The sequence below is a fragment of the Hoplias malabaricus genome, chromosome 5 (genome assembly GCF_029633855.1).
Source record: "Hoplias malabaricus isolate fHopMal1 chromosome 5, fHopMal1.hap1, whole genome shotgun sequence".
NCBI classification, from domain to species: Eukaryota; Metazoa; Chordata; class Actinopteri; order Characiformes; family Erythrinidae; genus Hoplias; species Hoplias malabaricus.
Genome location: NC_089804.1, coordinates 34,732,126 through 34,804,214, shown reverse-complemented (window position 1 = coordinate 34,804,214; position 72,089 = coordinate 34,732,126). Strand labels below are relative to the sequence as shown.

Genomic DNA, 72,089 nt, shown 5'->3' with positions numbered 1-72,089 from the left:
TCAAAGATCCCATCTGAATATTTGCTACTACCACCAAGATCTGCTCGACCCAGGCTCATGCCAGAGGCTTCAGCGCCACCGCGGCGGCCCTCCTACTCGTCGCGGCATACGGTCCGTGTTTCAAATTGGGGATTGTGACACCTGCGATGGCCGGGTATGGGCCCAACGCTCCAGCGCCATCCATTTTCAGGGCCAGTTGATTCGGCAGGTGAGTTGTTACACACTTCTTGGCGGATTCCGACTTCCATGGCCACCGCCCCGCTGTCTATATCAACTGACACCTTTCCTGGGGTCTGATGAGCGTCGCGTCGGGCACCTTAACCCGCGCGTTCGGTTCATCCCGCAGCACCAGTTCTGCTTACCAAAAGTGGCCCACTTGGCACCATCATTCGATGCCCGGCTCCGAGCCTGCGAGCCGGGCCTCTTACCCATTTAAAGTTTGAGAGTAGAACGAGGCCGTTTCGGCCCCGCAGCCTATAATCATTGCTTTACCGGATAAAACTGAGTTTGGTGCCAGCTATCCTGAGGGAAACTTCGGAGGGAACCAGCTACTAGATGGTTCGTTAAGTCTTTCGCCCCTATACCCAGGTCGGACGACCGAATTGAACGTCAGGACCGCTACGGGCCTCCACGCAGGGTTTCCCCTGGCTTCGCCCTGCCCAGGCATAGATCACCATCTTTCGGGTACCACCGCGTATGCTCTTGCTCCACTCTCCACTCGGTGGAGAGCAGGCCGGTGGTGCGCTGTCAACCCACCATGGACGGGGTGTCTTAGATCCCACCTCAGCCGACGCGCACCGGCCTTCACCTTCGTTGCGCCTCCGGGGTTCAAGCCCTTTGACTCGCATACACGTTAGACTCCTTGGTCCGTGTTTCAAGACGGGTCGGTCAGGGTCCGAACTTAGCTGCTAACCTTAGGCGTTTGGGTGCTGTGGGCCTGGATCACCCCCCGTATCGCCGTAGCGGGCCTAGCCCGGGGCTGAGGACAGCCCAACCGGCCCGCTTCGACCGAACGATCGGGGGGGGCCCCATCCCCATCCCGAAAGAGGGGAGAACGCGGAAAGGACATTGCTCCGCGGCCCCGGCGTTATCGGCGAAGTCGGGTCCGTGTGGGCCCCATCTCCGGACACACCTACCTTCACCCTCGGGCCCTTCCAAGCCTAAACGGAGCCGGTCGTGACTCACCACCACGTGGGGAAAATGCACCTGACGGGTCGAGCCTTCATACGCCCGAGAGGCCCGAAGTCGGGAGGCGAAGCTCAGGGCCGAGCAGGGAGTGGGGTCGCCCCCTCTCTCACCCGGATGAACTCGCCTCCAAGTCACGGAACCACACGAGCGCGGGCCGTCCGCCCGGCTGAATCCCCCAGGGCGGTCTTCTCGGTCCCCCGACCGTTTACCTCTCAACGGTTTCAAGCTCTCTTGAACTCTCTCTTCAAAGTACTGTTTTCAACTTTCCCTCACGGTACTTTGTTCGCTATCGGTCTCGTGCCGGTATTTAGCCTTAGATGGAGTTTACCACCCACGTTGAGCTGCATTCACAAGCAACCCGACTCCGGGAAGCCCGATCTACCCGGCAGGATGCGGGACGATACCGGGCCTTCACCATCTATGGAAGACACTTCCTTGCAAAACTTGGCCCCACGTCCGCACTGAGACTAAACGGACTTCCGTACGCTACATTTCCCGGCCCACCCCGGTCAGGGGAAAGAGGGATTCAGCGCTGGGCTCTTCCCTCTTCGCTCGTTGCTACTAAGGGAATCCTTGTTAGTTTCTTTTCCTCCGCTTACTGATACGCTTACTTAAGTTCAGCGGGTTGTCTCGTCTGATCTGAGGTCACGTTACGAGGCTGTTTTGCGGGGCGCTGGGCGCGAACCCCCCGGCCGCTCGCCGTATTACGGTGCCCACCCTCCGACGGCGGGAAGCCCAGCGGGGAGAGATGATGACAGATGGGACCCGGACCTAATGGCTCTCCCTACATCCGGAGCTCTTGCCACACGGTGGTTTAAGAACCGAGTCTGCATTTAGGAAGACGAAGGGCCGTCCGAGGTGGAGGTCTGGGAAGACCGATCGATGGGTAAAGCGACCCTCAGACAGGCACAATGTGCGTTCGAAATATCGATGATCTGTGTTCCGCATTTCACATTATTTAACGCAGTTTACCGCGTTCTTCATCGATGCACGAGCCAAGTGATCCACCGCTAAGAGTTGTATCATTTTGCCCGCCCTTACGGACGGGACTTTGGGTTAAAGCCTTTTGAACAACAGAATTTAAGGGTTTAGGTTAGGTTCACGTCCCTTGGATGAGATGGAAGGGATTCATGAACAAAGGGAATTTTATGGTCGGGTGACCCCGGGCTGGGGGTCATTAAACCTGGCTTGGTATCCAGATGGATCGCCTCGGTGGTGCCCAACCTTCCCTTTTACGCGTTAGGAGACCAAGACACACGGGGGTGTAGATGGCTAGCGTGCGCTCTTAAGCCCGGTGGTTCGCTTCTAAGTCCCCAGCAAGGGGGAAATCTGAAAGATCCCACTAAGACCGGCGTTGCGCCGGTCCACGCCTCGGGGGGTTTCTCTGGGCCCCGTCAACTCACGCATGGCCATCGGGGTAAGTGTGCCTTAGCTTGCGTATGGGTCCCGGTCTAAAGTTTGTACCCGGTGTGCGCTCCAGCCACGCTCTCCCCCCGGAGGGGATGAGCGGGCCCGGTGGTGCGCTCCCAAGTCCCCACGGATGGTGAGGCTGGGTGGAGATCCCACCTGTGTTCCGCATCCGGGGCTCATCAGCCCCTTCAACTCGCGCACGGGTCTCAGACTATTTATACGGTCCGTCTTTCGCGAAGCCCAGGGAGGTGCCGATATACACCTCCCGATTCCTGCATGGGCTCTTAAGCTCCGCTCTAACCCGAGAGGGAAAGAGTTTCGCCCGTGGTGCGCTCCCGTCCCCTGGGGGTTACGTAAGATCCCAACAAGGCCGGCGAACACCGGCCAACGCCCTGGGGGTTGAATTAGCCCCTTTGACTCGCGCATGCAGAATTAAAGCCTTTAACGATCAATGGTTTGGTTTAACAACCGGCGGGCGGCTCCGTTACCACTCGAGACCCCCGCGAGCGGGGTGGTGGCCGGCAACCTATGCACCCAAAGGCGGTCCTCCCATAACCCCGAGTTCCGAGGTCGGCCCGCTCCGTCCCCCCCGGAGGGAGACTCACGTTAGCCTACGACGAAAGGTACAAGGTGTCTGGGGTCCATACCTTTAAGGTACCCACCGGGGGATTTGGCCTTGCTTAAAGACCGAGTGGCTACTGGCATGGAGGGCGGGCACCCACCATGGCCAGGTCACCGTTAATGATCCTTTCGCAGGTTCCCCTACGAAAACCTTGTTACGACTTTTACTCCCTCTAGATGCCCGGGTTCGATCAACTTCTCACCTCAACGAGGCAACCCCCCCGTAAAGGGGCACCTCGGGGACGGTCCGAGGACCTCACCAGGCCATCCAATCGGTAGTAGCGACGGGCGGTGTGTACAAAGGGCTGGGAATTAATCGACGCGGGCTGGTGACCCGCGACTACTTGGAATTCCTCGTTCAAGGGGAAAAGTTACAATCCCCTATCCCCAGCGGGGAAGGCGTTCATAGGATTGCCCAGGCCTTTTGGCATAGGATGGATGCACACGCTGAACCAGCCAGTGTAACTCACGTGCGGCCCCGGGCGTCTAAGGGCATCACAGTCCTGTTATTGCCCCGAATCTCATACGGCTTTGCCTCGCCTCGGATCGCTCTAAGAAGTTCGGCCACCAACCGCTGACCCCTCGGGCCGCCTGCCCCCACAGGGACCCAGGGAGGGCCGTGTAACTTTTTAAGGCACAGGGTCTCGTCCGTTATCAGATTTAATCTGACAAATCGCTCCACGAACTACCAACGGCCATGCACCACCACCCACAGAATCAAGAAAGAGCCATCAATCTGGCTGCTGGCACCAGACTTGCCCTCCAATGGGTTCTCACTCACGCATGTAGATTTCATTTCGGTTACGCTCCACAGGATCATAGGACCCACGTTGATATTTTCCGTCACTACCTCCCCGTGTCGGGAATGGGTAATTTGCGCGCCTGCTGCCTTCCTTGGATGTGGTAGCCTTTTCTCAGGCTCCCTCTCCGGAATCAAACCCAGATTCCCCGTCACCCGTGGTCACCACGGTAGGCCCGTAGCCTACCGTCGAAAATTGATAGGGCAGACACTCGAATGATACGTCGCCGCCCCGGAGGGCTTAACGATCGGCCAAAGGTTATCTAGAGTCACCAAAGCGACCCGACCTGAGCCGGGAGGGTTTTTTGGTTCTGATAAATGCACGTATCCGGGGGACAGGGGCCGGGAGAATATTTCACGCCGACCCCCAGAACCCTTCCAACACTTCGTTTGCATGTATTAGCTCTGGAATTACCACAGTTATACCAAGTAACGTGTGGAACGATCAAAGGAACCATAACTGATTTAATGAGCCATTCGCAATTTCACTGTACCAACCCCCGTGTGTACTTAGACTTGCATGGCTTAATCTTTGAGACAAGCATATGATACTGGCAGGATCAACCAGACCGATCCCCCTGGATCTCAAACCCTGGCTGAGGAAAGAGAGGGGGCGCATGGTGCCAGTGAGAATAATCTCAAGGGACACCAGCAAAGAGGATCAAATGCGACCCCGCTGTGGGGGTCTGCAATCGGCGCCGCAACTTGGAAAACGTATGATTCTTGCCCGGACGGTGCAGGCTAGGGGACGGGTCCTTCCCTCAAACTGATCCCGACTCTAAGGCACCACCGACGCGGATGTTGAACGGACCTACTGTTGGATCGACCGACCGACTAAGTCCCCCTCGGAACAATTCTGGACAAGCGGACGCCTCTTACAGGCATCCACGAGCCATGGAGGCTGGAAGCACAAGGCGGGGAGGATCGTTCTAAGCACGGTATTTCGGCTTAGAAGCCTGCCCCTGGTGCTCCGCGTATACCGTGCCAGCAGCCACGGTAATTCCAGCTCCAATAGCGTATGCTAAGATTGCTGCAGTTAAAAAGCTCGTAGTTGGATATGGGGACGGGTCTCGGATCTCCTGGACAGTCCGGATGGGTAGGAAGCTCCTTCGGGGGTGACCCCCTGTCTCTGGGTGGAGGTTGAGACCCAGTCCCTACCACCGGTGTCCTCTGCTTGCCGGCCGCGGAGAAGCCCTTAGCTGGGTACTTCACTGCGGTGCACAGTGGGTTGGAAGATCCGGAGTGTTTACTTTGAACAAAGCAGAGTGCTCAAAGCAGGCCGACACGTGCCATGTCTGACTGAGCTAGGAATAATGGAATAGGGCCCTCCGCGGGGCGTCGGGGTCTCTCTTTCGGTACGGCTGGTCGTTCCGGAGTGGGGCTCCGGGGCTTTCACGGTCCTATTTCGTGGGTTTTAAGGACCGAGGGCAATGATTAAGAGGGACGGCCGGGGGCATTCATACCACACCGACAGAGGTGAAATTCGTTGACCGGTGTGGGACGGACGAAAGCGAAGGCATTTGCCAAGAATGTTTTCATTAATCAAGAACGAAAGTCGGGGGAGCGAAGACGATCAGGTACCGTCGTAGTTCCGACCGTAAACTATGCCGACCCGCGGTCCGCATAGCAACCATGACCCGCCGGGCAGCGTGAGGGAAACCACGAGTCTTTGGGCTCTGGGGGGAGTATGGTTGCAAAGCTGAAACTTAAAGGAATTGACGGAAGGGAACCACAAGGAGTGGAATTTGCGGCTTAATTTGACTCAACACGGGGAAACTCACCCGACCCGGACACGGTAAGGATTGACAGATTGATGGCTCTTTCTTGATTCTGTGTGTGGTGGTGCATGGCCGTTGGTAGTTCGTGGAGCGATTTGTCTGGTTAAATCCGATAACGGACGAGACCCTGTGCCTTAAAAAGTTACACAGCCCTCCCTGTGTCCCTGTGGGGGCAGGCGGCCCGAGGGGTCAGCGGTCGGTGGCCGAACTTCTTAGAGCGATCCGAGGCGAGGCAAAGCCGTATGAGATTCGGGGCAATAACAGGACTGTGATGCCCTTAGATGCCCGGGGCCGCACGTGAGTTACACTGGCTGGTTCAGCGTGTGCATCCATCCTATGCTGAAAGGCCTGGGCAATCCTATGAACGCCTTCCCCGCTGGGGATAGGGGATTGTAACTTTTCCCCTTGAACGAGGAATTCCAAGTAGTCGCGGGTCACCAGCCCGCGTCGATTAAGTCCCAGCCCTTTGTACACACCGCCCGTCGCTACTACCGATTGGATGGCCTGGTGAGGTCCTCGGACCGTCCCCGAGGTGCTCCTTTACGGGGGGGTTGCCTCGTTGAGGTGGGAAGTTGATCGAACCTGGGCATCTAGAGGGAGTAAAAGTCGTAAAAACCTGCGAAAGGATCATTAATGGTGACCTGAACCAAACCAAACCATTGATCGTTAAAGGCTTTAATTCTGCATGCACGAGTCAAAGGGGCTAATGCAACCCCCAGGGCGTTGGCCGGTGTTCGCCGGCCTTGTTGGGATCTTCCGTAACCCCCAGGGGACGGGAGCGCACCACGGGTGAAACTCTTTCCCTCTCGGGTTAGAGCGGAGCTTAAGAGCGCATGCAGGGATCGGGAGGTGTATATCGGCACCTCCCTGGGCTTCGCGAAAGACGGACCGTATAAATAGTCTGAGACCCGTGTGCGAGTTGAAGGGGCTGATGAGCCCCGGATGCGGAACACAGGTGGGATCTCCACCCAGCCCCACCCTCCGTGGGGACTTGGGAGCACACCACCGGGCCCGCTCATCCCCTCCGGGGGGAGAGCGTGGCTGGAGCGCACACCGGGTACAAACTTTAGACCGGGACTCATATGCAAGCTAAGGCACACTTACCCCGATGGCCGTGCGCGAGTTGACGGGGCCCAGAGAAACCCCCCGGGGGGTGGACCGGCGCAACGCCGGTCTTAGTGGGATCTTTCAGATTTCCCCCTTGCTGGGGACTTGGAAGCGAACCACCGGGCCTCGCTGAAAACAGCGAGGTTAAGAGCGCACGCTAGCCATCTACACCCCCGTGTGTCTTGGTCTCCTAACGCGTAAAAGGGAAGGTTGGGCACCACCGAGGCGATCCATTTGGATGCCAAGCCGGGTTTAATGACCCCCAGACCGGGGTCACCCGACCATAAAATTCCCTTTGTTCATGAATCCCTTCCATCTCATCCAAGGGACGTGAACCTAACCTAAACCCTTAAATTCTGTTGTTCAAAAGGCTTTAACCCAAAGTCCCATTCGTAAGGGCGGGCAAAATGATACAACTCTTAGCGGTGGATCACTTTGCTCGTGCATCAATGAAGAACGCGGTAAACTGCGTTAAATAATGTGAAATGCGGAACACAGATCATCAATATTTCGAACACACATTGCGGCCGCGGGGGTCCATCCCGCGGCCACGCCTGTCTGAGGGTCGCTTTACCCATCGATCTGTCTTCCCAGACTGCGGCTGGAAGTTCGCAGGGTCTCCACCTCGGACGGCCCTTCGTCTTCCTAAACGCAGACTCGGTTCTTAAACCACCGTGTGGTGAGAGCTCCGGACGTAGGGAGAGCCATTAGGTCCGGGTCCCATCCGTCATCATCTCTCCCCGCTGGGCTTCCCGCCGTCGGAGGGTGGGCACAGTAATACGGCGAGCGGCCGGGGGGTTCGCGCCCAGCGCCCCGCAAAACATAAATCTCGTAGCGCGACCTCAGATCAGACGAGACAACCCACTGAACTTAAGCATATCAGTAAGCGGAGGAAAAGAAACTAACAAGGATTCCCTTAGTAGCAGCGAGCGAAGAGGGAAGAGTCCAGCGCTGAATCCCTCTTTCCCCTGACCGAGGTGGGCCGGGAAATGTAGCATACGGAAGTCCGTTTAGTCTCGGTGCGGACGTGGGGCCAAGTTTTGCAAGGAAGTGTCTTCCATAGATGGTGAAGGCCCGGTATCGTCCCGCATCCCGCCGGGTAGATCGGGCTTCCCGGAGTCGGGTTGCTTGTGAATTCAGCTCAAAGTGGGTGGTAAACTCCATCTAAGGCTAAATACCGGCACGAGACCGATAGCGAACAAAGTACCGTGAAGGAAAGTTGAAAACAGGACTTTGAAGAGAGAGTTCAAGAGAGCGTGAAACCGTTGAGAGGTAAACGGTAGCGGTCCTGACGTTCAATTCGGTCGTCCGACCTGGGTATAGGGGTGAAAGACTTAACAAACCATCTAGTAGCTGGTTCTCTCCGAAGTTTCCCTCAGGATAGCTGGCACCAAACTCAGTTTTATCCGGTAAAGCAATGATTATAGGCTGCGGGGCCGAAACGGCCTTGTTCTACTCTCAAACTTTAAATGGGTAAGAGGCCCGGCTCGCAGGCTCGGAGCCGGGCATCGAATGATGGTGCCAAGTGGGCCACTTTTGGTAAGCAGAACTGGTGCTGCGGGATGAACCGAACGCGCGGGTTAAGGCGCCCGACGCGACGCTCATCAGACTCCAGGAAAGGTGTCGGTTGATATAGACAGCGGGGCGGTGGCCATGGAAGTCGGAATCCACTAAGGAGTATGTAACAACTCACCTGCCGAATCATCTGGCCCTGAAAATGGATGGCGCTGGAGCGTCAGGCCCATACCCGGCCGTCGCAGGTGTCACAATCCCCAATTTGAAACACGGAACGTATGCCGCGACGAGTAGGAGGGCCGCCGCGGTGGCGCTGAAGCCTCTGGCGTGAGCCTGGGTCGAGCCGCCGCGGGTGCAGATGTTGGTGGTAGTAGCCAATATTCAGATGGAATCTTTGAAGGCCGAAGTGGAGAAGGGTTCCACGCCGACAACGCTTGGCCGTGGGTTAGTCGGTCCTAAGGGATAGGCGAACGCCATTCGGAAATGCTGGGGCGATGGTCTCGTCTGCCTCTCGCTGACCAAAAGGGGATCGGGCCAATATCCCCGAACCTGGGAGCGGGGAGATTGAGTGCCGAGAGGCGCTCTCATAGCGGTAACGCAAACGAACCCGGAGACGTCGGTGGGAACCAGGGGAGGATTCTCTCTCCTTGCTAAAGAGCTGGAGCGCCCTGTAATGGGATTGTCCCGAGAAAGGGGCTCTGTTCTGGTTCGCCCTTGCCCTGAGGGTCATGCAGCCAAAAGCGCACGGCGCCCAGGTTGACTCCTGCGCCTGTCGGTTAAAGTGCGTGGGTCGCAGCCGCGCGAAGAAGTCGGTGTTCCCTCCCGACGGCGCTTAGGGGCCTCGGTCGGTTACGGTGGGAGGCGATCGTGGATGGGACTCCGGCGGGGGTGCCTCAGGGGGGGGGCGGCAGCTCCGAGGCGGTTCTCTCGACCGGCACCCAACAGCCGAATTAGAACTGCTGCGGATTAGGGGAATCCGACTGTTTAATAAAAACACAGCATTGTGAAGGCTCTTGGACGGTTTTGACACAATGTGATTCCTGCCCAGTGCTCTGAATGTCCAAGTGAAGAAATTCACCCAAGCACAGGTAAACGGCGGGGGTAACTATGTAAATAAACCCCGGAGTTCGTTAAGGTGAGCAGGGTGGGAGACCCAGCTCCAGGGACTCCGAGTCAAAGCATTGTGTGCCTCCACCTCCTCGTGGTAAAACCGGGCAACGTCCTGTGCGGTCAGGGCAGCTAAGAGAGGCTTCCCATGTGACGGACTGACCGACCGTTCACATAAGCCAGGTCTCCCCGGGCACTTCGCGCTAGCAGGTTGTAGCGCGGATGCCCAAGTGCTGGTTCCCTGGGGCGGGGACCACCACTATGGCAAGCCCCCTAGGGTGCAACATCCCTAGCTGATGTCCGATTATCAAAGTTGCTTAGGTCTCGAAGGGCATCCCATAGGCTCCGAATGGCGTTCCAAAACCCTATAGGTTCCGAGGGCAAAGATGGCGCTTGGCTAGGAGGAGATGTCTCTTCTGGGACATCTCTTTCGTGGGTTGGTATGATCTATCCTCGATAGATCCCAGGTGTTGGTCACCTATTCCCGGAAGGCTGTTGGTTGACTTTGGGCGGGGGTCTCCGACCCACACCTTATTAGGTAGGGTGAAAACCCATCCTCATGGGCAAAGGACGAGTTGATTCTCTTTGGTGTGCGCTGGTGACGGTCGATCTATGAGGCTAGAGGCAAAGGCGTGAATAGGTCAAGCTTCCTAGCTGAATGGACGAACTGTTCCGGTAGCATATCGTGGGTGATCGCCGACCCTTAGGCCCATGAGGCAACGGCAAAACGGCCGTCCCTAGTGACGTGTGGACGAGTGTATAACCTACCAGTCCTGTGTCGGTCGATGGCACGATGGGATGGCTTAAAGACTCTAACGCAGTGACCACACTGGGAAGGAGCGCCAGCCTGGTTTCGACTGAGGTGGACATGCCGGCCCGGTCAGGCGCCATACAGAACAGGGTACAAAATAAAAATAGGACTTGGTGATGGGGAACTTCTTCCCCTGATGGGTTCTTCGTCCCCGACCACATGGTTGGCCCCCTGCTAGGGTTTGACCATAAGAGCAACGCCACCCAGGGGAGACGTTGTTCACATCAGGCTGGTAACCTGCATGACAGTCTGGTTGGTTGGCCCAATGCGGACCCAACATGTGTGGTCTAGCCGGTCAGACTCCCTTACGAGGGAGGGGTGGTGGTTAAGTTGGTTCCGTCACGGCCCGTTCTCTTCTGTGAGTGGGAAGGTATCAAGGTATACAGTATCGACTCCGATTTATGGCGTGCGGGCTTCCCCGCCTTCCCTCTCTGTGGATACCCGGGAGAGGCACGGGCGGGGCTAGCCTGGTTAATCCATTCAGCTTCACTATGCTCGACGTTGTAATAAATACGGCCAGATTCGACCTGTGTTCAACCCCCTGCTTGTGTTCACAGGTAATCCACCGCGGACAAGGTAACGTTTTCAAATCCGTTGAGACCGAGAAGACGACATGGACCGAACCGGGGCGGACAATCATATTCTATCTCTAGGCCGGGCTGAGATGGATCAAGACACTCAACGGCGCTGCAGGGGGCAGCGTTAAAACCTCCGAAACAGAGTAGCCCGCTCTGCTGGATCTAACCAAATGCCTCGTCATCTAATTAGTGACCTGCATGAATGGATTAACGAGATTCCCACTGTCCCTACCTACTATCTAGCGAAACCACAGCCAAGGGAACGGGCTTGGCAGAATCAGCGGGGAAAGAAGACCCTGTTGAGCTTGACTCTAGTCTGTCACTGAGAGGCTACATAGGGTGTGTAGAATAAGTGGGAGGCCCACTATGCTAGTCCGAGGAGGGGGGCTTAAGTGTGGGCCGGATAGGTTCCACCGGTGCGCTGGGTTCCTGGAGGTTGAGCCCCGGAGGTTAGGAGCGGGGCGATGGTGTGAGTGAGGCCGGGTTGGGGGACCAGGGGTCGGGCATGGGTGTGGGCGGAGATGGGGGTCTTATCCCCGGAGGTTAGGACCGGGGCGATGGTTTGAATGAGGCCGATTTAGGGGACCAGGGCTTGGGCGAGGGTATGTGTTGAGGTGGGGGTGTTATCCCCGGAGGTGGAGGCCGGGGGAAGCCTCCGGAGGCAGGGAGAATTATGTGAAATGCAGGCCAACTCAGGGGACCAGAGCGTTGGGGTGAATAAGGCCCTGGAGGTAGGGACCGGGGCGATGGTTTGAATAAGGCCGGGTCAGGGGACCAGGGCATTGGGGTGAATAAGGCCAGGTCAGGCAACCAGAGCATTTAGGTGAATAAGCCCCAGGAGGTAGGGAGCGGGCGCAAGCCTTATCTAAGCCCAGAAAGAGGTGTTCTTAATGTATTGGTTGATGATGGGAACCACCCATAAAATGAAATTCTCCACCCCGGGAATAGTGAACTAAATTCTTTTTAATTCAATTGAAAGGTTCAAACGGTCTAAGATGTGAAAATACAATTCAGCCATCATTTTTTGGTGAAGTGAGCAAAGGCAGGTCTCCCAGTGGTTAACCCTAGGTTGTTGAGGTTGGACATAAAAAAATTTTGACCCTCTCCATCCTAGTCTCAAGCCCGAAAAAGGGGCACCTTCATGAGCCCAAATTCAAAGGGCACGGGTGTTTCCAGTGTGGTGTGGTGTCGTCAGGACATTAGGGTTACTTTAGAAACGATGAAAGTTTGGGTACACCCTATGTAACTATGACATGCCCAAGGCTCTGGTTCGTCTCTGGGCTTGAATATTGGGAGTTTTACGCCTAATCTCCCTGGAAGTGGACAAAAAAGTCCAGCTTTCCATTAGACCCCCGTGATGCGTATTTAAAGCCCGAGGAGTGACACCCTCTGGGCTTATGTGGAGGTAAGCCCGGCCTTCACTCTGGATGTTTAAAATAACTAAGTCCAGCTTTCCATTAGACCCCGGTGATGCGTATTTCAAGCCCGATAAGTGACTCACCTCTGGGCTAAGGTGGAGGTAAGCCCGGTCTTCACTCTGGATGTTTAAAATAACTAAGTCGAGACATCCATAGACCCCGGTGATGCGTATTTAAAGCCCGAGGAGTGACGCCCTCTGGGCTTATATGTGGAGGTAAGCCCGGCCTTCACTCTGGATGTTTAAAATAACTAAGTTGAGACATCCGTAGACCCCGGCGATGCGTATTTAAAGCCCAAGGAGTGACGCCCCCTGGGCTTATATGTGGAGGTAAGCCCGGCCTTCACTCTGGATGTTTAAAATAACTAAGTTGAGACATCCGTAGACCCTGGTGATGCGTATTTAAAGCCCGAGGAGTGGTTCACCTCTGGGTTAAAGTAGTGATAAGCTCTGCCTTCCTCTGTGGGGGTGAAATATGAGTTCCGTAGACCCCGGTTATGTGAATTTAAAGCCCGAGGAGTGGCACACCTCTGGGCTAAGGTGGAGGTAAGCCCGGCCTCCCCTCTGGATGTTTTCAAAACCTAAGTTGAGACATCTGTAGACCCCGGTGATGCGAAGTGACATGCCTGAGGAGTGACGCCCTCTGGGCTAAGGGGTTGGTATGCTCGGCCTCCCCTCTGGAAGTCTATGATTTTTAAGTGAAAAATTTCTAAGTCGTGCAACTAAGATTTTAAGAAAATTCATGACCCCCTCAAGCCTTGTTGCTAGTCTGAGGGAGGTGCACTGTTGTCGGCCATTTCAAGGCCAATTCAAGGTTCCGATGCCTTGAATTCTGTGGGCATATGGTTTTCCAGGCTGGTCCCGTCGGGATATTAGGAAGGCATTAAATCAGACATAAGTTTGGGTAACATAGATTCGAAATACTATGCCCAAGGGAGTGGTGACCCGATGGGCTTGAAAAAATGGGAATGTCCGCTCAACTTCCCTGGATGTTTTCAAAAAGTCGAGACATCCGTAGACCAGGAGTGGCACACCTTTGGGCTAAGGGGATGGCTTGGGTTGCCTCCCCTCTGGAGGTCTAAAATGACTTTCATGGACCCCGGTGATGCGAATTTAAAGCCCGAGGAGTGGCACACCTCTGGGCTAAGGGGATGGCTGGGGTTGCCTCCCCTCTGGAGGTCTAAAATAAATTCCATGGACCCCGGTGATGCGAATTTAAAGCCCGAGGAGTGGCACACCGCTGGGCTAAGGGGATGACTTGGGTTGCCTCCCCTCTGGAGGTCTAAAATGACTTCCATGGACCCCAGTGATGCGAATACACAAGCCCGAGGAGTGACACCCTCTGGGTTTAAGGTGGAGGTAAGCCCGGCCTCCCCTCTTTTTTTAAAAAAAACCTCTAAGTTCCAACGGCAAATGCCAAAGCTTTAACACTGGTAGAACTGACTTGACTATCTGCCCTTAGCCCCCGATGGTTCGTTCGATATATGCCTGGAGAGGTGGCTGTTCTCTGGGGCCAAAAAAGCCAAATGGTCTACTACATCCATCCGACGGGTGCCTATAGGTATTTTACCCACCCCGGGGACTGCCTAAGGTCGATAGGCCTCCGACCACTGCCCACTTGCGGGGCAGTGGAACGGGCCGCCCGCTGGCAAAGTTAACTGTTAAAACCATTTAATTTCAATGACCTTAGCTCCAACCCCTCCTGGGGGGATTGGTTCTATATATGCCCGGAGAAGTGGCTGGTTTCTGGGGCCAAAAAAGCCGAATGGTCTCCTACTTCAATTCGACGGGTGCCTAAAGATAGTTTACCCACCCCCGGGCACTGCCTAAGGTCGATAGGCCTCCGACCACTGCCCACTTGCGGGGTGGTGGAACGGGCCGCCCGCCGGCAAAGTTAACCTTTAACCACTGATTGTTACAGCCTTAATTCGGACAAGGTTGGTCGGACCTCGTAAAGTCTCCCTCTGGGAGGATCACCCAATCTCCACCCCCCCCCCCCCCCCTCTGTCTGCAATCGAAACAAGTACCACACGGGAACACTTTGGTTGTAGATTAAGAAATAAATTTTATTTATTTCACACAAAACATAAGCCCAATGGGGGCGCAGAAACACGGAGTGAATCCCGGCTGGGTTGCGCTTTGAAGAGGTCCGGTTCAGGGCGCTTTGAGAGTGGATAGATGGTTCTCACGAGCCCGCATCACATCGGCCGCAGAGAGGCCGGCTCGGTAGAAGGCCCAGGCGGTGATGTTGGAATGACACATGCTTGTAGTCACTCGATCTCGATCGTCGACCGGCAGGTTCGAAATCTGGAGCAGAGACGAGGTGTCAGAAAAGTAGGAAGGCCGGGCCGGGTCAAGAGCCACATAAGTGCGACACTCACCTGATTCGAAACAGCCGTGCAGATGAGGTTGAAGGCCACCGCGCCTCCAAGGCCTGCATCTTGCCACGCTAGCCGAAGAAGGTTGTTTGCATTATGCAGCTGCCCCCCCCCCCCCCCCGGTCCAAGAACACGAACCCATCCTGGGTCCCGTGTAAGTCGGTGAGAGCAGTCAACCAAGAGAGCTCGGTGGCGGACAACCCGATCGGAGCATCACAGAGCGAGGCACTGGTCTTATGGTTGCGGACGTAGATCACAAAGCCGGCATCATCCGTGGCGCTGGCTTGCCTCAGCTCCTGCACGGTCATGTTGCGAAATACCACCGACCGATGTCCTGTTAGCACGGACAACAGGCCGAGGAGGTAGCCCTGGAGCATCCGTAGTGGCGACCGGCGGGCGGTGTCCCCCGCCCGGGCCTCTTCAATCAGCTGAGGGATTCGGGTCTTAGCGTGGCTTAGAAAGACCCTGAAATCCGACGGAGGTGGCAAGCGACTTAATTTGGCCCGCTTCACACGTTGAATGTGGCCCAGAATCGTGCGAGCAAGGTCCCTATTTGCCTTGGCGAAGGTCAAATGAATCCTCTGGAGCTCTTCGGGGCTGAGCCCAGAGACCTCCGGGCTGAAGGCGCCCACATGCGAGATGAATGACTTGGCACTGTGGAGATAGCACTTGACGGTGGTCGATGTGTATCCCAGCTTCTGCAGGCTCTGGACCCAAGTCGAGACTCTGGAGTGATGGACGAATGACAGGTCTGTGAATTCGCAGCCGGCCGGGGCGCAGTGAAGCAGGAATCGGATAACTTGGCCCCGTCGCTGGCAAGAGTTTTCGACGTCTGTCGGGGATGCGTCTGCCCTGAGGTAGAAGTCCTGGAACTCGTCTACGAAATGGCTGGCGTAGGTGTCCCGAAACCGATGCGGGACCACGAGCTGCTTCCCCCGGGAGGTTCGCCGTGCAAGCTCGGTCTCCGAATCTGTGCCCGAGGTGGATTCGGCAGGGGAAGGCTCGTCGACCGGCGTGGCTTAGCCCGTTGTGGCTGGGCCCGGCGAGGCAGGGTCCGGCGATGTAGGTTCCGGTGAGGCAGGGTCCGGGGAACAGGATCCCGAGGGCGGTGGAGAGTTCAAAGGCTTAGCCTCTTGATGGCGACGCAGAAGGTGGATGGTGCGAAGGTGTCGAGCGGCAGAAAGTGCGATCCGAAGGGCAAGGCCATTGAGGGAATGCACCGAGCCCAGGTGATCAGCCGGCGAAGAGAGAGACGGCAAGCCACAGAGAGGGCAGTCGAGCTGTGACGAATTCTCCCCGCTTCGGTCCAGTTCTCGGAGGAAGGCAATGTCGGCAGGTTCAAGGCGGTGGAAGATGGTGCAATGGAAAGTCAGATCCGTAATGACTTGTTCGCAGAGCGGGCAGGAATCCGGCGTGGCTGGGCCCGGCGTGCTTGGTTCCGGCGTGCTTAGGTCCGGCTTGCTTGGGTCCGGCGTGCTTGGGTCCGGCGGTGAGGCTGAATTCGGGGAACAGGATCCCGAGGGCGGTGGAGAGTTCAACAGCTTTGACGAATTCTCCCCGCTTCGGTCCAGTTCTCGGAGGAAGGCTACGTCGTCCGGTCCGAGTTGATGGAAGACGGCAAGGTGAAAAGTCAGATCCGTGGCAATGGCTTGTTCGCAAAGCGGGCAGCTATCCATCGTGACAGAATGACGGCTCGTGGGAGAAGTCGACCCCCTTATATACCCCGGTTTGTCCATAATAAAAATAATTTAATTATTAACCAAACATGGTTACAACTTCCTTTGAAATTATGTACATTAACATAATTAACCCAGCCACAAATAAGAACACAATCTCCTTATTAATCATTTATAGACCAGCAGGGCCCTATTCAGAATTTATAAAAGAATTTGGTGAATTAGCTGCTAATTTATTTGTATCCTGTGATAAATGAATAATTGTAGGAGACTTTAACCTTCATTTTGAGAAAAGAGATTAACCCCTAAAAAAAAGCGCTCACATCAATCATAGATTCTGTTGGTTTCAGACAAAATGTATCAAGCCCTACTCATTATTGTAATCACACACTAGACTTGGTTTTGACTCTGGGCACTAACATAAAAAACCTAAATATTCTCCCTCAGTCTTCCACAGTCTCTGACCACTACCTAATTTCATACGAACTGAGTTTAGATATTAAAAAATGTACATGCCAACATTATTATCTAAAGCACTCACTAACCCTAACTATAGCCCCTAAATTTATTGAAAACATCACCGATTTATTGACCTCATTGTCCAGCAGACCCACTGGAGCTAGACAGACTAACTGACTTCTTAGATAACACACTTTGATCAACTTTAGATAGCGTAGCACCACTTAAGCATAAAATGCTACGACAGAAAAAACTTGCTCCCTGGTATAATGAAGAAACACTCACCTTAAAACCATAAGAAAATTAGAGCGGAAATAGCAGTCGACTAAACTGGAAGTATTTCACTGTGCCTGGAAAGACAGCCTTATAGAATATAGAAGGGCACTCATCAATGCACGTTCAGCACATCTGTCCTCACTGATTGAAATAAAGACAATCCTAGAGCACTCTTTATTGTACTCTCTAAACTTACAAACAATCAGACATCTACTTATTCACAGATCCCAGCCATTCACACCAACAATGCTTTTATGGACTTTTTTAATAACAAGATTGAAAATATTAGACAAACAATAAATGCCATATTACTAAATCCAGCCTGTCTGTCATCTGGTGTGGATGATATAGAACAAAACATAGAAGAAAGACTAGAAGACTTTGACCCACTACCAGAGCTAGAATTGGAGAAAATCATCTACTCGTCAAATTGTACGACCTGCACACTTGATGCAATACCAACAAAACTCTTTAAAGAAGTATTAGCAGTCATAATCAATCCCCTTTTAACAATCATAAATTCGTCCCTTAGACCGGGTCACATACCTAAAGCATTTAAACTAGCAGTTATTAAACCCCTGATCAAAAAACCGTATCTTGATCCCAACGTACTATCCAATTACAGACCTATCTCTAACATTCCCTTCATATCTAAGATCTTAGAAAAAGTTGTGGCCCAACAACTCATACTTGCATAAGAATAACATATATGAAAAATTTCAATCTGGTTTTAGGCCACACCATAGCACTGAAACGGCTTTAGTTAAGATAACAAATGACCTTCTTCTCGCCTTGAGAGAAACTATCATAGTTTCATGTCTCATCATGTTCCTTATTTCCTTGACCATCACCCTCATCACACCTACCCTTCCTCTCACCCCTATTCTTCCTCCTATCCCTCCCCTGATTTCCATTTTCTCTCACCTTTTCCCCCCTTCCTCTGTCTTACATGTTCTTCATCACCCTCATTCTACATACCCCTCCTCTCACTCCTCGTCTTCCTCCAATTCCCTTCCCCCACTACTCCAATGTATATAAGGCCCTCCTAAAATATTTGGTGTTAGACTGGATTGGGAACAGACTAGACTGGCAACAGTCACAGACTGGATTGGGAACAGACTGAACTGGTGACAAACTTATGACCAAGCTGTGCCCGTGCTTTTCTGCATGCACGTGAAGGAAACCTCCACCTCTGAACCTCCAGTTTCTAAACCTCAGATCATCCTGAGATAGACTGAGATCATCCAGCTGTACTCATACATGGTCCTGTGTATGTGTAAATAAACTCCAGTCAACGCCGAACTCCAGTCTCCTGACTCTTCAATGCCGAATTTCTAACAGTTGGTGCCGTGACCCGGATGGCATACTGAATCCTTCTTGGTGAGTAACGCCATCACGAACTAAAGAGAAATTCTGGCAGAACCTTCTCCTATGCAGACTTGGATATAAGGAATAAGAGTCAGTAAAATTATCCTGAAATTGTAACTGTGTTGTTACTGTTATCCCCTCAGGTGAGGGAAGACAAGTAGTTTGTAACTGTTGTTACTGTTATCCCCTCTATATGAGGGAAGATTGGTATTTTATAAGTATTTAGATTTTCTGATCAAAAGAGGCCTGTTTGTGTTTCGTTGAAACACTGGCGTGTCACTGGTAGAAACCTAACATTTTGTGGCTGTTTTATATTCTTTGATCAAGAAAGATCTGTTTGTGTTTGTTGAAACACTAGTGTGCCACTGGTAAAAACTTACAGTTTTGTGGCTGTTCTCCTATACGTTGATTGGAGGAAAACAGTACTTAAAGTTACTTTTAACTATTGAGGGAAGCTTTTGTTTTGTTTGTTTGTTTGCTTGTTTTGTTGTGTTGCCTCACCATGACTTCAAATGGCCAAAATGCTCATAAATATTGTAAAGTCTCCTGGAAGCCTATTAACTATAGAAATAGCACATTAGTTAAGGGTGGGACTGAAGTGCCTCAGTGGACTGAACCAGATTTTGAAAAGGTAATACACAGCATAGTCAATAAGCACATCAATGAGCAAAAGAGCAGTCAGTACTTTTTATCTAAAGGCTTTTCTGCAGACACAGAATGGAATCTTGAAGAATGTAGATCAGCTTTAGGATATGGTATCAAACATGACTCTGCTAAAGAGTGCCTTTATGTCATTAAGCAGTACTGGAAGTACAAACTGAAGTCCATGGAACATAAGCTAGGAGAATCTGAGGAGAAGATCTCTGAACTAGCTGATGAGTGTAAAAAGCATAAACAAGCTGCTATTGATGCACAGAAAACCTGTGAAAAACTTCAGAGATCACTGAAATCTCTTGAACTGAAACATGCCAAATGTAAAAGTCAGTCTTGTCCTTCACCAATAGGCCATCTACAAAATAACTGTTGTTACTCAGATTTAAATCCTCCAGCAACATCCAGATTGTGTCCACAAATGGTTGCAACCAGCATGGGTGTAGAGACTGACTATTCTGATGGCAGTGACCATTCATCTTCTGAAGAGGACTCTGAGCATGGGTTAAGTACTAGCAATGGTAAAGTGATTGTCAGAAGGAAAGCTGAAATGAGGCCAGTTACAATCACATCCGCTGAGGTACTTCACAAGAGAGGTGAAGTTAATAAAACCAGGCTAGACATTGGCCATGTTCCTTTAGATGCAGCAACCCTGGACAACCTGTCCAAGGAGTTTAAACCTCCAAAGTATATGGGTCTTGAATTTATAGATCTCATGCAGAAAAAAAGAATGCTGTACTCTTTGCACCCCAGTGATGCTGTGGCCATAGCAAGCCAAGTCCTCAACTTAACAGACAGCAGACATCTTGCTAAAAAGGTGTCGGATGATTTGGGTGACAAAGGTCAGAACATTGAAAAAGGCTGGAAAGCTTTCAATGACTGGATTAGCAACAAATGCCGCAAAGCTACTGATTGGGGCCAAATAACTAAATGCAGGCAGAAAAAGGGAGAATCAGCTGCACATTTCTGTGAAAGGTTTGAAAGAGTTTTCTTGCGTCACTCAGGTATAGATACATACAATAGTGGCAACTTTGATGATACAACTGAAGGTCCTCATTTTACACAGCTGGTAGAATCTTTGAGACCAGATCTTAGACAGGCCCTGGTGACATCACTTCCCAACTGGCGTAATGTTAAATGGGGTAAAATTAAAAGTGAACTTGACAGGCTGGACCTTGACTTAGAACCAGGCCATGTGACAGTGTTGTTAACTTTTGCTGTGTTGTGAAGACAGGTGATGGAAAATAATCTCCGCAGACACGGTTAAAAGTGTAAATACATCTTTATTTACCAAAACAGTGTCTTACGGGTTCTTAAGGATCCCGTGAGAGATAGTGTTTCATTCCGAGCTCGGGTCATCTCTCCCCGCTGGCTCGGACACTTTTGTCTATATAGTTCTCTCCTTTCCAAATAAGGCAAACATTGAGAATAGTTTACATTTGCATGCTCTAAGGGAGGGTGTAAAATTGATAGTTTCCTGCCTCACTGACAGCTTATCCTAAACATCCCTCTCTGTAGCGCACATACATATGTTCATATGGCTGAGCATAAAAACACACTGAACATTTCTTAATACTGTCTTATGAGGCCGTCTGATAAATATACCTCATAATTTCCTCCCTTCGAGACTGTTAAAGTCTCGTAAAAATTTAAGCAACCCATACATGTTAATGTCATAACAACTAAGTGATACCTTCCTACACGCAATTTTAACATCACTTGCATTATGATGTAACAAAATTTCATGGAGTGTGAGGGCGAAAAAACCTGCCAGGCAGCCATCTTTCTTGAAAATCCTTCAAACATTTTAGACAGGAAAAATTCCCTCAACGATCCCTCTGCCCAGGCGATCAAAACAAAATTGTACTCCAATCCAATTAAATTTATTCTATATGTGTAGGGAGTTGACTTAAGTAAATGTATATAAAATCTCAGAAAATAAAATCAAACCAATGTCCAAATTCAGGCTGGTCGACCCATCGGACCTTCCAGTGGACCTGTCCCTACCTGACACACCCCTTGGCCCTAACCTCGATAAAACAAACAAAAACTCTGAGATTTCAATACACTTACACAGATTACATTTCATCAGTCTATAAGTCTTCATAATAAACAGTTGTTACAATTTTTAATATCACTCATATAATGGTTTATCAATATCAAAGATTACTAATAATAAACAATTCAATAGAAACATATGACATAATATTGTCTTTTCAGCAATTTTGTCTTCTGATGTGATGTTGATGACATATTGAGCTTCAGCAAGTCTTCACCATTCTGTTTCAAAGTCCTTCTGTTTTATTGTCCTCTTTTGATTTTTGGATCCCTGTAGCATTTCAGGAATCTCGAACAACCATCCTCCCTTACAGTGATCTTCCCCCCTTTTCTTTCTGGAAGAAAGAAACAACAGCCAGTATCTTTTGCAAAAATGACAGATGCAAATAAACATCAAACAAAACTTTAATAACAGTAACATTAATGGATTAATACGTTTTATAAGCTACAGTGTATACTTCATCCTACAATCTTTATACTTGATTACTAAAAAATAAACCTAACAAAATAAAAGATAATGTCATAAGTGAATGGAAAAATATATAATAGTGGATATTCAAAATGGATATCTTTCTACCAGGTTGTTTTCCAACATTTCCTCCTCATGTTTATCTGAGTCGGTTCTACTTAATAATGGCATCTGTACTTGATTTCCAGGCATTACAACTCCAACCCATTTCAAAATCATAGCTTTTGCACAAGTTAACAACAGTGTACAAAAACAAAACATTATACACACTGCTAAAAGAGCTGCTCCAAAAACTTGAGCCAACATTGCTCCTAGTGGTCCTAATTTCTCCAATAATCAAGCATTCACAGACCATCCAGCTCCTTTTGATGGACCAAACGCCTCCCTTATATGCTTCAATGCTTCTATAACACTAGTCATATTATCAGAATTATCCGGAATCAAAGTATAACAGGCATCCCCTGTTAGATTCAAAGCTACACATAAACCCCCTTGCTTAGCTAAAATGTAATCCAGAGCCATGTCATGTTTCAACAAAGTTAATCTGTGACTTTTTTGAGTATTTGACAAAAACTGAAACCCTCTTATTGTTTCATTAGCAAACCCTTGTAAAGTGTACGTAATATTATCTATATGATCCGCTAAAAATGTCACACCATACCATGGGAATAATCCTATACCCCATTTTTCTCCTATACTGATTCTCCAATGATATGCTTCCAAGTTATGAAATTGAGCCATTTCCCTTTTCTTACATCTCACAGAATTACCTTCAGAATTCCCTTCATCAGTTGCTTCAACTTTTTGGAGAGTATAAACCTCATAAGGAAGCTTTAATGTTGCCATATAACAACAGCCTGTCCACCCATATGGTAGAAATATGTATGCTTTATCTCCACAAACCCACCAAATATCCTTAAAATTTCCTATAGTCACATTTACAGGCAAAATGTCATACTGCATCATTAATGTTCTACTCTGTTTGCTATCTGGTGTATGAAAATTCACTTTAAACAAAACGTCCTTAGGTTTAGGCTCTTTAAAATTCATCTTATATCGAGCACAATCAGATATTCCCATAAACATCCCCTGTCCATTGTGAGTATCATTGGAACAAAAACAGTCTTTAGTCTTCACAAATTTTACTTCCATCGCATCAGGCCGTGCTGTCAGTATTTTCTCTGGTCATGAGGCAAATGATCAACTTCAGGTCCTGTTAACACCACTTTTTCACCACGACTATTTTTCCACTCAGGAGGACTATTACTCCCTGTATTAAATCTTCCACATTTACAGGGAAGATGAACTGCTTTACCTAATTTAGCTTTAACCACTGTCTTGAAAGGTGATGACATTGTTGAAATTATCAAAGGCACTAGTGTAGTTAGATGTGATCCATTTACCCCCTCACTAACTTTCGACACTGGAAAAGTAAAATTCTTTAAAGTTTCATTCTCTTTAGTTCTCATACCGTTTAGTTCTAACCTTTTTCCGAACTGGTCTTGGACTCTTTTCTTGATCCAAGTCTCTGAACTGTTTTGAAATGAAATTACTGCTTTCTGGAATAGGACCTGCTGTTTCTGGGACATATTGAAATTCAATTTCTCCAAACCTTTTGTAATGTTTACAATCTGTTGTGTCATGTCTGGCATCATCAGAAATATACACAGAGTCATCAGCATCATCCAAACCAGGGACAATCTCCTCTTCAGGAGATCTACTCTGATTTGTTTCTTGCATGTTATTTTCAACCTGTTCTCCCTCATGTTCTTTTGGTTCTCCTGAACCTGCAACCTCTCCTCCCTTTGAGGAAGGCTCCTCTTCACTTGGTGCTTTAACACAGTGAGATAAATGATACCACGTTGGAGACCCCTTCATTCAATATTGTAAACACCTCCAACAACTCTTCATTGGCTTGAAGCCCAAACGACCTTAATCTCAACCCCCCTAAAAAGGGTCTAAAGTGATTGATGGCAATAAGTTCATCCTTAATGCAGCTCCCTTTAACATCTGGTTCGGCTTAACCAGTTTAGCACAAACATTTCACATACTATTCTATGACCACATGATAGTAAATTTCCAACCCTGCATCTTGGTTCCTAAGATGTGTATATTAAGATAAGATTAATGTACTATGTTGTACTCTTCACATATAAACATTGCAGTGGTATGTTTAAACCCCAGAAAGCACCAATGCCAAACACTCAGAGTTATCCAATATTCACACATTTGGCAGTACTTTCACTTATTCTTTAGCAGCTAAAAATTATTATTTTTCTCATATAAAGTAACAGTACTTCACAGAGATCTCAACACCATAGACTATAAAATTCAACCCCTTTTTCTGAGCAACTGAAATAACACCATTCCAACACACTTTATTAATTCAATTCTAATTTCCATCTTGTAGCAGCTCTCTCCATATAAGGCCGCTCTTTAGTTCCACTGGCCTAAAACAATTACCCCATTCAATGTATCTCAATTTCATCAAACTATTGCATTCAAAGAGAACACAACCAAATTACAGCTCCACCAATTCACTCTCACCCACTATGTTAAATTAGCCCTCTATTCCCTTTTATTTTAGATCATAACAAGCACCACACCCATAAAAAATTCAGTTCAAACGTACCCATTCTCAGGAGCTCCAAACCCCTGCACAGCACTATACATCAATATTTTCTAATTTGCCCAATAACTATTAGTTTCTATTTAAATCAAATCAACGTGGCTTTTATCAGTACGTCACAAATCAAAGTCCTGCCATTTCTCTCTTTTTCAAAAGTGAATTTAAGGCCTTACACACTTGCAGAAAGAGACCCCCCTTTGCAAAGCATAAGATTTCAAAAATTCAATAAAATGAGAGGAGCTAGACCCATGATCCCTTTTATCTCCCAATAAAAGCCATCATATGGAGATTTCAAAAATTTTTCTCCTTTCCCCAATAACAATTTTTCCTTTAATTCCCATGATTAAACCTTACAGTTTCCCCAATGTACCCTATTAATTACTCAGCTTTACACCTTGCTCTCCTTTCTCCTATTCTCAGCATCTAAAACGTCTTTCTGGAGCTCATTGTCTATATTTTCTTAATGTATAGTCTCCAAGAAAGCTCATAAAATCGTCTCTCTGGAGCTCATTTTCTATTGTTTTCTTTAATTTACTGTCTCCCAGAAAGCTCATTTATTTTTACTTTATATATTTTTACTTTAAAAACGTCTTCCGTTCAGGCTCATTGTCATAAATAAACAAACCCCTCATTTTATTGAGGTTCATATTCCTTTAAATAACTGTCCTTGAATGAAGCTCATAATTTTTACCATTACAAATTTCTTTCCCTATTAATTTCTAAATCTCGCAATCTTCATCACATTTCCCCTTTTTTTTTTATTTAAACACACTCTCTCTCTGACACTCTCTAGGCAGAGGTGTCCTTTCCCCCTTTCTCTAAAAAAAAAAAAAAAACACCCACAGAAAATTCATGGCTTTTTTTACAGCACAAGGGAGAAACCAGTTCTCCCCCTCACACACTCAATATGGGGGTTGATCACTCCCCCTTTTCTCTTTTTTCTCCCAAAAAATTCTTTCAGCTGACACACACACATGCACAGCAAGACACTCCTTTTTTCTTAACTCACTAGGCACACACACATACTCCAACATCCTCCAAACAGCGCTTACACACACTCATCATTTTCAACACAATTTCTCATAGTCGACCCATTCACACATTAACAGCATGCTTTTTATTGCCGCCCTTACCTTATTTCCTTATTTCTTATTCCTTATTTTTAATTTATGCTACCTTATGAGGTGTAATAATTCAAAAAGAGGCAGCATCAATACAGTGTTCATCAACAGTGTTTTGAATGGGCACCCCTAATTAAATCTCTGCATCACACCTCCAGTTTCTCATCAAACTGACCCAAAAAATCACCTAGTGAATTTTTCAGGATTTGCGGCCGGGCTAATCCCGCCTCCACGAGGGCTTTTTCCAAATCAGCGGCATCCTCTCTTTATTTAACTTTCTTATTATCTCTTTTTCTCTTACTCAAAGCTTACTTTCACGCAATGACTGTGATTCATGTCTTACAGTTTCAAGCAAAAATAGGGCCCTGTTTACCCAAACGTGCATGTCATCATCAGCTCACCTTATCGTTACTAATTAAGCTATTCTACTTATACTTCAACATTTCCTTTTCTTTTTCCTCTTTACTCTTTTCTTCATTATTCCCTTTTATTTTCTTCATTTCTCTATTACTATGACTATAGTTAAAATTTAGAACGGAGAACTTTATCCAACACCATTATCAACACAACACTACATACACTATTGAGTCTATTTCGGTGCAACCCTTCTGCATCAGACAGCCCAAACACCCAACCAGCGCTCAAATTTGTGAAAATCTCACCTTCTACTTGCCGGCTTTTAAGCGGTAGTTCGAATGCAGGGGTCATCTGAAGCAAACAGGTCTCAGCTCAAATCCCATCCTCGTCGCCATCTTTGTTGTTAACTTTTGCTGTGTTGTGAAGACAGGTGATGGAAAAGAATCTCCGCAGACACGGTTAAAAGTGTAAATACATCTTTATTTACCAAAACAGTGTCTTACGGGTTCTTAAGGATCCCGTGAGAAATAGTGTTTCATTCCGAGCTCGGGTCATCTCTCCCCGCTGGCTCGGACCCTTTCGTCTATATAGTTCTCTCCTTTCCAAATAAGGCAAACATAGAGAATAGTTTACATTTGCATGCTCTAAGGGAGGGTGTAAAATTGATAGTTTCCTGCCTCACTGACAGCTTATCCTAAACATCCCTCTCTGTAGCGCACATACATATGTTCATATGGCTGAGCATAAAAACACACTGAACATTTCTTAATACTGTCTTATGAGGCCGTCTGATAAATATACCTCAACAGCTTCCATACATGTCCTCTCAGAAAAGAGTTCTAACTCAGGTTCCAGTAAGAAGGTCCCTAGCCATAAGATAGAATGCCACTATTGCCATAAAAATGGTCATTTTGCAAGAGTCTGTCGCAGAAAGCAGACAGATAACTCCAAAAAGGGTGTGGGGGTGAACATGAATCTTAATGGTTTTTCACAGGGCAGCACAGCAGGAGCTCCTTTTGAGGGATCTTCACATCAGCAGTTGCCACTGATAATTAAGATAATGCTTGGAGTCACCGAGCAGTTGTCTTTGATTTCCAAAACTCTGCTAGGAGTCACAGGGATATCAGACTGACCAACAACAGCTTAAGATCATCTGTGTTCTATAAACTTTCCAGAATCTTAACATTACTTGAGGACACAGATGAAGAGTTCACCATGTTTTTCAGCAAACATGCCATTAATGACCTTCAAGTTAATGATTCCCTGATGATAGAAACTATTGTTACATGAATAAGTTTGATATATTTAAGGCCTTCTTAGGTATTGAAAATTTTCTTACACTGATATTTCCAAAACCACTATACGATCTGTTTAACTTGGGTAACATGATATTGTACTCCTTTAGTGCAACAAACTTTTTCCATTTGGTCCTGGTGTCTGGACCAAAGGGGGAACATTAGTTAAAATAAAGGTAGGGCTGTAGGTAGCCATAAATAAATACTGGTCAAAGGGTTATGGTGAAGCAACATGGCAAGCTGTTTTAGAATGTTTTTACTTACTGTAAATGGATACATTTTGCCCCAGAACTGAGTGCTAGGGAAAGCTGTAGAGGAGGTGGGTGAAGCACAGAGCCTCAGGGAAGATCCATAGTTTTTAGGCTGTGGTGGCTACCCCTGTTGGTGAAGATTTCAACACACTGTGTGGAACCATACCAGCCCCCTCTGAGGGACATATGCTGGGGCAGAGTATAATTTAATTAGAGATAAACTTCTCACCTGTGAACAGTTTACTGTGGAAGTACCTCTTTTGTATTGGTTACAGATAAACCAGAGCCAGACAGTGCTCCTGCCTACCCAGCATGGTCTGAATGATCTTCACACTTCTGACCAAAACTACAATGGCTGATGAGCTGAGTGTCTACAGCTTCAACCTGACCTTAAGATCTCTCATCAAATGATGTTCTTCAAGGCATTATGCACACATCTTGGCCACTTGATGCTTACAGAGCTGAGGGGCTGTAGAGGCATGCGCTACGAAAAATGGACTGAAGCGAAACAGTGTTGAAGCATTTGACCATTTCATACTTGTAATGATGATACAGTTTTGTGATTCTCAATTAAGCTGATGTTATGCATGGTTGATGATGATAACTTAAAAGTCTTTGCTATTTTACGCTGGGTAACACCATTCTGGTATTGCTGCACTATCTTTCTGCGCAACAATGGTGGAATTGCTGATCCTCTTACCATCTTGGCTTCAGAGAGACACTGACACTCTGAGAAGCTCTTTTTATACCCAATCATGTTGTCAATTGACCTAATTAGTGTTAATTGGTCTTCCAGCTGTTCGTTATATGCTCAATTACCTTTTTCCAGCCACTTATTGCTACTTGTCCCAACTTTTTTGGGATTTGTTGACACTGTGAAATTTTGAATCAACATATTTTTCCTTTAAAATGTTACATTTACTCAAATTAAACTTTTGATCTGTCATCTATGTTCTATTACGAATAAAATATTGAGATTTGCCATGTCCACATCATTACATTCAGTTTTTATTCACAATTTGTTTTGTGTCCCAACTTTTTTGGAATCCGGTTTGTACTGTCCATTATACTACAATGTCCTTTGCTCTTTTACGCTTGTACTAAACTCACAATGCTTTCCTGCCTGCTGCTTGCTCCAGCCCTGGACACTGTATTTACACGAGCACAAATATTAAAACTCTTCTACTTGGGTGTATGTATTTACGTGTATGTGTGTGTGTGTGAATCAATGTCTTACCCAAGAACGTACACTTCACCGGGTGGAATTACACAGGTTGAACTTATACATGCAGTGTCCATTTGCATCCTATTCTCCATACGGAGAAAGCTATATAAAAATATAAATGGTATTAATCCTGGGTTTATGTGGCTTTAACAGGAGATGAACCATTGACGTGTGTATTTGATTGCATTCAGCCACATAAACAGTAGTGAGGTCAGGAGCTGATGTTGGTGATTAGTTCTGGATCACAAACACTACTCCTTTTTGCAGTTTCACATATATGTTATGATTATGACTGGACATGTATTTTTAAACATTTTTTTAGATCTTTCATATTTGACATTCTTTATGTTTACATGTGATCTTACGAATACAGACGTCTGGTGTGAAACATTAAATACACAGCACAAATATGACTAAAGTATGGTTTTAAAGAAACTTGTTATTAAAATTACATGAATTAAACGTCAAAATGACATCAGGAAAGAGACTGCTAAAAAATGTCCAAATTCAGCCATATTTCGACCGTTAACTGATGTCAAGAAAAAATGTTGTCTCAACATCTTTTCAGCTGACCTGTGCCCACTGGATAAGATCTATGTACTCTTATATCAACATTCATTATCTGTAACCACTTATCCAGTTCAGGGTCACAGTGGGTCCAGAGCCTACCTGGAAACATCAATACCTGGAGTATTCACAGGGCAACACACACACTCACACACTTGAGTTGCCAATCCACCTACCAACGTGTGTTTTTGGACTGTGGGGGGAAGCCGGAGCACCCGGAGGAAACCTGTCATGCAGACACAGGGACAACACACCAACTCCTCACAGACAGTCACCCGGAGCGGGAATCGAACCCACAACCTCCAGGTCCCTGGAGCTATATGACTGCGACACTACCTGCTGCGCCACCATGCCGCCCTCCTTATATCAACAGAATATCTTAATAAGCATTACACGTGATTACTATAAGTGTTTGTTTCCTCCAATGCTTTTTTCAGACTCACTGTGACAGATGTGAAAGATGGCTTCATGATTCCACCCATTAACCTCAAACAAAATCTTTAAATACCTTTGCTATGGCACTGTAAACTTTGAAGGCAAACAACAAGAATGGTGAAACATTTCAATTGATTAATATCTAATTTTAGTTCACATAGGCCTATGGTTTATTTGTTTTTGTTTTTTTAATGTTAGAATTTGTGCAAAATATCATGGTTCATGAATCAAGAACTTGATGCTACATTATCTTTTTGTTAATCATCCTTTAGGTAAACTAGTTTTCAACTATAATCGTAATCAATGCAAATTTGCAAATTCTTTTTGCAATGCAAAATATTTTCTTTTACATCTGTGCATATATGGGTTGAAATAAAACAACTGTATACATATGTGTGTATGTGTGTGTGTGTGTGTAAGATACATGTTTATTTAAAGGCATATTATGATGTAAAAATGAAATATAATCTTTTTATTTAAGTGTTAAATTGACATAAATATGTCCAATACCTAGTTTAATATATTTATTTGGTAATTATAATCATTATAAAATAAAAGACTTAAGTTGTCACCAAAATAATCTTTGTAATTTTTAAAGAATAAATAAATCAAAGAGTAAAATATATTTATTTGGATATTATCATGATTAGCATAAATTAAATAGCTTCACTATTCTCCATTATAATGCTTGTAGTATGTAAAGTGTAATGTCTGTATATTTCTATGTATGTTTGATATCATTAGGTATATCAAACAGGGTTTAATAGATTAATTTGTCTATTACATATTTTATAAAATAAATATAAAATAAAATAACTATTAGTACATGAAGAACACATTTTTCTAACTTTCTAATTTCTCTAAGTTGCTTTGTTATCATTTAGTCCAATAACTTGTTTTTTACTTGATTTAACTTGATTTATTTTGGTTATTTAATTCTTTAAAAAAACAAAATTTTTCACCAAAATAAGCCTTGTAGTATGTAAGGAATAAATCCCTGTACATTTCTAAGGTGGTGTAACATCATTAGACCCAATAAAATAGATTAAAATATTTATTTGAATATTTACATTAAACGCTATCGCTTCTTCTGGTAATTGTGTGACGGTCCCTAACGGCTAAAACGGCTGCGTTTCTGGCTTTTTCTCAGAAAATACAAATTATAGGCTTCTTTCGATATACCACGAATCTGCAATTGTACCGGTGAATATACCGGGGGAAAAAAAGCAGAATTCCGAACCGTCAAACGAATGATGAATATGAAACTCTGTGTGTGTGTGTGTGTGTGTGTGTGTGTGTGTGTGTGTGTGTGTGTTTGTTTATATTACATGGTGGGGTCCGCAACCTGTTAGCACACTCACGGTGTGGGGACCAAAAACATGGTGGGGACCGGTTTGCTGGTCCCCACAATGTTTTCAGCCAAAATGGGTCAGCTGACTCAGGAGGCCATGCTGATATGGGTGGTGCAGTTTTTTTTTTGGCCCCCATGCTTCACACAAACCTGACAGCCGTGTGTCTCATCTGTGTGTGACTCTGCTCACCACGCCCCCGGTGGCACTCGGTGGTATTGCATGAACACACAGATCGTGGGGGTCCGTACACACTTCAGTACTGCGTCTACGCAACACTGATAGTGACTCATATTAAATGAACTAGGGTCCTTTAAACACTGCATTAATGGCTCCTTCTCCAAGGTAAACACAAATAAAACACCGTACACAACTAGTTAGTCTTTTAAACATAGAAAATAATCTTAACAAGAAATGTACATGGACATCACATTTAGTTACAAAATATTAATCCTGGTGTAGTATATTGTAAGTTAGTGAGGAGGTGAATTAAATTATTTAAATTAAAACTTTTAGTTCAAACATCAGCGTTATAAAGTCTTTAATGGTGACACGTTCAAGAGTAAAATTCATATACGTGTAAATATAGTCCACTCTTTATGTATTAAAATAGCTCAGCCGAACATTTGGTTGAAGATAATGGCTCTGTGTAATGGAAGCGAATATAAAATGGCGGTTTGTAGTTTTCACCGTTCTACATTGAATAAAGGAAAAGCAACTCGGAACTACAAAGGAACTACACTTCCCATAATCCCTCTGTTCCACGAAGAGTCTGCGGGGTCGTGCACAGGACGAGCTGAAAGGTAATAAACAACGGCTTAAATATATGGCTTTACTCGGTAATGTAACGCTTATTTTAGTCGTATTTGTGTGTGTATATAGAGAGAATGGGAGTTATTAAGCTGTTTTAAATGTTTTAAAGGGCTATATTTCCGTGCGAGAGTAGTGCAGAGAGAAAGAGGCCCGTGAAATGTGACGTTAACAACAGCTTTCGTCCTTTAGCTAACGCTATACTGGATATAGAGAGAATATTTGGCTGGTTTTGTAAAATTAAGTTTTTAAAGGACTCTGTTTCCATGAATGCGTGTTGGAGACAGAGAGACAGTTAGAGAGTTTTATTAAAACTGTATTTTCAGTGCATTCACTTGAGAGAGAAAGACAGACGGGAAAGTTAAATTAAAGTGCCAATATGTGGGTTTTTGTAATTACTTTAAATCACGTAAAATTGCTTAAATATATGGCTTTACTCGGTATTGTGACGCTTATTTTAGTCTTATTTGTGTGTATATAGAGAGAATGGGAGTTATTAATCTGTTTTAAATGTTTTAAAGGGCTATATTTCCGTGTGAGAGTAGTGCAGAGAGAAAGAGGCTCTTAAATGTGACGTTAACAATAGCTTTCGTGCTTTAGCTAACGTTATACTGGATATAGAGAGAATATTCGGCTGGTTTTGTAAAATGAAGTTTTTAAAGGACTCTGTTTCCATGAATGCATGTTGGAGACAGAGAGACAGTTACTTCAGCTGTTTACATTATAGAGGCCAGTTAGAGGCAAGTGTTTAAGGTGACGCTTCATTTGTAAATGTTTAATATTGAGAGTAAACGTGATATTTTATTAGAATCATATAATCAGAGTTTTATTAAAACTGTATTTTCAGTGCATTCACTTCAGAAAGTGCCAATATGTGGGTTTTTGTAATTAGTTTAAATCACGTAAAATTGCTTTGAGATGTTAAAAATCTGCAAATCTAAAACAATGTGTTTGACATTGTAGCCTATGATTATATTTGCAACTCCTTCATTTGAAAATCAGTGAGCATTTGGTGTGTACTATAAGCCTGACTTGCTTGTAACATTTGGTTTGTTTGTATTTGTTTACTTTTAGGGAGAGAGAGATTGTGGAGAGGGAGACAGCAGAAGCCGTTCCTGGGCAGGTGGAAAGAGGAAAAGGGAAAGATCTGGGAGGAGAAAAAGGAGAGTAATGCACTGACCCCTCGACTGATCTGCATCTAAGCTCAGAATACGAGAACTGTTTATTCACATTTAGATGTATACTTACAGTAAGTGAGTGAATGAATTACTGTGTTTCTCCATAGCTCCAGACTAACCTTAACATGCTCCCTATTCTCCTCAGAAACATTCATCAGTTCCTCAAAGTACTCCTTCCACCTTCAAATATCATCTCTTCATTAGTCTGCACAATACCTTCTACATTCATTATCATCCTAACATGCTGTACATCCTAACATCCTGTTCCTCTCTCATCTCGCCAGTCCATACATGTCTTTTATTCTAACCTCACTATCCATATTCTCATACAACTTTTCACGTGCATTTTCCCTAGCCTTTGTCACTTCTCCGTTTGCTTGATGCTGCATTTTTTTGTATTTCTTTAGACATCTCTCTTGAGATTCCAATTCTATTTTGTCGACCACTTCCTTCTTAAGATTTCCTGCATGATCTCCTCATTCCAGCACAGTCTCCTCCCTTCCTTCCTCTGTCCATACAACAAACACAGTACCTGTAGCCGATTCCCTCACTGCTTTTGCAGTCTCTGCCCATCTGTCCATCACCTCGTCCACCCCACCTAGCATCTGCCTCACCTCCTCCCTGAATCACACACCGTACTGTTCTTACTTTAACGTCCACCATCTGATCTGTGATTTAGCCCTCACCCACTTCCTTTTCTTCACCTCCAAATACATCCTACCTACCACCACCGTCTGATGCTGCCTTGCTATACTTTACCCCTGCCACCACCTTACAGTCACTAAATTCCTTCAGGTTGCTTCGCCTGCATAAAACAAAGTCCACATGTGTAGACCTTCCTCCACTCTTAAATGTCACCCTATGCTCTTCCTTCTTCTGAAAATAAGTATTTACTACTGCCATTTGCATTTTTTGGGGCAAATTCTACCACCATTTCAGCTATCTCTCTCTTTTTACCAGTCATAGTGCTAAGGTTCAGTGTTTCCACTCTCACCTCCACCTTCCTCACCCTCTTCTTTATTTTGTCTCTCAACTCTTGTTCCCCCTCTCCTTCTCCTCCTGTGACCAACAGTATCCCAATTTCCACTGGTACACTGGCAGGAAACAATCCCAATGGTGGACGTTGTTAACCCGGGCCTCCTCTGATCCGATATGGAACTCTTGTTAGTGATCTGCATTGTTAATTTGACATAGTTTATACAAAAGATAATCTTTCTGACACAACCCTCCCTATTTATACACGCTTGGGACCAGCATTACAATGCAATGTATTTCAGTGGCTAGGTTATGATTTGTCTGCCTACATTTACGCATATTGTGAGTTCCAGGAGGACAGTACAATTGAGACGGAGGAGAGTGAAAGCACTTGATGAAGCAGCACAGAATGTCATCAGTGCCACTATCAACACCAATGTATTGGAAGGTATCTCTAAACTCCTATAAAGGTAAATCTAAAAAAGGTGTTTTTTTTTTTGTTTTTTTTTTTTTGCCTGAATAGTTCACTTAATGTTTTAAATTAGCAGCCTTTAAGCAGTTGTAGAGTAGTTATTTGTAATATAAGGAGTACTGGTAAAATTCAGCTTTTTATTTTTATTTTCTGCTAAATGCTAATGTGTTTTTAAAACTTTTCAATTTTTGAACTGAAGCTAGGTTATGCATAATATGTAGATTAAAATAAAAGATTGTGTATTCATTAAATTACACTGATAGTCTCATTTGTGGTTACCAAATGTTTAATATTAAATTGTGATATTTCATTAACTGTAGGCTGTTTTACCTTTGTTTGAAATCTCTGTAGAAGGCATGAGAGGACACCACTGACATGATGGACATGGTAGAACAAACCCCCTGAGCTTCCGGTCCTGTGCTCAGCGCTGGAGCTCCGTCCTCTGACTTGGAGGTATTTAAAAAGGTTTTATGTCCATATAGTCACTGAAATAGGTTTTAGTGAGGCAGGGCACTGTGGTCAGTTGAAGTTAATTTCTCTGGTACAAAATTGTGATAGTTCATTGCTTTTGGGTGAGGCCTTAGGGATGGTACTGGTTACACATACTCTCAGGCCTTGTGGGGACCCTCTCAGGATGTAACTATTGAAAAGGTTTTGGTCAAATGTGCACACACACACTGTCAGGTCTTGCATAGTGGGGTCCCCGTTTAGGTAGAAACACCTACTAAAGCAGTACACTCACAGGTCAATATACAGACAGCGTTTCTGAAGTACACTGTACATTAGCTCATGACTGATGTCACTGAGGGTTTAGTTTGAATGTGTTATTATTTTCTTTTCTGACACAGCGCTTTAAGCTTATATTAGTTACACACACTGTCAGGTCTTGCATAGTGGGGTCCCCTTTTAGGGAGACACACCTACTAAAGCAGTACACTCACAGGTCAATATACAGACAGTTTATCTGAACTACAGTGTACATTACCCCATGACTGATGTCACTGAGGGTCTAGTTTGAATTTGTTATTATTTTCTTTTCTGACACAGCTCTTTAAGCTTATATTAGTGACACACACTGTCAGGTCTAGCATAGTGGGGTCCCTGTTTAGGGAGACACACCTACTAAAGCAGTACACTCACAGGTCAATATACAGACAGTTTATCTGAACTACAGTGTACATTACCCCATGACTGATGTCACTGAGAGTTTAGTTTGAATTTGTTATTATTTTCTTTTCTGACACAGCGCTTTAAGCTTATATTAGTTACACAAACTGTCAGGTCTTGCATAGTGGGGTCCCCGTTTAGGGAGACACACCTACTAAAGCAGTACACTCACAGGTCAATATACAGACAGTTTATCTGAACTACAGTGTACATTACCCCATGACTGATGTCACTGAGGTTCTAATTTGAATTTGTTATTATTTTCTTTTCTGATACAGCTCTTTAAGGTTGTATTGGTGACACACACTGTCAGGTCTAGCATAGAAGGGTCCCCTTCTAGGGAGACACTCCTACTAAAGCAGTACACTCACATGTCAATATACAGACAGTTTATCTGAACTACAGTGTATATTACCCCATGACTGATGTCACTGAGGGTTTAGTTTGAATTTGTTATTATTTTCTTTTCTGACACAGCGCTTTAAGCTTATATTAATGACACACACTGTCAGGTCTAGCCTAGTGGGGTCCCCGTTTAGGGAGACACACCTACTAAAGCAGTACACTCACAGGTCAATATACAGACAGTTAATCTGAACTACAGTGTACATTACCTCATGACTGATGTCACTGAGGGTCTAGTTTGAATTTGTTATTATTTTCTTTTCTGACATAGCTCTTTAAGCTTATATTAATGACACACACTGTCAGGTCTGGCATAGAGGGGTCCCTTTCTAGGGAGAAACTCCTACTATAGCAGTACACTCACATCTCAATATACAGACAGCTTTTCCGAACTACAGTGTACGTTACCTCATGACTGATGTCACTGAGGGTCTAGTTTGAATTTGTTATTATTTTCTTTTCTGACACAGCTCTTTCAGGTTATATTAGTGACACACACTGTCAGGTCTAGCATAGAGGGGTCCCCTTCTAGGGAGACACTCCTACTATAGCAGTACATTCACAGGTCAATATACAGGCAGCGTTTCTGAACTACAGTGTACGTTACCTTATGACTGATGTCACTGAGGGTCTAGTTTAAATTGGTTATTTACTTTTCTGATTCAGCTCTTTCAGGTTGTATTGGCGGTTGTATTGGTGGTATAATCTGAAATTGTTACTTGTGTCAGGACAAATGTGTCTTACGTTTTTTAATACCATGGTGTATCCATGTCAAGTCAATTTGACTCAGCAATTGTTTAACTGATGAGAGATTAAACATGATGTAAAATGTATTGCACTTTAAATACTAATGCATTTGTGTGTGGTGTTCACCGAAATGTTTTACTGTTGTTTGAAATCTCTGTAGAAGGCATGAGAGGACACTGCTGACACGATGGACATGGTAGAACAAACCCACTGAGCTTCCGGTCCTGTGCTCAGCGCTGGAGCGCCGTCCTCTGACTTGGAGGTATTTAAAAAGGTTTTATGTCCATATAGTCACTGAAATATGTTTTAGTGAGGCAGGTCACTGTGGTCAGTTGAAGTTAATTTCTCTGGTACAAAATTGTGATAGTTCATTGCTTTTGGGTGAGGCCTCAGGGATGGTACTGGTTACACACACTCTCAGGCCTTACGTTGTGGGGACCCTCTCAGGACGGAACTATTGAAAAGGTTTTGGTCAAATGTGCACACACACACTGTCAGGTCTTGCATAGTGGGGTCCCCGTTTAGGGAGAAACACCTACTAAAGCAGTACACTCACAGGTCAATATACAGACAGCATTTCTGAACTACACTGTACATTACCTCATGACTGATGTCACTGAGTGTCTAGTTTGAATTTGTTATTATTTTCTTTTCTGACACAGCTCTTTAAGCTTATATTAGTGACACACACTGTCAGGTCTAGCATAGAGGGGTCCCATTCTAGGGAGACACTCCTACTATAGCAGTACACTCACAGGTCAATATACAGACAGCGTTTCTGAACTACAGTGTACATTACCTCATGATTGATGTCACTGATGGTCTAGTTTAAATTTGTTATTATTTTCTTTTCTGACACAGCGCTTTAAGCTTATATTAGTGACACACACTGTCAGGTCTTGCATAGTGGGGTCCCCGTTTAGGTAGAAACACCTACTAAAGCAGTACACTCACAGGTCAATATACAGACAGCGTTTCTGAACTACACTGTACATTACCTCATGACTGATGTCACTGAGTGTCTAGTTTGAATTTGTTATTATTTTCTTTTCTGACACAGCTCTTTAAGCTTATATTAGTGACACACACTGTCAGGTCTAGCATAGAGGGGTCCCATTCTAGGGTGACACTCCTACTATAGCAGTACACTCACAGGTCAATATACAGACAGCGTTTCTGAACTACAGTGTACATTACCTCATGATTGATGTCACTGAGGGTCTAGTTTGAATTTGTTATTATTTTCTTTTCTGACACAGCACTTTAAGCTTATATTAGTGACACACACTGTCAGGTCTTGCATAGTGGGGTCCCCGTTTAGGTAGAAACACCTACTAAAGCAGTACACTCACAGGTCAATATACAGACAGTTTATCTGAACTACAGTGTACATTACCCCATGACTGATGTCACTGAGGGTCTAGTTTGAATTTGTTATTATTTTCTTTTCTGACACAGCTCTTTAAGCTTATATTAATGACACACACTGTCAGGTCTAGCATAGTGGGGTCCCCGTTTAGGGAGACACTCCTACTAAAGCAGTACACTCACATGTCAATATACAGACAGTTTATCTGAATTACAGTGTACATTACCTCATGACTGATGTCACTGAGGGTCTAGATTGAATTTGTTATTATTTTCTTTTCTGACACAGCTCTTTAAGCTTATATTAATGACACACACTGTCAGGTCTAGCATAGTGGGGTCCCCTTCTAGGGAGACACTTCTACTAAAGCAGTACATTCACAGGTCAATATACAGACAGTTTATCTGAACTACAGTGTACATTACCCCATGACTGATGTCACTGAGGTTCTAATTTGAATTTGTTATTATTTTCTTTTCTGATACAGCTCTTTAAGGTTGTATTGGTGACACACACTGTCAGGTCTAGCATAGAAGGGTCCCCTTCTAGGGAGACACTCCTACTATAGCAGTACACTCACAGGTCAATATATAGACAGCGTTTCTGAACTACACTGTACATTACCTTATGACTGATGTCACTGAGGGTCTAGTTTGAATTTGTTATTATTTTCTTTTCTGACACAGCGCTTTAAGGTTGTATTGGTGACACACACTGTCAGGTCTAGCGTCGTAGGGACCACTTCTAGGAAGACACTCCTACTACAGCAGTACACTCACAGGTCAATATACAGACAGCTTTTCTGAACTACAGTGTATGTTACCTCATGACTGGTGTCACTGAGGGTCTAGTTTGAATTTGTTATTATTTTTTTTTCTTACACAGCTCTTTCAGTTTGTATTGGTGACACACACTGTCAGGTCTAGCATCGTAGGGACCACTTCTAGGGAGACACTCCTAGTATAGCAGTACACTCACAGGTCAGTATACAGACAACATTTTCTGAACTACAGTTTACGTTACAGTGTATTTCTCTAAGTAATATGCATTTTCCCCAAGTATTTTTTTTCTTTTCCACAACTGCTGACTAGAATTTCAGCTGGTTCTGATAACTCCTCCACAGCTGCCCATAGTTTTCGGCACCTGATATCGAAGTTCACATGCATGGATGCAGCAAACTTGGCTACAAATCCCATAACACCTATCTCTACTGGTCTTGCATGTGCCTGCCACCCACGTTCTGTACAGTTCCCAAACTTTGTTCGATATTTGGACACTGAAAGCCGTGTTTGGTATTGAACCAACACAGGACACCATTTATTATATTGTTTTGAGGTTAGACTGTAAAAACTTATAGCTTGAAACAGACAGAAGCTCTGCAGGTCTCCCTTAGCCAGAGGGAGGGGCAGGTACTCCACAGAACATGCTTCTCATTGGTCCTCACTTGTATTAACTGTCCATGATTTATTTATATAAATTGTAATTAGTGAAGTATTTAAAATAGTAAAGCTATAAATGTGTCCTTAAATTTGGTTTCAGAAAGTTGGCAGCCTACAATTTCATAAATCACACTGCTTATTATTATAGAAAGAATAATTGTGCCCACACACTTTTACACAGGCCCACCCAAAGATCAATTTGTGGCTATGCCACTGATGTAGTTAACGTTTAGTCATAGTTCCTAGTTTGAATAAATGTAATAATATAAACTGGACTTGCTGCCACATCAGGCCATTGGTCTCGTTACACATACAAGGCTGGGGTTTGCATTCTTGCAATTTGCTGATGATACAATTTAAATACAAAAATTCAGGTATCTCGTTTCCACCTGCCACTATCACTTCTCTCATTGAAGAGTTTGTAAAATAAAATAACTGTAGTTAGTAAGGCCTACCGATTTACATAGACTTAATATATTAACCGAAATAATAAATCTTGTAAAGCACTGTATGAAAAAATATGAGAATGACACCCTGCCTTTACGATGTTTGTTGGATGTGGCCCTTGAGTAAAAGTAATTGGGGACCCCTACTCTATTGTATCTCTGATAGTGCATTTCCACCAAAAAGGAACCAGAACGGTTCCAGTTCGCAAGGTGAATTTGGAACCGTTTGGTATGTTTCCATCTACACAAACTGGTTCGCGACCTAGAAAAGTTTGTTCCCAGCGGAGTTTCAAATGCAGCGTTATTGCACTGCGGAGCTTGACAGGGTAATTTACAACGTTTCAAATAAATAAATAAAAAGAAATAAAACAGGAACACGCCCTGTTTTTTTGTTTCTGGTGCTGTTTGTGTGCGATTCCATTTGTGTTGGTCAGAGCCGCAGCTCTCGGTTACGTTTCTCTGCTGTTCACAAGCTCAGCAGGACGGCTCTGAACTCGGCAACATTTACACAGTATTATATCTCACTCGGGTCTGACTTCATGGTAAACAAAGAATAAATAATGACTCTAACAATGAGTCTAACAGTCTTTGGTGCTGGCGCTGTATTCAGGCACAGCGACTCCCCCGCTAATGACGTATACCTGTTTCCCCTTTAAACGTGTAGAAACGCAGCAGTTCATTGGAAAGAACCAAGGTTCCAAGAATCAGGAATGGAACCGGTTTAGGAGCCAGAGTTCTTTTGGTGAAATAGTGCTGTGATTGACAGCAACAAATCAATGTTCTGATCGGTTAAATAAACCTCACTATATGATTGGTACAGCTAAAGCTTTCCTATTGGTTTCCTATCAGTTGGCCAATCAGGGTCAAACATTCACAACTGTTAAAAGAGATTTACACAAGCAGCAGAGAAGGTGAATGTGTGCATTTTTTGTCACATTTGGAACATAAAGGTTTGTTCTGGTGCATTTTAAAACAATACTCACAAATGTAATGGACTTTGTAACTGCTTTTGAGCAACTACATACACGAAATTTTAACTGTGCTTGAGCAACTACATACACGTAAAACTAAAATCCACAAATGTATTGGAATGCACAAATTTAAAACAACAACTACAATAATAAATTAAATTCACAAATGTGCAAAAAAGATTTGCATTTGTAAATGAAATGTTGTGAATGTGTGAATCAGTAACTTCTCAAACGGTTTAAAATGTGCAAGAGCAAACCTTTTTAAAGTTCCAAATGTGACTGGGGGAATTTTTGAATGAGATGGAAAAATCCACACATTCTCCTTCTTTGTTGCGTGTGCGAATCTCTTTTTGCAGATGCAGATTTAAGACCCTGTTTTGACGGCCAATTGATGGACCAATAGGAAATCTTTAGCTGGACCAAGCAGATTGTGAGGTTTGTTTAACCAATTGGAACATTGATTTGTTGCTGTCAACCATAGCGCTTTTCCACAAAATGAACTCAGGTCTGCGAACCGCCGCGTTTCTACGGACAGCAGAGAAACGTAAACAAGAGCCGCGGCTTTGATCAACGCACATGCAATTGCGCCTAACTTCACCAAAAACGCATAAAAATGGGGCATGTTCCTGTTTTTTCCTATTATTTATTTATATGAAACGTTGTGAATGACCCTGTCAAGCTCCACTGGGCGATAACGCTGTATTTGAAGCTCTGGGCTCTTGGTTACGTTTCTCCGCTGTTCACAAGGTCAGCAGGATGCCTCTGAACTCAGCCATAGTGTCTCCGTTCATGACGTATTCCTGGTTCCCCTCAAAATGTGTAGAAATGCGGTGGTTCACTGGAAAGAACCAATGTTCCTAGAATCAGGAACAGAACTGGTTCAAGAACCAGAGTTCTTTTGGTGGAAAAGCGCTATGGTTGACAGCAACAAATCCGATTGGTTAAACAAACCTTGCGATCTGATTGGTCCAGCTAAAGCTTTCCTATTGGTCTATCAATTGGCCTTCAAAACAGGGTCTTTAATTCGCAACTGCAAAAAGAGATTCGCACACACAGCAGAGAAGGCGAATGTGTGTTTTTTCCATCTCATTCAAAAACTCCCACTGTCACATTTGGAACCTTTAAAAAAGGTTTGCTCTTGCACATTTTAAGTATTTTACTGATTCACACATTCACAACATTTCATTTACAAATGCAAATCTTTTTTACACATCTGTGAATTTAAGTTATTATTATTGTAGTTGTTGTTTTAAATTTGACGTATACATTTGTGGATTTTAACGTGTATGTAGTTGCTCAAACACAGTTACAAAGTCTGTTACATTTGTGAGTATTGTTTTACAAACTCAAAGTTTTTTACCCTTTTTTGACTCCGTATTTGACTCCAGAACATTAGTGCAGAGAGTACAGTGCAGTAATTACAAAGATCTTAAAATACATACAGAACAGGACCAGTAGACACAACACAGACAACAGTGTAGTTCTTCTTCTCATCAGCCTATGCCTCAAATTCTCATTGATGGGAGCTTGTCTCTTCGCTCACTGTCAGTCACAAGTCTCATACTACTGGATATTTATTGGCTGTTTGCATGGCATCAGCGATTTCTGGGCAAGCTCTTGTATCACATCTTTCAGCGGTTCACACGTAGCAATTGAGATAGTGTTGATTTGCCTCTGACCTAAGGGTTGTTCCCGTGATCCCCTAAAACAGTCTTTGACAAGAAAATCGGGGCTACAATCGTGCAGTGTGATCATATATCAGGAATCCATCAAGAAACATGTAATTGAATGATATTTATGAACGTACTTGTTTTATGAATGAGATGGATTCACTCAAGTATAAAGAAATGGTAAAAAGGTACTCTACTAAGTATTAATTACACCTGTCACAAAGGGTTTTAAAAGGTGTTTAATAATTCTGAGGCAGTAGTTATTTTGGGCATTTTTTGTTGGATTGGGAGAAAACAATTTTATCTATTTAAATTGTTATTTTAATCACTTTTTACAAAAAAAATAGCTAATAATCCTAATTTGGGGCTTGATACCATTTTGAGTGCCAATGTAGGTCTGTTTTCTCTTTTGCATGTTGTAAGAAAAACAGCCTTATTAAATCATGCAATTTGTGCCAAAAAAGATGTTGGTAAAAGAGAATTTTTTATTAAAATTTAGGCATAGGAAAATTTCCTTTGAGGTATATATATATATATATATTTTTTTTTTGTCACCTAGGTCCAGTGAATTCCATGGAGTGGAGAAGCTCATGTTGATGGAAAGTTCCTGGAAAGCTGTTTTTTCACTGTATACATCTGAACAGTGGGCTCTTAAACCTGTCTCTGCAATGTTGTGATGTGATTTATATTGTTTTAAAGTTTCTGTTTTCAGACTTGATCAAAGCTCTCTCGGACCAGGCAGTTTTGATAGGAACACCTTGTGTCTATACTCACTGTTCATTTCATCAGCTCCATTTACAATGTAGGAGCATTTTGTAGTTCAGCATTTACAGAATAGTGTCCATTTCTTGTGCTGCATGCTTTGCTTACCAGATTTCACCCTGGTTTTCAATGGGCAGTACTCCTAGAGGACCCCCACTTAGCGCGATTTGTTTTGATTCCAGATACATTTCTTGGGGTGAGGTTGTGGTAGTGAAAAGCCAACCAGGGACCAAACAGTCCAGTAGTGTAGGTCCCATGCATTGCACAAGCACAATTAATGTGTTGCTCTGGTATGAGTGGATCAGACATGGCAGTGCTCCTACATGGTAAGAGTAACTAATATAATGGACAGCGAGTGTAAGTACAGTGTTCGTAATGGTGTTCTTGGTTAATATCATAGATGGACTGTCTCATGTCAATTATTCTGAGTTTATATTGTGTGTGTTCATATTGATTTTTAATTTTCTTTAGCCTAGCTAAGCTCATCAGTTATTCAAGGTATTATTTATTTATATTGTGTTTTATTCTCACAGTTTTTGGCCAAATTCATTGCTTCTACAGTATGTACACATCTGTGCCTATCTTTTTCAGAGTTTAATAAAAGAACAAATTAGTTCAAATAACGTTAAAGGTTAATAAATTAATCTTTAAACGAATGCATCGGCCTGGATTAGTTGTTTTTCTGCATTAATTATAGATTACACATTGTTCTCTCTCAAAATGAAATTGGTCCCCACAAAGAATGAGAACAGGTGATTTGTGTAATATTTGGTCCCCAAATATACTCCAAACCTGAAATGTCCCCACAAGTCACGAGGACGTCTGGTCAGAATCAATTTTGTTGAGATATTTGTAATTTGAAGTGATATTAAGATTCACAAGTGCATTTTGACAAAGCATGATTTTTTTCAAGTCTGTAGCACCTTGGGAAAGGGTGGACCCCACAATGTAAGTATTCCTCCAGGTGACCCCCACAACGCACAGAAACAAGTATGTGTGTGTGTGTGTGTGTGTGTGTGTGTGTGTGTGTGTGTGTGTGTGTGTGTGTGTGTGTGTGTGTGTGTGTGAGAGAGAGAGAGAGAGAGAGAGAGAGAGACGATTCAGTGGTGTGTGGATCACCATGGATCGAGTTGCTTTTAGTTTCACAGTATTTGGATTATTACTCGTCTGGGCTGCTTCTGGACAAACACAGGTGAGCTGAAGAGGGAACCCACATAGCAAACAAGAATTTTACCCGGATCCGGGCCCATTGTACCGTAATATCTGGGCCAGAACGACTCCGGTATAGTTGGTTTTATATTCGCAAATTCAAATTGTTTCTTCAATAGCTCTCAAACGGTGCATGCAAATGCCTTAATACTTTCAAAGTATTGCTTTTGGGATCAAAGACAAGCAGCTACAACTCAGTTTATGTCAGAAATGTTTGCCATTTAAAAAACAGGACATATATTGTTTCCTATGGGCTGCCGCTATCTCCGCGAGATCTAAGGGATCGTTTACAAACTACACTATACAGTAAAAAAGAAGGTGACGAACCACGCACATGACATACACTACATCTTGTGCGTTGGTAAATGTAACCATTGCTAGCCATGCACCATTGCTAGTGATGAGTTGTATTTGATGAAGTGTAACACACATGACATACTACAACATACTACACCTCTTATTTTGGTCAATTTAACCATTGCCCATGGTGATGCATTTTTGAGAATAAAATTCAATTGATTTTGAATGTTTAATGAAATTGCTCTGAAAGAACATGTAGCTGCTTGAATGAAGTAATGGCGGTGTAGGCAATAATTTGAGTAGGTTTTTTTAACAGATCTTTTAAATAGTTTTATTGACCAACTGTCAATATTTGGCAGAATATTTCTGTAATTATATACACACAAATCTACATTAATAGTTACAATCCAAAAAAATTACTTTCAATGTAAAAATAAAGTAAATTGTCTGACCTCACTCATGAGAGACATAACATGTGCCAGCTTTGTACATACAGTAGGTGTATGCAAAAGGTTGGTTTATCCACAGGATACATTTAAAGAAAATCAGAGCAGACATTCCCAGAAAGCAGGGGCTACCTTATTTAACGCATAAGATCAGATGTGTTGCTACTTGTTTTGGACAATGTCCTAGGTCCACAATGGCCCTTTACAGACACACTTGCTTTATGCTCACAGTTTGTTATTTTGATATCCGAAAAAAGACAAGTATGTCAGAGTATTCCTCTGCAGTCTCAGCCTTGTTTATGACACAGCACACAAAACCAATGGACATATTTTGCAGGAATGATAATATTAAGGCAATCCAAATTAAACCAGTGCTGACATCTATCACAGTTGTTACTGTAATGGGTTATTGCTAATTTTTGCTAGGCATTTGTAAAGGCATTGGTATGTAATTGTTAAAGTTTTACAAGTTGGCTGCTATGGTGTATCAGCAAACATTTGGCCAAAAACCTATTCTCATAAGCATTTGCTGTGTTTGTTTCTTAGATACCTTGAGAAGACAAAGGCTTGAAGCCTATCTCTTTTTTTTTTTTCAAATGAATATCCCAAGATTTTGAATCATACTTTGCAGTATAAAAGATGTTAACAAAAAGTAATATCATTAAGACAACCATGTTCTACATAATTATTAACCAACTATACACATAGTATGTGGCTACCTTGGTGCTACAAAAATTCATATAAAACATAGTGACTTTAAACACATGTAAATTAATCCCACCCATTTTTATTGTCCAAAATTATTAATTATTAATTTCAAACAATTGTGCACATATGTAACTTCAAATTGTTTTAAACCAATGGGAATTAAGGTTTAATTCTATAGTTTGAAAAGTTCTTCATTAAACAGTTCATACAGAGCATAAACCGATCCTCAGGAGTGTCTCCCAAAAGATTCTTTTCTCATAAACTTTCCTTGAAAGGGCCTATAGTGTCAGTTTTATGACTCTCTGACACAGACAGCCAGGCACCAATTTGGGGCCCGTTCTTTCTGAAAAGCTTATATCACATTCCAATCTTGGCTTGGTGTGTCTCTGAAACAAGCTAAAGTTTGGGTATTTGAAATAAACTCTCAGAAAGTCTCAATTTCTTATTAGAAATTGATATACATTCATCATATCTCACTACAACACATACAAACAGTACTACTCTAGCACCTTGGCTCCACCAGTGGTACAACAGCTCTCATCTCTGGCCAATTCAAAGAGTGGACAGTGCTTGATTGACAACCAGCAAAGTACAACATTAGCCTCCTAGAAAAAAAGATAAATAGCCCCAAACTCACATTAATAACATAAAGAGTGATTTGTGATTCAGTTCTGTAAACATGAGGAGTGCTATTAATGATTATGTTTTGGTATTGATTGAGCGATGAAGTACAGAAATCCTCATCAGAATTTACTTACTGTTCACTTACTGAACTTGCATGTAAACCCTGCCACTCAAGTGTGTTTGTGTGCGTGCACACCTTCAGGCAGAGTATGAGAAAGAGTGGTTTATATTATTGGATTATATCAGCGGCGGGGGGAGGGGGATTGCTGTATATTCTTTGTTAAAATTGTTATTGTTAAGGGTGCTTGGACTCAAGCTAGGGGAGACTCTGACGTGAAAGTACATATCATTCTGTATTTACTGTCCTCAATGAGTCCCTACATCGTCCCAAAACACTCACTGGCAGTCACTCCACTCCACGTACAAACCGCAGATGAATCACGTATTTACAAAGCCGAACATCATCCCACCCTGGCTTGCAGAGTGTGATGTAACGTAAATGTTTCTTCTGTGTAACACTATATCACTGCATTTGACAGTGCATTTGCATCACAGTCTTAGTCAGATGACCTACAGTACCAGTCAAAAGTTTGGATACATCTTCTCATTAGTCATTGGTTGAATGGGGCCATTCACTATTTAGAACCAGCCCACAACCCATGTTATGGTCTCAAACATATTAAGGTGAGCAGTTCTACAAATGAACTCATGACAAGGCCACAACTGTTCCCTGAAAAGCATTCCAAGTGACAACCTCATGAAGCTGACTAAAAAAATGCAGAGAGTCTGCAAAGCTCTCATTTAAAGCAAAAGATGGCTACTTTGAAGAATCTAAAGTATAAAACATGTTCTGGTTTGTTTAACACACTTTTGTTTACTACATAATTCCAGATGTATTCCTTCATAGATTAAATGTGTTCCATATTCAATTACAACACAGAAAATAATAATAAAAGAGAAGATGTCCTAATTTTGACTGGTACTGCACACTCACAATCTGTGGAAAATGTCCCAAAACAAACATTTGACTGTCCAAACATTTGACTGGTACTGTACTCTTTCTGGAAACCAGTACAATGTGTGTACATTAGGTTTGAAACTGGATCAAATGCAAGAAAACAAAAAACAAAAAAAGAATAGAAAATAAATAACCGCCAGTGTGTCTCCTTTAATGACACTTTGCCGGTCCAAAGCCCGGATAAAGGAGGAGGGTTGGACGTAGAGTTAGCAATTCCAAACCACGTAAGCCTTTTGACTAAATTTGACATTCTAACATTAAACAGTACAGAACAAAACTGATTTATGTAATGTGGGTCTAGACAAAGCATTAAAGTCATAGTTATTTTGAGAAAAGTTGGCCTATTTCAATGACCAAAAAAAAATACAAAACCAAGAACATGTTTAGGGTGTTTTTACTCACTTTTTGTCTCCCCATGACGTTATTCCTCTCTTCTACGGCGTCAATTACAAATGGATAATTATGCAAATTTGTCAGCCAATGGTTACTTTCTTTACGGAGGAGTTGGCAACACTGCTTAAGACTATGTCAAGCTCTAATAATATGCACTATAACATTACCTCGCCATCATCATCACCACAGTCTAAATCTGTAATGTTTATAAGGTTTAGCTTTAATTCAGTCCATACTTATCTGATGACACCCAACTAATGCTTTCTTTCCCACCAACTGACACTCCAGTCCCATCTCGTCATGCAGGTTTCTACTGTACAACACTGGGCAGATCCTACACTTTCTTTCTCTGGAGGCTGCCCAGGTGCTAGTCCAGTCTTTAGTCATTTCAAGGCTTGACTACTGCGACTCACCCCTGGCTAGTCTTCCTCTGTGGGCCTTCAGACCCCTTAAACTGATCCAGAATGCAGCTGCATGGCTTGTCTTCAATCTTCCGAAATTTACCCACTGGCTTCCTGTAGCTGTCCACATCAGGTTTAAAACGTTTTGTGTCCATCCACTGGACAACTGACAGTGGCCCATTGCCTACATTGAGTTTTATGCTCCTGAGCTAAACTGTTCAGAGCTAAATATGACCTTAATTTGTTAATATGTTCCCATTTCCCCCTGCAGATGAGCTTGAGAGAGCCTTTCCAGGACTTTCCTTGGCCCACTGAGGTTACTGTCTCCCCCATAAAGGAGCGGTAAGAGACCTTTTCCCATTTATATTCTTCCATGTTTACATTAATGACTTATGTTAAATGGTAATACCTGAATTGGACAAACATTTATAGAGAATGAGTGAATGAAAAAATTAACATAAAGTAATCCATGTGAGATTCTCAATGTTCAACAAGTGTGTTTGCAAATAGCACAGTGGTGCACAGCTACTAATACTAAACTTTAATACAGCTGTGAGACAATGTTTATAAATTATTAGAAAATGAATTCTGCACCTGAAATGTGATCTATTTTAAGCCATAAATAACTGAAAAAATAAACTGTAGTTTCAAGTGTCTTTAATTGTCATTTCAGCCATATGAAATGGTGTACAGTACACAGTGAAATGAAATAACGTTCTTCCAGGACCAAGGTGCTACATAAAACAACAACTACATAATACGACAAAGTGCACGTGTGCAAAACCATTTATAGTAGGAGCAGTGAGGTCCAATTTTTGTCCATATTTGTATGAATGTAATTTTTGGTTTAAGTGTAAACATGGTCCTTTTTTAAGTTTAGCAGCAACATATGAAGATTAAAATGTTCTTTTGGACCGTTCTCAAAGTAATTAGAATTTTAAAATATCCAAAAGGTCCAAAATACACCCTCCCTCTTCGGGGAGACGTGTTCGTTCCGGAAGAGTCGCAGAAACCAGTCGAGTGAAGTTCAAAGCAAATCAAAGTATTTATTTAACAATACTGGATCCAGAAGAACTAATACATGAAAAAAAACTAATGCCCCTTCCAAGTAAAGCTCTGACCTCTCCCCGATCTGACTCCACAGTTATACCCCATATGACGTGTACCCTGCTGGTGAGGCGTTTCTGGCTGATTAACATATATTAATATGCATAATAAGACATGTTAGTACTCAGCTCTCTCGTGCCAGTTTCACATGCACCCGTGACCCCAAAAACATTCATTCTTAGCGAGGCTGACAATCACCTTTTCTTTCCCATGCCTCCTTTCCCTAAAGAAGATTTAGAGAGAGACACTAATGCACTTCAGGGTCACCCCATGCCCCTACACTTCAGCCCCCCTGGCTAACAGTTGTGATTAATATCAGCATGCTAAAAGCCTATAGTGCACATGTGTTCAAGGTTAGATGTTTAAGAATTTAAAAAGGTGTAAATATCAGTGAGTCATCATGCCAGTCAGTCGTGCAGTGGCTAAAATATTTACTACTGGTTAAATACTGGTTAGTCATTCATATGAGTGGATATAAAATACAAGATTTCACACAATGAGTATGTAGTTATAATTTCTAATCATCATTTAAAGATATTTGTCCACAAACACAAAGTAATAAAATTGTTTCCTACAACACATACTAATGTTATCCAGTTGGATAGATGTTTATGGAGAGAGATTAGTCTCAAAATACTTTACAAATGAGTAAATGTTAATCCACAAATTAAACACAAGTCACAAATATGTTTCACTGTTCACAAATGAACACATCCCAATCTGTGTCTCACAGTCTGTAGTTTGTACAAATACAGTTACATTCATAAATACATGTTTTTAGGTTTTCATAGATATATCACAAATTTATGCGAAAATAAATACATTTGTTTAAATTTACATTGCAAATATTTGTAAAGTTGAAGTTTCGGATTTAAAATTTATTTGTAAAATGTAGAATCTGTATTTGTGGATCAAGTTTTCCCTGAGGTGCATTTGTTTATTTCCTCTTGTGGGTTTTTGGATTTTGAGACTTTCCTCTTGCATTTCACCTGCTCCAAATACAAATGTGGCCAGCGAACAAGTCTCCGCTAGGGGGCACTGTTGTTTTATATGGAAGCAAATCTGTCTCATCAGACTTTGAAATATTACCACCTTTGAAGTTGTAGCACTGAATTTGTTTTGCACTGAAATTATGAATCTGAATATTTCTCTTGAATAGAACACGTTTTCATTACGTTTGTTAGTATTCAGAATAAAAGATAAATTCAGATAAAAAAAATTCAAGTGCAAAAAAATTAAAACAATATATTTCGAAGTTGTTCAAATTCGGTAGACTACGGAGCCCCTAAATGGACTGGGGGAAAATAAAAACAGACTATTGATTTAGCGTTCCCTCGCAAATACATTCTGGGCTCCATAGTACTGTGCTTGCTGTTGATTATATGCTTGCTGTGCGTGTCAGGTGAACTATGGAGCAGCTCGTTGAATTTTACTTTGATCTTGATCTGAAATATAAAGACATAACATCTCTTCTCAGCAGAAAACATGGATATGTTATTGGGGAGCGCCAACTGAAACCTTTGTTGCTGTGTTGTTAATTGCTATGAAATGAGGATGAGAGAATTTAAAGTGCAAGCGCATGGAGAAAGGTTACGTGAACAGTACAGAGATACAGACAATGAACACAGTTTCCAATCAGTGGGAGAGAATGGAGAGTGAACACCTGAATAAATGTGTAGCTATTGGTAGTGTATTGGAGTAATGTGTGTATGTGTGTAAAAGTCAGTTCTTGCATAAAATGGTATCCTGTTTTTACTGCAGCTTTTAAAAAAAACAGAATTCGCCGCATGAAGCCACCTACGTCTCATACACCTGTTACTATGGAGATATGTGGAACTACTGTGTTCTGACTTGCACTTTCAGGATGCTACCGAACGTATATAAACTTGTTGTTCACAACTTCCTCTGATGTTAGGCAGTTCCTTACAGATGTATGAACGATTCGTACTGGCAACTACACTGTGTGTTAATAGAGATAAATTAATACATATATAATATCTGTTTCAAGTTGCTCAATTTCCCTGGAAATTGCAGTGTCCTGATGTGTTGACTGAGCAACAAAGACAATTGTGTATCATAAAACATTTGCAAAGGAGCACAATGTATTTGCGAGGAAACGCAAAACGTTTTGCGAGGGAACGTAATTGTGTTTGCGAGGGAACGCAAAATCAGTGGTCCTTTTTTATTTTTCCCCCAGTCCCTTTAGGGGCTCCGTAGTAGACGAAATTCAGATACCAAAATACTAGTGAAAAAAATTCAGAGAACACATCCGGGATACCGAGGAGGAGCAATCAATTCATTAGGATTTTCTCTTTCACTTTAAATGGTGCAGTAGTTCCATTCTGTCGCCGCTAGATGGCGAAATACGAACACAACTTCCATACCGTGGAAAAACTACACGTTTAGCTTCCTTCCGTGGATATTATCTCTTTATTTTCAAAGTGTCTCAAAAATCTGAAAGGCTCATTGAAGACACAGTATAACAGACTATTGACATCCTGAAGATGAAGAAATTTTACTGTGGATATTTTTTGTAATGACCCTGTGAACATAGCATGTGATATTACAGAATTAATATGACACATTAATTTAATACCAAATATACCTTGTCAGTGTTTATATGTATGTTTTTCATCTAAAAATAATATACTTAAGTAAAGAATGAGTGCAAATACAATTAATTTAAACAATAAATACATTTTTGCTTGTTTTTATTTATTTGTTTTTAGTTTGATTGATTGATAAAATCACCTTGTGTTCATTTCAGTTGTACACACAAATGGTCCAAATGTTACATTAAAATTACGTAAAAGTTTGAGATAGAAGGATATATGGCAGCAGACTGTCTTTATTATCAACATTTCAGATGAAATTATAAGAGCTGTTCAGGCAGATATATGGGTAATTTCTGGAAGATCATCAACTGTCACAATTGTAGTTACAAGGGACTGTGTATTCACATCCAGCATAGATTTTCATAGCTACACTAAGTACATTTTTATGGGCAAGTTCATTTGTGCCTTTTCACAAATAAAACATTGTCTTTCTGTCTTCTTTAGGCTGTTTACAGAAGAATGGATGTACCATGTCAAGCAGTGGCAGATGCTGGTCTTTCAAGGAGGGGAAGCTCAATTTTGGCCTACATCATAAAATGAATCGGTTTATTTATACGTAAATTCTACCCTCCGTTCCTTTTTAAGAAAATGATCTGTGACCCTGTCGTACCAACAAGGCGTCTTTTCCAGGGACTTGAGTAGCGTCCTCTCAATGGCCAGCAGAGCTAGGCTGCTTAAACGGCCTTGGCCCATGTGAAGTGTGTCCGCCTGTGCTCCCACGGATCTTTACACCAAAGGATCGCTGATTCGCTCATTTTGCTGTCAATCAAAAAGAGATTCAGCCTCAGACAGATCATCCAGTCATCATGCAGAAGCTGAGCGTTCGGGCCAGCCGAAGTCAGCCCACTGCCACATGGACCCCCAGAGACGCTGAGCGTCCGATGAGCGGGACAAAGCCCAGCATTTATCCAATGACTTGTCTCGTTTCGCTGCACTTTGGTGCTTCTCCGTCCACACCGTTTAAAGCACTGAAGCTGCGGGATTTGATTGAGAGGAAAGCCGCATCTTTACCAGTGATAAGAAGCTGATTCTGAACAAAAGTTGAGCGCGTTGTAGTGCATATTTATTCAATGACACGTACACACAACAGTATATATTTGATCACTTATTTTTTTTACATTTTAGGGGAAGCTAAGCTTCCCTTGCAGTCTTAGAGCAATCGCCGCTGATGTCAAGTAATACAAGTCTAAGTTTCCAAGTTTGTTCTGATCAGTGGAGGCTTTATACAGTGAACTGCAAATGGAAATCAATATCCCTGGCTCTGTATGTTACGGAGCCCTTAAAGTATCATGGTGGAAAAATAGTATTTAGAGACTTCATTTGTTCCCTCAATTTAGTAAATTGAGGGAATGGATTACTAAATTGAGGGAACTAATTAAGTTATAAGAACTCTAAATAATATTGAGCATGAGACATTAGGGGCTCCGTAGTATGTTCATGTTTTGTGGAATAAATCTTAGATTGAATTAATGGCTGCTGATTAAAATGTATAACTAATTTGGCTTGTCAAAGCCAAATTAATGTTCTTCGAAATCTTATTATTAATTTGGCTTGTCAAAGCCAAATTAGTGTTCTTCGAAATCTTATTATGTTGCGCCTGCTGCTTTAAGTAGCAATGCGCAATATATTGTTATCCGATTTGTTTTTTTATGTTGCGCCTGCTGCTTTAAGCAGCAGCACGCAATATATTGTTATCCGATTTGGTTTTTTTATTATTATTGCGCGTTTCTATGTCCGCTTAACTAGTCCCGCAGTTTTCGAGCTATCGACTCCGTTCCACCTGGAAATCGTGCGTCCTATAGCGACAATGTGGGCTTGTATACAGCTTTCCAATACCCACACTCGTTCGTCCACTACACTCGATTTTGGCTCCGTTTTTCCCCAGTCATTTCTACGGAATAAATTTTCAAAGCGCTCTAACTCTGTAATTTTTCAAGCTACGGACACAGGCTTTCAGACGGTCTGACCTGGGCATACCGGGTCCCATCACTTCCGTTTTCGGACCTCTTGCACTCATCCTTCTCTTTCTATCCCTCTTTCAAAATCCCATTTCATTCATTTTAAATGTGAGGCTCTTATAGAGTGGGGTGATGTCATACACTGTAGGTTCTCTGACTGAAAACCGTTTTTTTCACTTTTCAGCCGAACAATTCACCATAACCTCCTCATACTTTCACCTAGAAACTTCAAATTTTAAATGGTAGAGAAACTTGTCCTTTCTAGCATCTGTAAATTTGAACATTATTGAAAATACAGTTTTTGAGTTATAAAATTTTGTTCGGCACTAGGGACGGTTTCGGCTCCCATAGAGTTCAATGTATTATTATAGCGGCTCAGAGTGCCGCTCAAGATCCCAGCACTGAGAGGCGAACGTGCTAACCACTAATATATGCCTCTTTACACTTATATAGCGCCTTTTTAGGCACCCAAGGACGCTCCACGGACAATCCACACTGCTTAGAACGCTCAGAACACTCAATCCACACACACACACTGGTGAGAAGTGGCAGCCAACAGCGTACTCTCGACCAGGAACGACCGTCCACCTGGAGGACTGCATCGGGCACTAGGATTTGACCCAGGATAGAGCGCCAATCCATAGCTGGGCTCACACGCATTCACTCACACATACAGACATTCATTCACATACACACTCATTCACTCACACACCAGGACATTTATTAGAGAAGCCAGTTCACCTACCCTCCATGTTTTTGGACTGTGGGAGGAAACCGGAGCCCCCGGAGGAAACCCACGCAGACACGGGGAGAACATGGAAACTCCACCCAGATGGGACTTGAACCCAAGATCCCAGCGCTGGGTGGCCAACGTGCTAACAGGTACAGGAAGCAGCCAATCAGAAGCAAGAGAGGCTCCAATCTGTATTAAAGGCAGGTCTTTTAAACTCTGGTTAAAACCCAGTGGTGCCAAATGATTCTTACTTTGTCCCTTCTGCCTACTTTTTTTCCTGCTTCTCTCACCTTCTCTACTCTTTGCGTTTTCTCTTTTAGCATTTTTCAAGGCTAAAGAGGAAAATGACTCGGGTTTTGAAATGATTCTGCAGGCTCCTCTGCAGGCGTTGGACTCCCATGGCTTTCTTAAACAGTCTTGGGCCCCTCAAGCGTGGTCCAGACAGATGTTCTATTGTAATTTTATCTCTTGTAGAAAACTATACATTAAGAAAAGCTATAGTTTAACTGTAGCATGAATTCAATGCCACACCCAGAGCATGAAGGAAACCTTAGACCTCTGACCCTCAAAATGACGACAAAGCTTCTGGACCAGCAACGACGAAGACGGCCACACATGATGAGGCTCAGGAGAGACCTGCTTGGACTGTCTCTCACAAGGCGTCAGATCAGCAATGACGGAGAACCCCACAGAGAACTTCAGAACGCCACCAGCTCCAATGGAGAGGTTGGCGCAACCTAACACACCCGCGTCTGCAGTTCTCCAGGAAGTCACGCCGGAAAGCACCGCACGTCAGCGACATACTACCAGCTATCTCCAGTCCATCTTCATGGATACCTAAGGTCACATGGTCTCATTTCTTTTATTGCTCATGAATTGCTCATTGGTTGGTGCTGAATGCTTGCTGGATTCAACAATAGCCTTTTCTAGAATTTAGGGTAATTATCACAGAGAAATTCCCTCATATATTAATCTCCCTGTTCCCTCATATATCGCGGTAATCCATTTAATTATATAAATGTATAATCAATATTCATTATTTGATATTACAATTAATAAACCAGTTGTGGGAAAAAACCAACCCTTGGTTATTTGTTTGTGTGTGCACCTTTCTTGTATAGAATTATTACTTCTAGTTCAGATTCAATTTCAGAGTCAAGAACCCACTCTGCACCCCCCCCCCCCCCTCTTCTCCAAGAATGTGAAAACAGAAAACAGAATCAGTTTATGACGCTTTTAAGCCGAAGGAGATCAAACAAGGTGTTAGAGACCCGGATTAAAAAGAACCCCTGTTTATGGCCCTCGGCGCCTAGATGGCGCACTGGTTATCTCTTGCAAAAATCAACAGATGGCCCCAGAATTGACCTTGAACTGAACTCCTGCAACCCTGATCCAAACCAAACAAATAGCATGGACCAACAGCGTCCCCAAGTGGACGTTTGCGAAATCACGTTTCGCCCTGCCGCCTTCTTAATGCATAACGAACACATCCGGTGTTTATGAACATGTTTTATGTAAATATGTATTAATATCACCCTCTGTTATTCTCAAGTGAATGTCTACTAACTAATGAAGTGATGTGTATTACTGTTTCAATCATGAAGGAAAATTTCTGTCTCTGATTTACGAATTAGGGATTTTTTCATGCGCGCGGCGCCTCCGGCCGCGCCTGTCTTTGTGGACGACGTCGCTGCAGATTCCTCTGCCTCCGTGGACGTCGTCACAGATTCCTCTGCCTCCGTGGACGACGCCGCAGATTCCTCTGCCTCCGTGAACGTCGTCGCAGCTTCTTCTGCCTCCGTGAACGACGTCACAGCTTCTTCTGCCTCCGTGGATGTCGTCACAGATCCTTCTGCCTCCGTGGACGACGTCGCAGCTTCCTCTGCCTCCGTGGACGTTGTCGCACATCCTTCTGCCTCCGTGGACGTTGTCGCAGTTCCGCCTGCCTCTGTGGACGTCACTGCAGGTTCCCCTGTCTCCGTGGACGTCACTGCAGGTTCCCCTGTCTCCGTGGACGTCACTGCAGGTTCCCCTGTCTCCGTGGACGTCACTGCAGGTTCCCCTGTCTCCGTGGACGTCGCCGCAGGTCCTCCTGTCTCCGTGGACATCGCCGCAGGTCCTCCTGTCTCCGAGGGCGTCGCCGCAGGACCTCCTGTCTCCATGAGTGTGGCTCCCTCAGCCACTCCTACTCCTGTGACTTTGGCTTCGGCCGTTTCTGCCCCTGAGATTGTGGCTACGGCCGTTTCTGCTCCTGAGACTGTGGCTACGGCCGTTTCTGCTCCTGAGACTGTGGCTACGGCCGTTTCTGCCCCGAGACTGGGGCTACGGCCGCTCCCGGACTTCGGGGCTGATCCCCAGAACTGTGCCCAGGCTGGTCCCTCAGACATTTCCACGGACATTTGCCAGCCCTGGGCACCCTCCTGTTGTTTTTGTTCAAGTATCTGTCCCTGTTCTGGTTCCTGTCTCTGTCCTTGTCCCTGTGCCTTTGTCTGCCTTTCTTTCAGTTCCGGTCCCTGTCACCGTCTTAATGTCTGTCCCTGTGAAAGTCCTGGTCCCAGTTCCCTTGCCTCAAGTCCAGCCTATGTTCCAGTCCAGTGTCTGTCCCTCTATTTCTAGAATAGTCCAGTCCCCTGTTAGTCCTGTCCGGTCTCATGTTCAGTCACAGTTTAAACCCTCTGTCCAGACCCATGTCCAGTTCCCAGTCCCGTCACGTGTATCTGCTCCTTTCCAGTCTCAGTTTCCGTTTAGTGTTCAATCAAATGTCCAGTCTATCTTTCAGTCCCCTGTCTCTACTCCTGTCTTCTCTCGTTCCCCATCTGTTCTTTCTAGTTCTGTCCGATGTCCGTTTAAGTCCAGTCTCTTACCTCCATTTCCATTTCCTGTCCTATCATAAGTCTTCTTGGTTTGTTTTCTGTTTTTGTTCTTCTGGCCCCCTCCTGCGCCAGCTCCTGGAGAGTCTAACTTTTTCGCGCTCCGGGAGTTGCGCGTCTTGGGGGGGGGCGTCTGTCACATCCTGGCACTTTCTTGTTTATTTTCTCCTTCTATGTGGCTCTTTCTGTCTATCATTGTTCCTATCTCCGCCCTCGTTTCTCTCTAGCTCCACCTTTGTCCCGTCTCTGTTCCGCCTTCTTTACCTTCGTTATCTGTGTCAGGTGTTTTGTGTTAAGTTCCTTTATTTAAGCCCTCTTCCCTCACTTCCTGTTATCAGTCATTTTGTTGTTGTTAGGTTTTGTTGTTGTATTTGTTTTCATTGTCGTTTGTTGTGTTTTCATCCTCGCTCTTACCCGTCTCTCTTGCCTGTTTCCTGCCCGAGTCCTCTAGTGTTGTTTCCTTCTCTTTCCTATGTTTATAAGTCATGTTATTTCGTGTTTAACTTCAAGTTCGTTTGTTTTGTTATCTCTTTATTAAAACTGTCTGTGTTATAGCGAGTGTGTCCGCCTCCCGTAAATCTACTCCTCACGTCCCACGCGTGACAAGCTGTCTTTCACATTATTGATTAGTGATTCATTTGTTGATGAAAAGTGCATAACATTTTGTCATAGTTCTCGTTTTCAAATGATTATCTTTATTTAATTTTTGTTGTGAAAAATAAATCATCAACAAATATTCGTCATACGTTCTGTTAATGAAATTTACATTGTTCCAGAATTTTGGATATAACTACAAAAAAAACACAGGTCCACTGCTCCCCTACAATGATCTCTGGTGGATTCTTGGCATGAGTTCCATAACTACAGAGATTATATAAGCTGTATGTTTATCAGGAGTCTTAAAAGTGCATAATCTATGAAAATATCAAACCATTTTACTATGATTTCTCCACAGCAGGAACAAGACATAGACATCTACAGCTTTCACATAAACGCCACAGTGACCAGCCGCTATGCCATCACCGTCATCACCAGCCGCATGGCCAACCGTCTCAATGAGTCCAAAGAAGTCCATTTTCAGGTTCAGATTCCCAAACATGCCTTCATCAGCAGATTCGGGATGTGAGTAAACATGCCTCATTTCAGCAATGTTCTTATTCAGATTTAAACCGTCATACCTGACAATTCAGTGTTGATGAAACAATGCATTTCCAGGACCATGGAGGGGAAGATGTATGATGGAGTTGTGAAGGAGAAAGAAGAGGCTCAGCAGCAGTATAGTGAGGCCGTGTCTCGAGGAGAAAGTGCCGGAATCGTCAGGTAAACATTTTACAAAATATTCAGCAGCACACACGATGTGTATACCTTCTGTAGAAAAGATGCTCTGGACCAGCTGCACATGAGCCTAATATAATACCAAGCATGGTTAAGAAGGGTATGAAGGCTGCAGGTGGAAGCTGAAATTTCGCATAGTGGGAACAAACCCTTGATTAATGCCTTTTAGTTCAGAGGAAATGTTAGATGAGCAGATGTTTTCACTCTCTCCAGGCAATGCACAACACCACGGTCCTTCAGTTACTGATGGATTTATTCTTCTCCTTAAAGATTTGCTGACATCAAGTCCACCATCGAACTGTTTAAATGCATATAATACAAAACACACATTGAAATCACATAAACACATATACATACACAGTGCAGGAGCAAATATACACACCCAAACAGCTAAATAAATATACCTCGATGGCTGCATACAACCAATAGGGAATGAGTCCACTTGAACATGAACTGCAAGAACAAATGTGTATGTAACATCAGCTTTTAAAATCTTCCACAAACTTTAAGCAGAGTATAAATGCTCTTGATGCACATCTTGGCAGGAAAAAATTGCAACACCAGAATATGTCAGTGCACTACAAAAAGTAATTCCTACTGTGTGTTAACTCAAACACATCAACACAATCTACAAACAAAAACACACAAAACTCCAACCATAATCATACTTATTATTAATGGCAGTTAAAGATGGATTACTGGATTATAACATGCCTGATGATTAATACAGCTCAGTTATCTGCTATTCTGTGTTGTCCTTTTGTCCTTTTTCTCCAGTTCAGTGGGACGGAGGAGTTTAAAACCTCGGTGACTGTGGCTGCTTCCAGTAAAGTGACTTTTGAACTCACCTACGAGGAGCTGCTAAATCGACAACTTGGGAAATATCAGCTGCTAATCAACACTCAGCCGATGCAGATGGTGACAGATTTTAAGGTGAAGTCCACATTCATCAGCTCCGTCTGTCCGGGCTCTTGTCATGTCAGATTTGAGGACAAATTTTCTGCAGTGTGAATGGCCTCATGGACTTGGATTCCAATAGGATTTGAACCACATTTGAACGTGGTTGTAGATCTGATTCAAATTTAATCAGGTGCGGAGTTTCCTGCCTTCAGCATCTTCATATTTCTCTGTTACTATGACAACCCGCATGATTACTATCACAACCAATACCTGCATCTTTACTATGGCAACTAATGCCTGAATCATTACTATAACAATCAATATGACTACAGTCTATACACTAATATCAGATTTAGTCACTTGCAACATGCAATGTGGACACTAGGTTCTAAAAATCCGATTGCATAAGCAGATCTGATTTGCTCCACCGTGTGCTCCACAGTACAGAACTCTGCATTGTTGTTCTTTGTTACAGATCTGAAGGTGTTTCTGATTGTTGTTTATACGCCTCTGTCAGATTGATGTGTACATCCATGAGAGTCCAGGTATTTCCTTCCTGGCAGTGAATGGAGAACTGAACACTAAAGAACTGGCCAATGCTGTGACAACTACACGATCTGATAAAGAGGTGAGGACTAATGACGCTGTGCTTTGCGAATCTCAAGTTTTATATATCATTGTCCTTCCCTTCTCTTGGACTGAGTTTTGTGATGACTGTGAAACTACAGGTGTGGGTGAACTTCTACCCGACTTGGGAGCAGCAGACGAACTGCAATGTTTGTGGACCTACAGGACTGAAAGGAGATTTGATTATAAACTACGATGTGGAGAGACAAAACCCCAGTGGAGCTCTTCAGGTATTTGTCAGGGTCCATGTCATACATCTTTATGTATTAACGTCTCATAAACACAGCTGTAAAAGAAGCACTGACTTGATGAGCTGAGAATAAGAGGTAAGGCTGGTGTAACACTCCTGTCTATCCCTCTCTCTCTGGTCAGGAATCAGAAGGTTATTTCGTTCACTACTTTGCACCCACAGACGTTCAGCGCATCCCGAAAAATGTGGTGTTTGTAATCGACCGAAGTGGCTCCATGTGTGGAAGGAAGATTCAGCAGGTGAACTCCACTCTAGGGTTTACTTTTGATCTAATACCTTTATCTAGAGTCATTTCAGTGTACAGACTTGCTGATGACTTCTTTTCATTTCAGACTTGTGAAGCACTGCTGAAGATCCTGGGAGATATTTCTGAGGAAGATCACTTTGGGCTGGTCACCTTTGACAATCACATAGACGTCTGGAATCCTGAACTGCTCCCGGCCTCAGAGGGAAACCTGCAGAAGGCTAAGGTCTTTGTGAGAAAGATTACAGATGGCGGATGTGAGATTCCTCCTGTTCATGTTTTAGAATTAAACTATACAGCAGACAATATAGAATAAAGTGCTTTAAAGGAGAGAGAGTAGAGCTTTTCAGACAGTATCTAATGTTTTATCTACTATCCTGTGTCCTTCAGCCACAAACATCAACGATGCAGTGCTAAAGGGAGTGAAGATGATCAACAGACATCAAAGAGAACGATCCGCTCCCATCCTCATCCTGCTGACAGATGGTGCTCCTAATACAGGCAAAAACAGGCGCAAATACAATAAAAACAGTGAGGTCTCCATACACATCAGTATTTCATATTTTCCATCGTCTCCTTCTCTTCAGGTGAAAGTGATCCGATAAAGATTCAGGCCAATGTGAAAAAGGCCATCAGAGGGAAGTTTCCTCTGTACTGCCTGGGGTTTGGATTTAATGTTAACTTTGAATTCCTGCAGAAGATGGCTCTGGAAAACAGTGGACGTGCTGTTCGGATCTATGAGGATTTGGATGCTGATCTACAGATGCAGGTAGTGAAGGATGTTACGGTTGTTTCTGTTTAAATCCACTTCATTACTGCGACTGTTCAGAGTTTCAGCACCGTCTTCATGCTCTGTAGGGTTTCTATGAGGAAGTGGCCACTCCACTGTTAACTGATCTTCAGCTGAACTACACTGGAGCAGGAAATCTCACCCAGACCACTTTCAGACACTACTACAACGGCTCAGAGATTGTAGTGGCCGGACAAATAACAGACAACAGCCTTGACTCTTTCCAAACAACGGTCATCGCCATCTCGGTAAGAGCATCTCTGTTGTTAAAGTGCAAAGCTGTGCTCTACAGTCTCTAATCCACTGTATTTCTCTGAATTACAAAATCATTAAGCATTCAAAATAAGAATAATGCTACAAGCAAATGCTAACACTCATGCACACTGAAATGACATTACATTTAATGGAGCAATCTGTAATATATTTACTGTACTTGTTCATAAAATGTCCAGGGCGTGTGGTCATGGATTAAGGCTAGATTGAAGCATTAGCATCCCCTAGAGCAGGGCTGAAGGAGTATATTCTCTTTGAGAAGTGCCCATTCCAGAGCGGAGCTCTACTGGAATTTCTGCCTCAGGTCCCGCCCTCTGTCGAATCACATTACAGTCTAAACCCACTGAGTTGCCAGGTCTACAAACATATGGTAATTTCCACCGCATGGGTCCGGCTCTACACACCTCGACGCGCTTAAAGCTTGTTGTTTTTCCTCTGGCAGGACTCCCCCGCAAAATGGAGATGTAGAAAACCTGTCTCTGTCAGGAATCGCTGGCTTTGGAAACCACATTAACGACGGTGATAAAGTTAGGCGCTGTTTGCTCACGTTTTTGGACTAAACACGGCTCATCGCCCCAGTTCTCAGAGATCAGATTCGGCTTTCACTGGAAATTTTCATCCCAAGAAGCATTTAAACCTATTCAAAACACATTGAGGTAAAGTTACAATCTGCCATTGTGAGTGAGATAAAAATAAATGAGAAAAATGCTGTAATTTAAGAGATTTTACAAGCAGCGTGTTTGTGTTGGATTTGAATGAGCTCTGCATTTCATGGTGATTGACATGGCTCTGGCCAATCAGCGCTCAGCAGGGTTTACATGTATGGAGTCAAATTAGGGTCAAAAAGATTTTGAGTTTGTAGAACAATACTCACAAATGTAACGGACTTTGTAACTTCATTTGAGCAACTACACACACGTAAAACTAAAATCCACAAATGTATTGGAATGCACAAATTTAAACAACAATAATTATAAATTAAAATCACAAATGTGTAAAAAAAAAGATTTGCATTTGTAAATCAGATGTCGTGAATATGTGAATCAGTACCTTCTCAAACAGCTTAAAATGTGGAAGAGCGAACCTTTTAAAGGTTCCGAATGTGACAGTGGGAGTTTTTGAATGAGGTGGAAAAATTCACACATTCGTCTTCTCTGCTGCTTTGCGAATCTCTTTTTGCAGTTGCAGATTTAAGACCCTGTTTTGACAGCCAATTGATGGACCAATAGGAAAGCTTTAGCAGGACCAATCAGATCGCGAGGTTTGTTTAACCAATCAGAACACTGATTTGTTGCTGTCAACCATAGTGCTTTTCCACCAAAAGAACTCTGGTTCTTGAACTGGTTCTGTTCCTGATTCTTGGAACCTTGGATCTTTACAGTGAACCGCAGCATTTCTACGCATTTAGAAGGGGACCAGGAATACGTCATGAGCAGGGGGCGCTGTGGCCAAGTTCAGAGCTGTCCTGCTGACCATGTAAACAGCGGAGAAACTTAACCAAGAGCTCAGAGCTTCAAATACATCGTTATCGCCCAGTGGAGCTTGATGGGGTCATTTACAACGTTTCATATAAATAAATAATAGGAAAAAAAACAGGAACATGCCCCATTTTTATGTGTCTCTGGTGCAGTTAGGCACAATGCCATGCGCGTTGGTCTTGGTTATGTTTCTCCGCTGTCCGTTGAAACACAGTGGTTCACTGGAAAGAACCGGAGTTCATTTTGTGGAAAAGCGCTATAGATGACAGCAACAAATCAGTGTTCTGATTGGTTAAACAAACCTCGCGATCTGATTGGTCCAGCTAAAGCTATCCTATTGGTCCATCAATTGGCCGTCAAAACAGGGTCTTTCAACTGCAAAAAGAGATTCGCACAGCAGCAGAGAAGGTGAATGTGTGAATTTTTCCACCTCATTCAATAACTCCCACTGTCACATTTGGAACCTTCAAAAGCTCTGCTCTTGCACATTTTAAGCTGTTTGAGAAGGTACTGATTCACACATTCACGACATTTGATTTACAAATGCAAATCTTTTTTTACACATTTGTGATTTTAATTTATAATTATTGTTGTTGTTGTTTTAAATTTGTGCATTCCAATACATTTGTGGATTTTAGTTTTACGTGTATGTAGTTGCTCAAACGCAGTTGCAAAGTCCGTTACATTTGTGAGTATTGTTTTACAAGCTCAAAATCTTTTTGACCCTTTTTTGACTCCATAGATGTCATCATTTAGTATCTACTTTGCACGGTTAAAACCCGGAGCAAGCTGTGACTGAGAACTTAACCGGTTCCAGAGACCAGGTACCAGATTTGGCCAGTGAAAAAGCAAAACAACCGTACCGAATCGAGTAGAGTCATGTAGGTTCCATGCAGTAGAAAAGCCGCAAAAGTGTCTTACAGCCATGACATGACCAAGTGATCAGAGTTAATGTGATATTTTACCTTACCCAAAAAGCCCCGACTTGGTCATGTGTTTTAAATGGATAAAATGGGAAATAAGAAGATGAGTTTTGTTTATAAAACTAGCTTTAGCTTAGCATAGCTGTTTAATGTGGGTTTTCAATAAGAAGCTTGAAAATAACAAAAATTAGACTCTTTAACGGAGCTATTTAAGGTGAAACTAAATGCTTGAATATAAAAATTATGATTTTATCTGCCTCATAAAATGACATTTATAGTTGAAGGGAACATTACATTCTTGTAAATGCACGGAAAACAGTGGCAGCTCTTTCCATATTTGCCTTTTACTTAAGTAGGTAAATGTTTAGTGACATCACATACATTTGCTTTGTGTATTTTTAAATAGATAAAGTGAAATAACGTTGCTTCCAAAAAGTTTCAAAAGCTATAGTGTTAGCTTCAGCTCTTAAGGTGGAACAGAGAATTCAAGAAGCTGTGAATAATGCGAATAAAACTCATAAACTGACACCTGTAACATGAAATGAAATGTTTGACTATGAAAATTTTGAATAAGCACAATTTTAAAGATCTGCCTCCTAAATGACATGGTGGAAGGGACAATCGACAATAACACCAGCCTTGTCTAATTGATAAGGTGGATTTGGACAGTAAAGATTTTTTGATAGATGTTAGATAGATGTTTTAGTGTAATGATGAACACTTTTCTGTGTAAATGTGTTGATTATGAAACACTTCTTCTTAGCTATTATGGTCCAAAGTTCTTAAACTTGTCTCTTGCTTGTTTGTTCAGTTCTCCTCAGACTGGCAACCTAGTTGAGCTTCACATCTGAGGAGGAGGAGTTGGAGGAGGCAGACAGCTTTCCCCACTGTTTTGAAACTGTATAAAAGTTATTTACATGCTTTAAATGCTTGGTGTCAGCATTACAGATTGCTCCTTTAAAGTAACTCATTAAAAAATGACTTTGCCAGAGGTCTATACAACATTGAGATTGGGTGGAACAGAGAAAAGTTCAAATATGTCTAAAAAAGACATCCCACGCTGTTAAAATCGTGACATGTGGCCAGAATACCATAGTCCATCTTGGGCTAAATTTGGATCATCTCAAGACAAAACATAGCCCAGTTTCATCGTGTTTTTTTGGGCTAAATCAAGACCATGACAGAATGACAGATGATTTAACCCTAAAACACCCTCTATATGACACAGCTATGCCCTGTGATGTACTGGCATGGTATTCAGCGTAAAGCAAGATTTGGTATTTTTGCTCCAGGGCTCCCCTAAATTTGCAGAGTCAGCTGAGGGAGAGGGGTAAGAGGGTTCTTACCTCCAATATTACATAGTGCAGTCTCTGCAGTGCTGCTCCTCGATTAGCAATGACAGAAGCTATATTCTTGCTCTTACAGCTCAGTGGAGAATCAAAATAATTTTGAAGCTGTAAGTTTAAGGTAGAAATACTACCTAGTGTTCCTTTAAACCCAGACTTCCTGATATAGGCATGATGCCCCCTGCAGAATCACAAAGTAACTTCAGTGATCTATTCTTCTCTCCTCTGTAGAGAAACAGTAGCGTAATCTACCAGGATTTTGTTTTCACTAAAGACTTGGCAGGTGTTTCGCCACAACATGAGAACTTCTTTGAGAGAATCTGGGCTTATCTCACAATCAAACAGCTACTGGAGAAAGAGTGAGTGGGCTTCTGTACTGAGTTTCGATATTCAGTGTACATCCAAATCTATGGCCAAAGATCTCAACGCCAAGTATATGCCAGAGGGGCATGAAGCCCCCTGGTTTATCTGCATTGTTTGGAGAGATGGAGTTGCAGAAAGAATGTGAATAAGCAAGTTAATGGATGTGTATGTACCTGTAAAACACACTGAGCATTATCAGTCCTGTCTTTAAGGGTGGCTCTGAGTGGACAGGAGAAAGAGAAAGTCAGGGGAGAAGCTCTGGATCTCGCTCTCAAATATAAATTTGTGACACCACTGACCTCTATGGTGGTCACCAAGCCCCAAGAAGAGGAGACACAGGTCGTAAACAAACCCATAGAGGGAGAAAAACCAGAATACAGACCGCGTTCAGGTAAGTGTCTAAACGGAAACCTCCTGACACAGGCATTTATCGGTTGTGAAGCAGCTGCACATGAGCTTAATCTTGTACTCCTCTGTGCCAAATGTATAGGGGTGTATTGGCTCATGTGCAGCTGTTATAGAGAGTGTGTAGTGCTTTTCTGTGGAATAGAAATGAAACCAAATCTACAGTGGTTTCTCAGTTAAAGGATTAATCATTAACAATGTCTAAAAACATATGGATATTCAGTGTGTAATAATCATGTTTCCTCTCCATCAGCTCTAATCTGTCACGCCCTGGCCCTGTCCTGTCTGTTTTCCCCACCATGTACTCATTCAGCACATGGCTCTGTTTGTTGTTGTTCTTGTCTCCGTCCTAGTCCCGCCTTAGCTCTGCCCTCTCATCAGTGTCTCCTTTGTAGTCCTGCCCTCTCGTTATCAGTCCCAGGTGTTGCTTGTCAGTGTTTTGTATATATATACCCCTTTGTTTGCTGTGCTCCCATGTCAGTTCTTGTGCTTCGTATCTTATTTTGAGATGTCTGTTTGTATCTCTCATCTCTAGTCTACTAGTACTTCCCTTTCTCTGTCTAGTCTGTTAGTCCTTCCCTCTCTATCTAATCTGTTTATATTTCCCTCTGTCTCTAGTCTATTGTTAATTCTTTATCTAGGTCTCTCTATGTAAGTATCTCTGTCTAGGTCTCCCTATATCTCAGTATCCCTTTCTAGTTCTCTCTGTCTTTGTGTCAGGATCTCTGTTAAAGTATCTATCTCTGTTAAGTGTTTCAGTTCTTTATCTTTGTTCTAAATAAAGCTTTCTTGTTATAGGGTTTGGACCCGCCAAAATACATCCTGTGTACGATGATCTATTGCGCGCTGACGAATATTTTCCTGACTCAGTAGATTACTATGACAGCTTTTCTCCTAACTCAAGTTAGTACATTTTCCTAAATAAATTTGTTACAAATAAACAAATAACAGATTTTAATGTACAGACATTTGCTTGTCAGTAGTGTTGTGAGATTTAAAGAATAATGTAAATGTCTAGAAGCAAATATGATTCTTCATTTGTCGAACTACAGATGCCCACCAGTTGTTCTGCATACTTTGTTAGCCCTCTTTGACAGAGCAAGTATATACAGTGGGGCAAAAAATATTTAGTCAGCCACAGATTGCAAGTTCTCCTACTTAGAAAGACGAGGGAGGTCTACAATTCATCATAGCTACACTTCAACTATGAGAGACAACATGAGAAATAAAATCCAGGAAATCACATTGTAGGATTTTTAAAGAATTTATTTGTAAATTATGGTGGAAAATAAGTATTTGGTCAATAACAAAAGTTCAATACTTTGTAATATAACCTTTGCTGGCAATGACAGAGGTCAAACGTTTCCTGTAAGTCTTCAACAGGTTTGCACACACTATCTGTTATTTTGGCCCATTACTCCATGCTGATCTCCTCTAGAGTGATGTTTCGGGGCTGTCACTGGGCAACACGGACTTCAACTCCCTCCACAAATTTTCTATGGCGTTGAGGGCTGGAGACTGGCCAGGCCACTCCAAGACCTTAATGCTTTTTACGGAGCCACTCCTTCATTGCCCAGGCGGTGTGTTTGGGATCATTGTCATGCTGGTAGACCCAGCCACGTTCCATCTTCAATACTTTCCCTGATGGAAGGAGGTTTTGGCTTAAAATCTCAAGATACATGACCCAGTTCATTCTTCCCTTAACATGGATCAGTTGTCCTGTCCCCTTTGCAGAAAAACAGCCCCAAAGCATGATGTTTCCACCCCCATGCTTCACAGTAGGTATGGTGTTCTTGGGATGCAACTCAGCAATTATGGAAACAAATCTGTCTCAGACTTTGAAATATTACCACCCTTTTGAACCAATTGAACCAACATCCAACCACGACCGAATTTTGCTTGTTTCACCTTAAATGGTGCAGTAGTTCCATTCTGTCGCCGCTAGATGGCGAAATACGAACACAATTTCCATACCGTGGAAAAACTACACGTTTAGCTTCCTTCCGTGGATATTCTCTAATTTCAAAGTGTCTCAAAAATCTAAAAGCCTCACTAGAGACACAATATATCAGACTATTGATATCCTGAAGATGACAATTTTACTGTGGAATTTTTTTTGTAATGGCCCTGTGAACATAGCATTCAGTGTTTAAGCAAACACAACTGGAAACTTCAAAATATATTGTTTAAATTTTTTTAAAGCTTATTTTTTTTTCTGAATTTATTAACCTTGAATAATAACAGTGAAAACGTGTTCTTTAAAATTCACAAGTTCAATTCAAGAGCAATTATATCCAGATGCATAATTGTGAAGCAAAATATTCAGAGGTATAAATCTGAAGACTTAAATTCAAAAGCAACAAAATTCAGATGCATAATTTCAGTGCTACAAACTCAAAGGTGGTAATATTTCAATGTCTGATGAGACTGATTTGCTTCCATTAGCATTCTTCTTCCTCCAAACATGACGAGTTCTGTTTGGTTCTGTTCTGTTCAGGTTTCATCTGACCACATGATTTTCTCCCAGTCCTCTTCTGTATCATCCATATGCTCTCTAGCAAACTTCAGATGGGCTGGGACATGTACTGGCTTAAGCAGGGGGACACACCTGGCACTGCAGAATTTGAGTCCCTCTCAGTGTAGTGTGTTACTGATGGTAGCCTTTGTTACTTAGGTCCCAGCTCTCTGCAGGTTATTCATCAGGTCCCTCCGTGTAGTTCTGGGATTTTTGCTCACCGTTCTCATGATCATTTTGACCCCACAGGATGAGATTTTGCATGGGGCTCCAAATCGAGGGAGATTATGAATGGTCTTTTATGTCTTCCATTTTCTTACAATTGCTACCACAGTTGATTTACTCACACCAACCTGCTTGCCAATTGTAGATTCACTCTTCCCAGCCTGGTGCAGGTCTACAATTTTCTTCCTGGTGTCCTTCAACATCTTTGTTCTTGGCCATCTGTTTGAGGCTGTGGACAGGTTTTCTTTTATACAGATAATGAGGTCAAACTGGTGCCATTAATACAGGTAACGAGTGGAGCACAAACAAGCTTCTTAAAGAAGTTGTTACGGGTTTGTGAGAGCCAGAAATCTTGCTTGTTTGTGGGTGACCAAATACTTATTTTCCACCATAATTTACAAATAAATTCTTTAAACATCCTACAATGTAATTTCCTGGATATTTAACCCAGCTTAGTGTTTGCTCTGTACTTTCAGTGATTTTTGTTAAAGGAAGTAAAAATACTTTTTTGATTGTGCTCTTTCCTCAGAAGCAAGTCGGCTATCGGAAAATGTGCCCAGATTCCGAATACTAACAGGAGAATTACATGGATGGGTTACATGGATGGGTGTTTATTCTTCTATGTTTCTTATCATCTTCTCTATCTAATTTGTCTTATCCAGACAGATAGTGTTTAAAACTGCATTGTCTAAAAGATTTTTCAATCATCAGATTAAAGGGACACTAGGTTTTATTTTTAAATAAACATTTTTTTAGCTTCAATGTCATTGTTATGCTCCGTTTGACTGTAATGACAGTTGCTCCAGAGTGAGAAAAGCTTTTCTCTGGAGTATAAATGTACTCAAATACACAGTGGTTTCTCAGTTAGTGTTAATCCATTTTTAAAGATGTCTAAAATCCTATGGACTTTCAGTGTGTAATAAACATGTTTTCTCTGCATCAGCTCCAAGAATTTCATCAATCCTCCGCAGTCCTGTACCTCAACTTCCCTCGTTTGTTTTTTTTTTTCTTAAATTTGAGATTTTAGTGTACAGACATCTGCTCGTCAATAAAATTGAGATATGAAAAAAATATATGATTAAACTGGAATAAAAATATTACAAGATCGGCTAATAAATTACATCTTATTAGAAAAAAATTCCTTAAACACCAAACATAGACAGCAGCAGTTTAGCAACATTTGGAATCCCATTTTGAATTCACTAGCATTACTAGTGTACGGATGCTTTACTAGGCGAAATAACAATTTGAGATATCTTTAATTACATTTTGGCTAGTGTAAATGATGTCAAATTTACCATTAAGTTCAATGGAAACTCCAATACAAAATATCTGAAATTAATTACTGACTGTCTTAAACTTTCATTTCAGATATCTAAAATAATTACTAGGCAAAAAGTAAATTAGTGATATCATGCCTTTTGTTCAGATTCATTGTCATAATTCCTATTAAAAGTATCTTAACTCCCTTATTGAAGATATCTTAAATATATTTTAAGGTATCAGAAAGTAAATAGGGCTATTTTAGCTTTAAATCATTTTATCATGAAATCAAGACTTCAATTTACACGTGAAGGTTCAATTGTCAGAAATGTAAATTTCACTAGTGACAACTGAAACCTTACTAGTTATATTTAAATTATATCTTTGCATGTTAACACGAAATTATACTTTGTATTAACACAGAGAATCCAACATGTTCTGAGCCCAATAGCCTTCTGTAGGAAAAAGATATCTAAAAAATGTCCAAATTCAACCATATTTCGCCCGTCAGCTGATGTCAGGGAAATCAGTTTTCAACTGACCTGTGCCCACTGGGTATGAACATTTCTCATTAATGGAGCATCGGCTGGTGTTATGATTAGTTTTGATGTATGTGGGGAAAGGTACAAGGGTAAACGCAACCTGCAACTTATATTTGTGAGCGAATTTACAGAAAACTAAGCAAAAATCTATTCATACGTGTGTGTGTATATTTGAACTTCAAATGCTTGTTGATTACATGAATAAACTATATTACACGGTACCTTACCTTGTTTGTTATTCACTGTATTATGCATGTAGGAAAGTTGTTTCCCTTTAAGCTTGGCAGCACAGTGACGCAGCAGGTAGTGTCCCAGTCACACAGCTCCTTATGGGCCATATTGTCATTCATTCATTCATTCATTATCTGTAACCACTTATCCTATTCAGGGTCACGGTGGGTCCAGAGCCTACCTGGAATCATTGGGCGCAAGGTGGGAATGCACCCTGGAGGGGCGCCAGTCCACACACACACACACACACACCTACGGACACTTTGTAGTCGCCAATCCACCTACCAACATGTGTTTTTGGACCGTGGGAAGAGACCGGAACACCTACGGACACGGGGAGAACACACCAACTCCTCCCAGATCCGGAGCGGGAATCGAACCCACAACCTCCAGGTCCCTGGAGCTGTGTAACTGCGACACTACCTGCTGCACCACCGTGCCGCCACCATATTGTAATTGGAAAAGGAAATACCATTATTATTTGTTAAGGTATACTTGTAGCGCTTAGACTTTCTTTCTTTTTGCTGGAGTGTCACTTTAAAGTTTTTACCATCCTTTCTTTGTACAAAGACCACAGGCTTATGGCACTGTGACAAAAGTTTGGATTTTGCGAGTTTCCCAATGTCACAATTCAGTATGCTTTCGTTTTTGCTTTGATTTTCACTTTCAACATTGTTTTAATGTAATTATG

General features: G+C 43.0%; 1 protein-coding gene, 1 long non-coding RNA gene, 1 other non-coding gene and 1 pseudogene across 5 annotated transcripts; 3 read left to right on the top strand and 1 right to left on the bottom strand.

Moving 5' to 3' along the window:
* Positions 1 to 2,080: 2,080 nt before the first annotated feature.
* Positions 2,081 to 2,207, bottom strand: LOC136698546 (5.8S ribosomal RNA; annotated as a pseudogene).
* A 5,110-nt stretch (positions 2,208 to 7,317) lies between these two features.
* On the top strand, positions 7,318 to 7,471 carry LOC136698545 (5.8S ribosomal RNA). Its single transcript, XR_010803122.1, has one exon. It is a non-coding gene; the product is annotated as a 5.8S ribosomal RNA (ribosomal RNA).
* Positions 7,472 to 31,603: 24,132 nt separating this feature from the next.
* Positions 31,604 to 44,071, top strand: LOC136697580 (uncharacterized). Of its 3 annotated transcripts, XR_010802722.1 has the most exons (6): positions 31,604 to 31,698; positions 32,780 to 32,954; positions 33,956 to 34,328; positions 34,682 to 34,783; positions 36,810 to 36,911; positions 38,904 to 39,001. It is a non-coding gene; the product is annotated as an uncharacterized lncRNA (long non-coding RNA). The 3 variants fall into 3 exon arrangements; XR_010802721.1 differs by lacking the exon at positions 38,904 to 39,001 and adding an exon at positions 43,104 to 44,071 and having other exon boundaries at positions 32,780 to 34,328; XR_010802720.1 differs by having other exon boundaries at positions 32,780 to 34,328.
* A 10,829-nt stretch (positions 44,072 to 54,900) lies between these two features.
* Positions 54,901 to 71,338, top strand: LOC136697305 (inter-alpha-trypsin inhibitor heavy chain H4-like). Its single transcript, XM_066672338.1, has 16 exons — positions 54,901 to 54,967; positions 55,139 to 55,273; positions 55,545 to 55,660; positions 58,644 to 58,810; positions 58,904 to 59,008; positions 59,801 to 59,830; positions 59,926 to 59,956; positions 60,441 to 60,551; positions 60,652 to 60,780; positions 60,923 to 61,039; positions 61,133 to 61,301; positions 61,435 to 61,813; positions 61,903 to 62,082; positions 66,430 to 66,608; positions 67,421 to 67,525; positions 69,892 to 71,338. Exons 1-12 carry the CDS (start codon positions 54,901 to 54,903, stop codon positions 61,647 to 61,649), a joined length of 1,392 nt encoding a protein of 463 aa, XP_066528435.1. The 3' UTR covers positions 61,650 to 61,813; positions 61,903 to 62,082; positions 66,430 to 66,608; positions 67,421 to 67,525; positions 69,892 to 71,338.
* Positions 71,339 to 72,089: the final 751 nt, after the last annotated feature.

Coding starts and splice junctions, on each gene's coding strand:
- LOC136697305 (XM_066672338.1), top strand. CDS start 54,901: ATGGAAACTCCACCCAGATGGGACTTGAACCCAAGATCCCAGCGCTGG. Junction 55,661..58,643: donor CATCTTCATGGATACCTAAG/GTCACATGGTCT, acceptor ATTTCTCCACAG/CAGGAACAAGACATAGACAT. Junction 60,781..60,922: donor ACCCCAGTGGAGCTCTTCAG/GTATTTGTCAGG, acceptor CTCTCTGGTCAG/GAATCAGAAGGTTATTTCGT.